Source organism: Pelodiscus sinensis, chromosome 1, assembly GCF_049634645.1.
Source record: "Pelodiscus sinensis isolate JC-2024 chromosome 1, ASM4963464v1, whole genome shotgun sequence".
NCBI lineage: Eukaryota > Metazoa > Chordata > Testudines > Trionychidae > Pelodiscus > Pelodiscus sinensis.
Window position 1 is genome coordinate 132,634,288 of NC_134711.1, and position 71,908 is coordinate 132,706,195.

The following is a 71,908-nucleotide window of genomic DNA, read 5'->3' on the forward strand; positions in this document are numbered from 1 at the left end:
GCACAGAGTACTCTCAACTCTCACAGAAGTCAGTGAATGGTGATGTGCTGCACCATGCAAGGTTTAGGCAGAGAGCTTTTCATCCCAAAAGAAATGTCACCAGAGAAAAGTGTACATCTCTTGTGACTCTGTGGCTTCTTAAGGCTCATTTAACAAATTGACATATTATAAAAATCAAGCCAACCACTGAAAAAGTTTGCACTTCTGGGGGATAACTAGAGGAGACAGCAGAAACTGACCTGTAGCAGAACTTCCTGCTCCTCAACTACAAATCAGGTAAGAGTTTCCTTGCAGACAGTAAGAGAAAAATGAAAAAAATCACATAATAGAATATGAATCTAAGCTTCAATTGGACAAATTACAGTTTAAAAAAATCCTTATAAAATTATTTTCTAACCCACCCTATTGGTAAAGTATTCTATGTTTCCCATTTTTATTAACTTCTGATTTTACTGAAGTTTTGGGTGTCCACATTTGTCTCAAGCTATGTGTACGCTACACAGCTTTTTGTGACATCTACTGGTAGATGAGTACATGATCCCTCCCATAAGAGCACTGACAAGACAGTTCAAAACACAGGCTAAAGTTTTCACAAATGGGGTGCTTAAAGTTCAAGGCTACGTCTAGACTGGCATGATTTTCCGCAAATGCTTTTAATGGAAAAGTTTTCTGTTAAAAGCATTTGCAGAAAAGCGCGTCTAGATTGGCACGGACGCTTTTCCGCAAAAGCACTTTTTGCGGAAAAGCATCCGTGCCAATCTAGACGCCCTTTTCCACAAAAAAGCCCTGGTCGCCATTTTTGCGATCGGGGCTTTTTTGCGGAAAACAAATCTGGGCTGTCTACACTGGCCCTTTTGCGCAAAAGTTTGCGCAAAAGGACTTTTGCCCAAATGGGAGCAGCATAGTATTTCCTCAAGAAGCACTGATTTCAGACAGTAGGAAGTCAGTGCTTTTGCAGACATTCAAGCAGCCAGTGCAGACAGCTGGCAAGTTTTTCCAGAAAAGCGGTTGATTTTCCGGAAAAACTGGCCAGTCTAGACACAGCCCAGTAGTATAGTGTCTGTCCTAAGACTCTAAGCACTACAATAAAAGTGGTTGGATTTTTAGAGGCACCGGGCAACCACAATTACTACTGATTTCACTATGTGCTGTAGGTTCACAGCAGCTCAGAAAAATCAGATCGCTTATTTAAGTGCCTAATTTTAGATTCCCCAGATTTGCAAGTGTAGGCCATTGTGCACAGACTGAGGAAGAAGAGGTACACTGTCAGAGCAGCACATATTCAATATGTGCTTTTAAAATTATTGCTGTTATGGCAGGAATCACCAGATGGTGCTGTTACCCATAGTCTCTTACAAGTTCTTGTTCCTAGCTTGTGAGGAGTGCACTGTTCTTGAAGAAACACTGTACCCTTGTTTAGTTTTGATGAGTGAGTTTCTAGAAGAGAACAGTGCTATACAGCCCAAGAGTTCACCCTCTGTAGTACTCTCTAACTACAGTCAATTCTTGGGCAATGTTATTGTGCTTTGAAATTCACACAAGATTTAAAATCCCACTGTCCAAAGCACCAAGCTATACATGACCACAATGTAAAGCAGATATTAGGACAGAACCTCACACATGCCTATGCTGTCTGCACCAGAGAACAGGAAGGGTATGTCTAGACTACAGTATTTTGTCAACAAAAGTAGCCTTCTGTTGACAAAACTATACTTGCTTCAACACTACCGCCGAGTTCTGGCGACAGTAAGTCTACAGAAGGCGGCAATTTTATCGACAGCAGTAAACCTCCTTCTACAAGGAATGCCTTTTGTTGACAGAGTTCTTTCGACAAAAGGCGCTATTGCATCCACCCTGTGCTTTTTCAAAAGAGAGCGTCTAGACTCTGTCGAAAAAGCGGCTTGCTTTGTCGACAGAACTGGCTGTAGTCTAGATGCTCTAGACAGAATCTGTTGACAAAGCCTCTGTCGACAAAAGCCTGTAGTCTAGACGTACCCGAAGGGAGAGATAGTTTCCCACCCATCCTGAGCATGAAGGCAACTGACTTTCCAAGCATGAGCAGCTGCAGGGTTGAGCTAACATGGGCTAAAAGTAACAAAGTCCCTCGAGAGGTTCCCAGGACTTAGTGGACTCATTGCCATCCTCTCCTGCCTCGTTCAGAGGCAAAGACAGTTATCTACACCGGCTTTGTGCTGCCATGGGAATCCCTTACGCATAATTAATCCCCAGCAGGGTCTATAAACCAACTTAGCCTTTTTTGGAAAAATCTACACAAATTGTACTAGACATACCCTAACTGAACAAAGGGCATAGATTTGGGCCCAAGTTCTGGCTCTTTGTCAAATCCCAGCATTAAATACATACCTGCATTTCTTTCAGCAGCAAGGCATAGCTAGCACAAGGCAACAGGTCTCAGTATTAGGAAAACACAAACAAATACATGAATTAGCACTTGCGTGGGCCTGATTTTCTACTGTCTTATGTAACCATTTATACTTGTGCGACATAAGGACAGAGAATATATAAAGCTGCCATTCTCACCTCACAGGATTTTACTCCCACTTTGCAACAGTGTAAATAACCAGAGCTTGACAAATAATACAATCTACTCGCCTGTGGATTGTAACCCGGAAGGCAAGTAGAATGTAACCTGGAAGAACTGTGTTCAGGTGATCTGCACATGCGCAGATCACTGGACAGCGCGGCTGGCGCATTTCGGCAAGCCCTGTAAATAACAATATAAGCTGTAAGCAGTGGCAAGTCAGGCCTTATGTCTTTGTAGCATAGTGCAAATAATCAGTATGCGTGCTTTAAAAACAATGAGGAGTCCTGTGGCACCTTAGAGAGACTAACAAATATATAAGTATCATGAGCTTTCATGGGAAAATTCACTTCTTCAGATGAGCCTGAGTGGAGACTCTCCGCTCAAGTGTCTCTCTACTCAAGCTCATCTGAGGAAGTGGGTTTTGCCCAAAAAACTCTTGATACTTACATATATCTGTTAGTCTCCAAAGTGCCACAGGACTACTCATTGTTTTTAAAGTTACAGACTAAAACTGTTAGCCCTCTGAGGCTACGCCTAGACTGCAGGCTTCTTTCAGTGAAAGCTTTTCTGGAAAAGATCTTCTGGAAAAGTTTCTTTAGAAAGACAACGTCTGCACAGCAAAAGCGCAACAAAAAAGTGATCTGCTTTTTCGAAAGATAGTGTCCACATTGCTTGGATGCTCTCTCACATTTAAGGTTCACCCAGAACCAAATCAGCAGTTGCTTCCAGGTGCTGTCGCCTAAGCCTAGCTGAGAGATGCGCTTAAAGGGACACCCTTGGACAGCCATTTCTCTGCTCCTGCTGCATGTTTGCCTACCTCTTCGAGGGACAGCAAAGCTCCTTCAGTGCCTGCTGTGGTTGCCCAGCTTTTTCGAATGCCACAGCATTTTTATTTTTGCCATGGAGCCGGAGCTGCCCCTGAGCATGCGATGGCCCCACATGGCCATGCTGCAGTAGTTTGTGTCGGCTACCTTCCTTGTCCTGCACGAGCTCGACACCACACTCATCATTGACACTCTCTCCCTGTGCACGGGAGCAAGACCCTTGCAACTGCACCCCACCATGGAGAGACAATTTTGGAGGCTGGACTGGCTGGTCAGGGAGCAATGGAATGACCAGCAGTGGCTCCAAAACTTCCTCATGCAGAAGGCCACCTTTATGGAGATGTGTGCCTGGCTCACCCCTGCCCTCCAATGACACAACATCCACCTGTGGCCTGCCATCCCCCTAGAGAAGCAGGTTGAAGTCGCTGTGTGGAAGCTCAACACCCCAGACAGCTACCGATCGGTGGGCAACCAATTCAGCATGGGGAAGTCCACTGTGGGGGCCCTCCTCATGGAAGTAAGGCACTCTTGGGCTGCAGTCCTTACGGGGGGTGGGCAGAGTCCTGGAAAGGAGGACCCTATGGAAACAGGGTCAAGGGGGTGAGCTGGGGCTGAGGGGAAGCCCCACCCCTGGGGGGGTTCTGTCATCCCACTCTCACACAGCCCTGCTGATGGGAGAGCATCCTCCTGAGGTGTTTGAGGGGAGTGGGGTGGGCACCTCCCAAGGGCTCAGGCACTGCCTCTCATTCTCTATTTTGTGTGTTTGTCTCCTTCCGCAGGTTGTGAGGGACATCATCTCCAGCCTGCTGCGCAGGGTCATCCACTTGGGAGACCTGGACCTCATCGTCACAGGATTTGCCACCCTGGGTATCCCCAACAGTGGGGAAGTGATCGAGGTAACCCACGTCCCAATTCACGCACCACATCATCAAGCTGCCCAGTTCATTTAACTGGAAGGGCTATTTCTCAATGGTGCTGCAGGACCTGGTCAACCACTGTTGACAGTTTACAGACATTTTTGTCTGGTGGTCAGGCAGGGCACATGATGCAAGTGTATTTAGAAACTCCAGCCTCTACCAGAAGCTGGAGACTGGCACATTCTTCCCTCAGCTTGACTTTGGGGTTGGGGACATACAGATGCCACTGTGCATCATGGGGGACGTGGCCAAACCCCTCATTCCATGGCTGAGGAAGCCGTACCCCAGCCACCTAGACCCCAGCAGGAACCCATTCAATACCCACCTCAGCAGAGCCTGCATGCAGCTGGAATACACATTCGAGCATCTCAAGACATGGTTCAGGTGCCTCCTGGCCTTCCTCGACGAGGGGAAACAATATCCCCAAGGTGGTGTCAGCATGTTGTGTCCTCCACAATATTGTGGAGAGGAAGGGGAAGGCCTTCCTGCTGGGGTGGGAGGCAGAGGGTGGACGAGAAGGGTGGGCCTTCAAGCAGCCATGGACAGCTGCCATCCACCATGCCCATCAGTTGCGAGTGTGCATCTGGGAGGCCCTGAGGGACAGTTCCTTTCAAGAACACCAGTAACTCTCCCCAGGGCCTCCCCACTAGGGACCTGTGCCTTGCTCCACTATCTCATTCCTACCATAACCCCTCCCTTCCCTGAGCTCTCAATAAACACACCTGTTTTGATTTCAACAAAATGAACTTTGTATTTTTTTTATAATACTAGAAACTGGGGAGGAGGTGGGCTGAGAACCTGGATGGGGCAGGGAGAAAGGGGGGCTCAGGGCTGGACGTGCCACCTTAGGTCCAGGGACAACAGGATGATGGGCAGGAGAGGGAGACCATAACAAGTTTTCTTATTAGTTAGTGAAATGTTCAGCAGCTTTGCTGTTATTTTTTTCTTCAAAGATCAGTCCCAGCTGATAGCTTCCCTGTGCTTGTCTCTGGATTTTTGCTACTTTGTTGGCTAGGTTTCTAGATCTGAGGTGAACACGGGGTTCTATGATGGCAGGGCCCAAACTGTGTAGTAAGAGACTCACAGGTTTGCTTAAGTATTTCTAGATAAAACAAGCAAGCATGGTGTTTGGTCTCACCATGGCAGAAGGCGAGTCCCCATGCCTGGGAAGTTTCCATCTATTCATGGAACATAAACAATGTGGCCCCATTCACATGCATCTGAAAGTCTTGCTTTTCCTTTAATAGGCTTACCTAGGGAGTAAAAGTGTGGTACCTTATAAACAATGCACATTTTCATCACGATCTAATAAGTAAAATCTCTTGCAGGATATCACAGTATAGTCAGGGGACTTCACAGCCTGGAAATACCCCAGTCAAAAGGGAGTGAGATGCAGGTGTCTGCTCAGAAGTGGCGATGGTCAGGGAAACTGGAAGCCTAGAGTAGGTACTCTTACAGGAGGATTCACATACAGTTACCCTGAAGCATAACAATGAAGAAAAGAGTTAGAGAAAATTTGGAGGAGGTGGTGAAATGGAAAAGAGAAGAATGAGACAGGATTAGAGCCATAGTGTCCAACAAGCTAGCCACATGCAGCTATTTGGCCAGGTTGAGTGTGGCAAGTTCACTACAGCAACAGCCACTCTATTGGTTACTGTTTCAGAACTGGTTGGATACCCTGGGATTAGAAAATGGAAAAAGTACCTGGTAGAAAATTCTCTTTCTACCTCCCACAGCCTGGCCATAATCAATGGCTCCCAAACGTTCCCACCTCCTCTTTGCCTCTCCCCTCCCTTCTGCCTTAAATATACTGCAGGTGACACCACTTGGTAACTACCTTGAGGAGAAATCCTATCAGCTAACAATGCTCAGTCAAAAAATCCTGGCAGTTACCTTCCTAATCTTAGGTCTCTCAGGCAGCCTTGCTCCATGGAGCAAGATCAGAGAGACAAGTAAATATAACAAATCATACTAATTGATGATCAGCTACCTAGCATCACAATATAGACACAGTAACTCTGTTTTCTCTCCATTCAGGACCCTTTAAACATTCACTTAAATATTCCCCTCCTGGGGACCAAGTTACTGAATCTCAAGGCCCCAAACTTAATTCAGCAGCTCTCTCCCAGTGGTCTAAAATATCACAAAGTCTTTGAAAATAGAACACAAACTCACATCCCAGACTCAGCTGGGCAAAACCCCACATGCCTGAAAGACAGCCTTTTTGTTCCCTGACACCTCCTGCCCAGAGCTTGACCTTCACCACAGGCTTACAAACTATAGGCTTCTCCCAGGTTACCTGCCTGGAGACTTTCCCTCACTTGCCCCTGCTTCTTGAACTTTTCCCTAAGTTGACTCCAAAATCTTCTGTGCCTAGCAGTATCTACAGGTTGATGTTTCCTTGATTGCTCCTTTTGTACTGGAATCACTTGATTCCTTCCAGGTGGGGCTCATTCTGTAATTAGGGTTGGCTTAGCCTCAAGCTCTGCAGATGGATGGGGCAAGCCACCCCATTATAAATGTCTGAAACTATTACTATGCGGCTACGTCTACACTGGCCCCTTTTCCGGAAGGGGCATGTAAATTTCAGCAGTCGTCGTAGGGAAATCCACGAGGGATTTAAATATCCCCCGCGGCATTTAAATAAAAATGTCCGCCGCTTTTTTCCGGCTTTTAAAAAAGCCGGAAAAGAGCGTCTAGACTGGCCCCGATCCTCTGGAAAAAGTGCCCTTTTCCGGAGGCTATAAGACCCTCCGGAAAAGGGCACTTTTTCCGGAGGATCGGGGCCAGTCTAGACGCTCTTTTCCGGCTTTTTTAAAAGCCGGAAAAAAGCGGCGGACATTTTTATTTAAATGCCGCGGGGGATATTTAAATCCCTCGCGGATTTCCCTACGACGACTGCTGAAATTTACATGCCCCTTCCGGAAAAGGGGCCAGTGTAGACGTAGCCTGCATGTATAATACAGTCTGTTTTGTAATGGGAATAAGATGTAGAGAAGCAGTTCTTGTTTACATTGAGCAATTGCTGCTTGGAACAACTAGGTCCAGAGCAGAAAAAGGGAGAAACCATTCTCATATTAGTCCTAACACCTGAGGTTTGGTTCATGAAGGACACTAATCCTGAGCTACTGTAACATTGGTTATTCAGTTTATTTGGGGAGAAAATCATACCAAAAAATAACAAGCTAGTAGAGGGAAAATGGGAATGTCTAAAAAATCAGCAAGCTTGTCAAAAAAAACACACCCTAAACGTTTTTTTTTCTCCCAAGCCAGGAGAATATCAACCTAATAGCAAAGCAATATAACCACCTTTATAGTCCAGGAAAAGCAAATGAGTGCACAATGAACAGAGATCCTAGCTGGAACTTACTGAAGCCAGAATCACAGAAGATGCACTGATTTCTAACCAACAAAAAAAAGAAACTAAAAGAGTAGACAACACATTTCAAGTGGTTATGGGTCAAACGGCTATATCTCAGGCTATGTCTAAACTACGTTCCTCCTTCAAAAGAGGAATATAAATGAGGCTGATTGAAAATTCAAATGAAGCGCAGATTTACAAATCTCACACTTCATTTGCATAATTGCATGAGCACACTTTTTCAAAAAAGGGTTTTTCGAAAAAGAAACCACAGTCTAGATGGGGTTCTTTCCCCAAAAAAACCCTTTTTCAAAAGAACCTGTACACCTTATTTTTTCAGGACTTCAGTTTCTTTTTCGAAAAAACCCTTTTCTAGAAAAGCACGCTCACGCGATTATGCAAATGAAGCACGAGATTTGTAAATCTGCGCTTCATTTGAATTTTCAATCAGCCTCATTTACATTCCTCTTTAGAAGGAGGAACGTAGTTTAGACGTGCCCTCAGAAAATATCAGTGATCCAATAGAAAAGAGCATTAAGCACAGCAAGTGAAATGTAAGACAGAACTTAAGCGCCTCGAAGGGCATTTTAATGGGAAATAGCTAGGAATAACAAAAAAGAATTCCTTCAGTATATCTAAGCAAGAAATCTGCAAGGGAATCAGCCTCTGGTGAGAGGAGGGGGCTTCCCTCTACTGCAGCCCTGGCTTGGCTTCTGCCAGGATTCAGCTCTTCCCTCCCCACCCCTCAGCCTCATCTGGTATTTCCCTAGGGCCAGAGCACAGCTGTAGAGACTGAAGGCTCTTCAGTCTCCACCCCCAGGGGAGGCTCCCTCAGAACAGCAGCTGGCTGTCCAAGAGGAGAAAATGGGTGGGGGAAGGAGCAAAGGGGACAGGAAGAAGCTAGCCCTGCTACTGCTAGCTGAGAGAGCAGCCAGAGAGATGGGATGGGCCAGAAAGCAGCTCGAGGTGGTTGGGGCTGTCCTTAGGCATATGAGCACATACAGCAGAGTAAGGGCACACAAAAATTGCCCCAAATTTTTGGATGCCCTAAAAAGCTGCATATGCCTAAGGACAACCATGATTATGAGTAAATGTACAGAAGCCTGGATCCCGTTTGCTCAGGGCTGAATTAAAGAAATGTTCAGGAGGTTGCACAAAGCTCATAAAATCATGGAATCAGTGACTAACTCATAGCCAGAATTATGAACATCTCAAAAATACAAATAAGTAGTTTAAAGAACTGGTTGGAAATTCCCTCCCAAGAAAACGTTGGCTGTAAAAAATATATATATATTTTTGTTCACATTTTCTTTTGCAATATTTTGTGTTGTCATTGAAAATAATTAAAAATGGAGTTTGGGTGAAAGCCTGATTTTTTTCAACAAAATTAATGAAAAAAAGTTTTAAGGAAAATAAAAATCCAGCTCCACTAATTTGTGATGGGCTGATACAATCCTATGTATTCAAAATGAAGGAACTTGAATATTTAAGCTGTTAATTCTACAATCTGATCGACTTTCTCCCATGTCTATTTACAAAGTACACCTAATTCTAATATCTATATATATTTTGTCATGAGTCTATTATTTCCTAGTATCAGAGGGGTAGCCGTGTTAGTCTGAATCTGCAAAAGTGGCGAGGAGTCCTGTGGCACCTTATAGACTAACTCAAGTGTAGGAGCATAAGCTTTCGTGGGCAAAGAAAGCTTATGCTCCTACACTTCAGTTATTATTTCCTAATACAGTAGAGCTAGCCTTTATTTACAAAGAATTGTACTATCAGTGGAAACAGAAAGCTCACAATTAACAAGCTTGAATGCATTGAAAAATGGACACTATATCCTTTCATAATATGTTTCTATTTGGTGTGAGGGTTGCCAACTCAGTTGGAGTGGACAAACTAGAAGCCATTTCCTCAAATGGTGTCCAGTCCTGCAGAGTTGGCAACCCTAATTAGTATCGAAGCATAATTTCCTATTGTCTTGAGAAAGATACTCTGGACTCTTTTGGTAATCAGGCTATACTCTTTACTTAGCTTGGGGAATTCCTTTTGACTAGGGTTGCCAACTCTGACTGAAGCTATTCCAGATTTTTTTGCCCGCATGTTGTAATGTAATTGTCTTTAAATATCCTATTAAAATCTCCTGGATTGTTCTCAGTAGTCAGGAGACCTGTGCTGATTCCAGGAAGACTCCAGGTCAATTCAGGTGGATTGGCAACCCTACTTTTGCGAGACATGAGGCTTTCCCTGTGCTGGGGCAGATGCCTGCAGCATCAAAACCTAAGGAGTGAGGTCATAAATGTAAATGAGGCCTAGATTTCCCACATATCGGCAAAATATCCTGTCCACTAGGGCACTGTGTGGCCTTGGCAAACCCAAGTGAGCCTAGGAATGGATCCCAAGAATTGCAAAACTAGTTAATTCCAATGCTAATGGCTCACACCTCATATTATTTCTTTTAGCTTCTTAAATCAGGGTACATCTAGACTACAGGCTTTTTTCAACAGAGGCTTTGTTGACAGATACTGTCGACAAAGCCTCTGTCAAAAAAGAGCATCTAGATTACATCCAGGTCTGTTGAAAAAGCAAGCCGCTTTCTCGAAAGAGAGTGTAGATGCTCTGTTTTGAAAAAGCACAATGTTCATGTAATAGCATCTTTTTTCAACAGAACTCTGTCGAAAAAAGGTATTATTCCTCATAAAACGAGGTTTACCGTCATCGACAAAACTGCCGTGTTCTGTCAACTTACTGTCGACAGAACACGGCAGCAGTATAGACGCAGGTATAGTTTTGTCGACAACAGTCCACTTTTGTCGACAAAACCCTGTAGTCTAGACACACCCTGTCAGTGTTGATTCTAAATATCTCCACTTCCTTGGGGTATGTGGATACTGTCGGCAAAGCTTCTGTCGACAAAGAGTGTCTAGACTACAGCCAGTTCTGTCGACAAAGCAAGCTGCTTTCTCGACAGAGTCTAGACGCTCTCTTTTGAAAAAGCACAGTGTGGATGCAATAGTGCCTTTTTTCAACATAAGTCTGTTGAAAAAAGGCGTTCCTTGTAGAATTAGGTTTACTGCCGTCGACAAAACTGCCGCGTTCTGTCGACTTACTGTCGACAGAACTTGGCAGTAGTGTAGACGCAGGTATAGTTTTGTTGACAAAAGTCCACTTTTGTTGATGAAACCCTGTAGTCTAGACACACCCTTAATGTAGGAGGGCCTTTAGGTATCCTTTGGTCCTGAATGTAGTATCTTACTAATGCTGATAACATCAGTAAGCAATTTACAGTAAAAGCTGTGTTGTCTGGCACACAGATAACCCAAAAGTGTAATTAACCTACATTTCTGATATCTTCCAATAGAAATCTTCAGTCTAGAGGTTGAACCTTTCTAAACCAGGATTTTCTGGTCCAGCTGTCAGACCATGGATGTTCCAGGACCAGAGGGTCCCAATGGAGATCCCGCAGAGGCCAACAGGGCAGTGGGGCCATCTGGAGGGCTGTAATTTGGGAATCCAGCAGGTCAGCAGGACAGCAGGCTTCAGCAGGGCCAGCGCAGCAGCAGGTCCATCATTCCAGCTGTAGCACCGTGGCCATGAGTACAGCTGGGCTAGTAGCACAGAGGGAGCCAGATGAAAGGCTGGCAGCCAGGCCAGGAGTGGAGCTGGACTGGGGGGCTGGTGGCAGGAGGGCCAGAATTGACCTCCCCTCATTCAGAAAACTCCCTCATTTGGGAGAAGTCAAGTCCTGAGAAGTGCTGGACGATGGAGGTCCAGCCTGTAGTAACTGGGGCTAGTATATTGCCTAGCACATTATGCAATTGCATATTCTGTCTCTACTTTTATGCAAGAGAGTCAGAAGACAAGTAAGTAAGATGATATCAGGGATTTATTTTAAAAAAGCAGCTTCCAGGATCTGTCACTGGGCTGAGTCTGTGATGACCCATTCTCCTACACCTTCTGCATCTACAATGATAATTGACATCTATAATGATGAGCCTGAGTTGCTGCAAGGTCTAGATGTGCCATCTGAATCACTGAAGAAAGATTAAATAATGTTCTGTATAGTTTTAGTGATCTGGGTGTAGGCCATGCACTGCCCTTAGTGACACATAGGGTATGTCTAGACTACATGCCTCTGCTGACAGAGGCATATAAATTAGACAGACTGCTATAGTCAATGGAGTGGGAATTTAAATATCCCCTGCTTCATTAGAATAAAAATGGCAGCTGCGTTGTGCCGGCTCATCTGTTTGTCGGCACGAACCGGGAGTCAAGACGGGGATCAGTTGACAAGGAAAGCCTTTGCCAATTGATCCTGTAAATCTCGTTTCACGAGGCATAAGGATTCGGTCGGCAAAGGCTTTCCTTGCCAACCGATCTCCATCTTGACTGCCACTTTGTGCTGACAAACAGCTGAGCCGGTACAATGTGGCAGCCATTTTTATTCTAATGAAGCGGGGGATATTTAAATCCCAGCTTCATTGGCTAGGTCGGTATGTCTAATTTACATGCCTCTGTTGGCAGAGGCATGTGGTCTAGACATACCCATAGTGCTGTAAAAGATAACGCACTGTATCAAAAACTTTCCCTGTATACACCTAAGTGCTTCAAGAAACCAACTTACTGCAATGCAATACTGCTACTGGATTGGTGGGTAGTCATATTCTATTTTATACTTTATTCATTTTATTGTAATCTAATTCTCTGAAAGTTGTATTCCTTGGGTAAAGTATAACTCTCAGTTAAACAGAATGGTGGATTAGTCAGCATCCCGCATTCCCCAAACATGATAGATAACAGGTTTGCTACTTATCTGCTTTTCCAGACTTCTGAGAAGGAGGTGAATTCACAGTTTTGAGGGACTGGAATATGCGTGGGTTGAGATTTTTAGCTGATGTTAGACAAATATTTTTTTTAATAGAACAACTATTTCTATATGTATTCAACTAAACTAATAAATCATGGCCTTATCTTTTACCTACGTTAGATCTGCTCTTTAGAATATACAAAGAACAAAGAAGAGGAAAAATAGATTTAATCAGCTGCTTCTCTTGGGCTGTGTCTAGACTGCAGGGTTTTTTCGAAAAAAGTAGCCTTTTTTCGAAAAAACTTCACCTGCGTCTAGACTACAGCTGCGTTCTTTCGAAATTAAATCAAAAGAACGCAGCTTTTCTTTCGACGGTGGTACTCCTCATTTCACGAGGAAGAACGCCTTTTTTCGAAAAAAGGCGTTCTTGAATGCAAACAGGGCTTTTTCGAAAGAGAGAATCCAGACTGCCTGGGTGCTCTCTTTCGAAAAAGCAGCTTGCTTTTTCGAAAGTACTGCTTGCAGTCTAGACGCTCTTTTTCGAAAGAAGCTTTTTCGAAAGTATCTTTCAAAAAAGCCTCTTTCAAAAGAGGCTTGCAGTCTAGATGTAGCCTTGGGGTTTATCTTCCAAAAGCCTGTAATTCAGGGAGCAGCAAGTCTATTTACACAAAGGTCAATGTTTTTATTTCAGATGCCAAATGGTAACAGTCCTTCATAAAGCTTGATTAGTCTTCTTCACAAGAAAATACGTTCAGCAGATTTTTGGTGTCACTGAGAGGTGCAGGTATAGTATCTGGACTTGACTTCACTTCTGCAGAGATCAACACTGCAGTGGTCAATCTTCTGGCATTCGATTTAGAGGGATGCAGATTAGATAGGTTGACACTGCAAATGAGGCAGGGATTTAAATATCCCGCACCTAATTTGCATAAAAATGGCTGCCGTGTTTTGCTAACTCAGCACTTTGTCGGCAAAAAGCGGAAGTCTAGAGGGGGATCTGTTGAGAAAGAAAGCCTTTTTCGACAGATCCCTTATGCCTCCTGCAAGGAGGTTCACAGGATATGTCGGAAAAGGCTTTCTTTCTTGACAGATCCCCCTCTAGACTGTAGCTTTTTGCCAACAAAGTGCTGAGTTGGCAAAATGCAGTGGCCATTTTTATGCAAATTAGATGTGGGATATTTAAATCGCTGCCTCATTTGCAGTGTCAACCTGTCTAATCTGCATCCCGCTGCCAACGGAGGGATGCAGTCTAGACATACCCTGGCTGTAGTACTCAGAAGAGAAGTGACAGTGGGATGGATAGTCTTGATTAAGAGTCCTAGCAATTGAAAAATGGGTTTGGATGTGATTCTTGCCTGGAGCAAGTCCCATTCTGCCTGTTCTTCTCTCAGACTGTAACCCCCCTTTCATCCCTCTAGGACACATTTACCATTTCACCTGTATTCCCAGTTCCAGAAACCCTCCCACCTCCCTCTATGTGCTCCCCAAAGTGACTAGGTCCTCTGACATGTTTTCCATATCATCATAGCCACCTTCTCTAATTCCTAAGAGAGGTGTTCCCCAAGCCCTCTGCTTCCCTACTGGATGAGCCCACCCCTACCTCCCTTAAAATGTATTCCCCACCTTCACCCTCCTTCCTATTTACAGAAAACTTCTGTTTCTGTGTCATACAGCTGTGGGCATGTCTGGACAACTAACAAATTCTGGCTGATATTATGGATGTGTTACTGTATCATTGAATACATCTGGGTATGTCTACACTACCCTCCTAGTTCACACTAGGAGGGTAATGTAGGCATACCGCACTTGCAAATGAAGCCCGGGATTTGAATTTCCCGGGCTTCATTTGCATAAGCGGGGAGCCGCCATTTTTAAAACCCCGCTTGTTCGAACCCCGTGCAGCGCGGCTACACGGGGCTCGAACTAGGTAGTTCGGAATAGGAATCCTAGTCCGAATTACCTAGTTCGAGCCCTGTGTAGCCACGCCGCACGGGGTTCGAACCAGCGGGGTTTTAAAAATGGCGGCTCCCCGCTTATGCAAATGAAGCCCGGGAAATTCAAATCCCGGGCTTCATTTGCAAGTGCAGTATGCCTACATTACCCTCCTAGTGTGAACTAGGAGGGTAGTGTAGACATACCCTCTGAGTGTAGGTACTTTCAACCCATTCCAACAAGGCCTGTGTTGCTTTTCTGGGAAGCCAGAGGTAGTGGAGAGATGTTATCTCTAATGACCACAAGTCCTGGAACTAGGAATCTGGGGTTGCTGGAGCACCCCTGGCAAAGTGGTTTCCAGCATATGTGGGGTTTACAGTTTGGTTCAATGGCTTAGCACCCCCACTAGGCAAATTGTTCCAGTGCCCCTAACAACCGTACCTTGATTAAACAATTACCCACATTAAGGAGATTAGCTGAAAATAGTTTCTCCAACTAACTTCAAGGGAGATGGAGAAGTCAAGATAGGAAAGTCACCAGGAGGGCAGCAAAGGACATATAAACTAGAGGCACTCATGAGGACAAGGAACTTTGGCCAGGAGAGAGGAATGGTGTGATTAGTGAAAGGTTGCTGGGTTAGGGATCCTCCATGCCTGAGAAGAGAAGCCAGGCACTGCAAGAGGAGGGTTCTAGATGGCCCCAGAAAGTTGGCCGCCAGCACAAAGTGGTAAAGAAACTGAGGCAGGGTCTCTTTTGTATCAATCTCTGTTTTTCTTGTGTGGTTACATAAAGAGCAATGGTGTATGAAAATCCTGTGCAAAATCTGCGTGCATTATTTGTTACGCCTATCACATGGCCTTGGTTAGTTAACCTGCTAACCTGGACCACGCATTTGGCATTGAAGAGGGTATGTTTAAACTTTGGAAGGGTCTGGGGGGGGGGTCAGTACTCATTCCAGGGGCTGGGCTACAGCTGAACTGCAATGGCTTAAGTCTCTGGAGGGATGCTAGACAGAGCATCTGCACCCTAAGGCTAAACCTAGTGAATGGAGGCTGGAGGCAGGTCATGGACTCTACCCAGACATGTGAGACTCAAAACATATGGAACTCCAAAGTGTGATGAGAGTGCTCCAGGGAATCTGTGACAGCATCCTAGGCAGCACATCTCCCATGTAGCACTTCACAACTGAGCCAGCTACTGGCAGGGGTGAAACAGGCTGTCCACAAGCATATTTCCTTTGGTCATGGAGTGGACCAGTGGGAAAGCAGAGGGCCAGATCCTAACATTTGCGCTGATCCAGTCCTGGTCAAAGTGATCCTAAATCTAGCCCTGCTGGCTACTGAAGGACTATCCCAAATAGTGGAATAAAGGTAAGCAGTATCCCCTATAGCACTACTCTACCTTGCTATGGAAGAAAGTGTGATCTAGGCTCCCTTGCCTCTGGATCAATTCTGAGGGACTATTGGTAGCTAAAGTATGTAAGAGCAGCCATCAGGCTGCTCTAATTTAGTCCAAGAACAAGGTATTGATCAAACAGCCCCCAGATCGAGAGATAGGGGGTATAAAAGTTATTACAAAACTGTACTTCTGAATATGCATTCATTTAAATGCAGCCACACCACCATTAAGTGTTTCTTCCTTGCCCTAAAGAATTTGGGCCATATTGTTCACGGAATGAAGGACGGCAAGGGGAGAACTGGTTTGCTTTATAGGGGGAATATGATAGACATAATATATCTGGACTTCAGCATGGCTTCTGGCACAGTTCCAGGAGACATTCTGATAAGTAAGCCGGAGAAATGTGGGAACGGTCATTTCCCCAAGAAGTGGATATGTAATAAGTTAGACAACCGCAAATAAAGAGTAATGACTAATGGAATGATCTCAGATTAGAGGGAGGTTTCAAGAGGGGTTCCATGGGGATCTGTTCTGAGGAGGGGGGTGTTAAGTATCTTTATTAATCAGCTGGATGTCATTTTTGAGAGCATATTAAACAAGTTTGCAGATTATACAAAATTAGAGGAAGTTGGGGGATAAGGCTAAGAGTCAGAGAAATCTTGATAAATTGAAGAACTGGGCTGAAGACCACAAAATGAAATTCAACAAGAATAAATATAAGATGTGAAACTTAAGGAATTAAAACCAAAGGCACAGAAAGAGGAAAAACTGGGTTGGCAGCAGCACTGCTAATGAAGTTTTTGGAGGTTGTGGTCACTCAGAGTCTCAACTGGGAGTCAGCAATATTGCAAAAAAAGGAAATGCATTTCAGGCTGTATTAACAGAGGAAGAGCATGTAAATCACAGGAAGTGATAATACCGCTCTCCTTGATACTAAAACAAAAAACAGGACTATGTAGAACTTTAAAGACTAACAAGATGGTTTATTAGGTGATGAGCTTTCATGAGCCAGACCCACTTCCTCAGATCAAATAGTGGAAGAAAATAGTCAAATAAGAAAATAGTGACTATTTTCTTCCACTATTTGATCTGAGGAAGTGGGTCTGACCCATGAAAGCTCATCACCTAATAAACCATCTTGTTAGTCTTTAAAGTGCTACATAGTCCTGTATTTTGTTTCTGCTACACGAGACTAACACGGCTACATCTCTATCACTATTCTCCTTGATACTAGTGAGGCCTCAGGTGCAGTACTGTGTCCAGTTTTTCTTACCAATGCACAGAAAAGATGTAGAGAAATTGGAAAGGATCTAGTGACAAGCACGCCACAAAGATGACCAAAAGGGACAGAATGCAAGCCACATATGCAAAGAGTGAAGGAACTGAATATTTTTAGTTTGGGGAAAAGGAGAAGGGGGGTTATATGACAGTGGTCTTCAAAATACTTGAATGGCTGCCACAAAAAAGATAGAGAAAAGCTGTTCTTTCTTACCAAAGAGGGCAGGAGAAGAGGCAGTTGGGTCAAGCTACAGCAGAGCAGATTTAGATTAAATCTGAAGGAAAAAACCTCCTAAGCATAAGAACAGTAGGACAATGAAACAGACTGCTTAGAGAGGTTGAGGATACTTTTTCATGAGAGGTTTTCAAAAGGAGGCTGGATAGACATCTGTCTTCAATAGTTTAAACATAATGAACCCCACATCTTGACAGGTGATTGGACTAGATAGGTGGTTACCAACCAGTAGATCACAATCAACTAGTCAATCACATGGGTACAGCCAGTTGATCATGAGGCAGTGTTCCCAATTCTCCCTTGTTCCCTGGCTTTGGGGAGTCCCTTATCCTGCCTTCCTAATGCAAGAGCCTGGTCCATTCCTGGGGCTCCTGGTGGTGGTTGTCTGGATGCTCCCAAGACTTGAACCCACCACCTGTTGCTCTCAAGGTGAATGTGCTAGCCTCTAGGCCACACCAGAACTGAGCCCATGTCACCTCCCTACCTTTGGTGGGTTCTCCTCCCACAACGAGGCACCCATGCTGGCACTACAAAAATAGAGCTAGCTCCAGCTTCCTGTGACATGGGCAGGGAAGTACTGTGGCTCAGCACCAGATCCAGAGCTGGATGTGGTGCAGAGCCTCGGGACCTCCCTCCCATGCCACAGAAAGGAAGGCAGGATGGGGAAGGAAGGGAAGACAAGAAAGCATGCCTGCCTCCCCTGCCCACAATAGTGTGTGCTTTCTTCTCTTCCCTTCCTTCCCTGTGATCTGGGAAGGCAGGGTGGTTGGGGGTAGTTAAGATCATGGAGCAGGATCTTGAGTGGCTGTATTTTGTAAAGGAGCTGCACATGCACTTCTTCTGGCACTGCCCACAGATCCTGCCTCAGAGATCCTCATCCCTGGAGACCCCAGGTACCAGCCAAACTGCTTCTGCCTCCTCTCCCCTGGCCAGACCCCCTTCAGCACCCGACCTCCTCTCCCCAGGTCAGACCCCCCCACCAGCACCCTGATCCCTGGCCAGATGCTCACCAGCACCCTGCCTTCTCTCCCTTGGCCAGACCCTTACCAGCATCCTGCTCCTGCCTCCTGGTCAAACCTCCACCAGCACTCTGCCCCCTCGGCAAACCCTCCACTAGCACCTAGCCTTCTCTCCCCTGGCCAGACCCCCCACCAGCACCCTGCCCCCTGAACAGACCTCCACCAGCATGCTGACCCTCCCCCCGGCCAGATCCCCACCACCAACCTGAGCCCCTCATACAGCCCAACCCAAACTCCTGCACCCCCACATCAACAAGCCTGTAACTTGCTCCAGCACCCCAACCCTCCACCTGACTCCAACATTCTCCAGCCTGGAGCCCCCACCCTGAGCCAACATCCCCTTCTCCACACCCTCCTGAACCCAAATTCCCTCCCAGAGCTTGTACCTCTCATCTCTTCCCACACCCAAATCCCTCATTTTCACCCCAGAGTCTGCAACTCCTGTTTCAACCCAGTGAGAGGGAATAAGGGCTGGGGACAGCAAGTGATGGAGAGGAGGGGAATGGAAAGGGCAGAGCCTCAATGAAGGGGTAGGGTCTTTGGGAAGGGATGGGGTAGATCTTGGCTTGCCCTGACATTTAAAAAGTGATCTTGGGTGTAAAATGTGTGGAGACCACTGCCCTAGCTGATTCTTGTGGGCTCATCTGACACTATGATTCTATAGCACAGTGTGGAGAAGGCATAACCTTCAGGCAGAACTTAAGGAAATTGGAAGAAGGCCAGATCCCTTTCTAGAGAAGGAGTAATCAGTCAAGAGGACGGGGGTTAGGAGGATGTCATAGAGCTCAGAAGATTTAAAGGAGTAGTTTTGAGCCATTTTCTGCTTGTGACACAGATTTGCTGTGGCAGGTAGTACTAAAGATGTGAAGAGGGTAAATGACTAATCATGTACTTGATACAATTTGTATCGAGTACGTGATTAGTCGATAAAGGGCCGTGCTGTAGCTCTGCAGTTTAAATGTAGCAGAAACCAGGTGCACAGGCAGCCCGACTCCTACAATATTTAAACAGCAGAGCTGCAGTGGGGGTAGGTCCCAGACTTGGTGCAAGCCGGGACTGCTGAGTCCCAGCTTGCATCGGGACCTGGACCTACCAAACTGTGGCTCTGCCTATTAAATGTAGTATATTTAAAAGTACTATGTTTAAAAGGCGGAGCTGCAGCAGGGAAGGTCCGGGACCCAGCGCAAACTTGGTCCCTGACCGCTGCCTCCCCTGTTCCCTTCTCCATCACCACCACAGAGATGGTGCTGGGGGGAACCGGCTTTTAAGGTGTTCCCCCTGCCCCCAGCATCGGCTCCTGCTTCTATATCAGAGGCGGCAGTGGGGGAAGCGAGTAGTCAACTTAACTACCCGATGAGGAGAGGCTTATTGGGCAGTAAATTAATCTTTTACATCCCTAGGTAGTACCAGGTTTTAGTAGGGTGACTGTACTTCCTACAGTAAAAATGGGATGACTAGGGCTAACCTAAAACACCCAGAACCTTATCCTCCAAGGCTGAGGCTGGGGCAGACATATCCAACTTGGTGCCGCTCGCAACTGGGCCTGAGTGTTGCCCCCAGCTCCCTTGTGCCACCTGCAACTGGGGCTGAACCCCTCCCCCCCGCCCTATAGAGACTACCACTCCCCAAGATCTGCCCACAGCCCCACATGCACAGCACATGACTAAGGTGCAAAATGTGAGAGCTGGCACCATTTTTTCTAACTTACCCCATACGCTCTGTGTCCCAGCAAACAAGAAATACATATTTTTCGCAGTCGGTGGATTCTGCCCCCCTCCCAATTTCCCACATAATGCAAGGGGAAAAAAAGATTGTAAACCAAAGTAAAAAATGAAGGGAATTTCCCCTTGTCTTAAGAAAGAAGTAGAAGGAGGGGGAAAGGGACATGTGTATGTAAAACAGAAGCATAGAGACCCGCAATGAACAGATTCTCCCACACTCCTTCTATATACCAGGTAAGTACAAACTTTTTTCCTCACTCAAATTTAGTCTTTCCCCTCTACAAAGTAGAGGTGTACATCTTTAATTTAACTCTTTAATTTGAACATGCTTGTGACACAGCCTTATCGTTAACTATTGTGTGTTCCTGGATTTTACTAGTGTCTTGTGTTTCCCTAAAAGGATTTAGTCACCCAGGTCTAACATTGAGGTGCTACTGAGATCTTCAAAATTCCTGCTCAGCAGGCTCCTAAGTGTCAGTTGTTAAAATCCCCCAGGTGTCTAAGCTTCTACCAGCAGCCACGCACGCAGGCCCGGGAGGTAAGTAGCTGGGTGCCTGTCTTATGCTCAAACCCCAGTGGGATCCTCAGAGTGGGAGTTCCCCTCCTTATTGCACCTGCAGGGCCTCCTGTGGTGGGCACACTCAGAGCTTGCCTAACCCTACACCAAACAGGAGGAGAAAGCAGCTGCCTGCCTTCTGACATTTAACCCAGAAGTTAGGGCAGTAGCGCTGGTTCAGTTCTTCCTCTGCCTGATGTGGAGAAGGGATTTGAACTTGGAATCCTCACCGCTCTGGCAAGTGCTCTATCTGCTGGAATATAGGCTAGAATGTCAGGGAGGCAGTCTCCTTCTTGCACCTGGCAAAGCGGTTCTGTATGGGTGTCTACACTGGTCCAGAGAGACTGAAAATGAATCTATTGTCAAATAACACCAGTGACTTTATTGTGAGGAAAGATTAAGAGCCAGAATCCTGCAACTGTTATCCAACAAAGCAGCAATGTCTGACAGAATCAATCCCCCTGGGCCAGTTAAGATTAAAGGATTCCTTCCATTTTCTAAAGATTGGTCCCATTGTTCTCCATAGTGTTCCTTCTCACATGACTTCAGCATTCTCTCCATCCACACCAAAAGTCCTGATCTGAATGCCATTTGTATGCCTAGGTGGATCACATCACCTCAGCTGTGTTATTCCTGGCTTCTCTAGGCAAGTTGCTAGCTGCCCATGCCTAAGGGAGGAGGACACCTTGAAAGGAAGCTAAACTACTAGTTAAAAGCTGAGGTTTTTAAAGCAGTCTACAGGATTTAGATGCTCCATTCCTATTTTTAGTGACAAGTGGGCATTCAAATGCCTTAGAAGCTTTGGACATTTCAGCCTCACTATTTTCCAAGTAGAGATGTAGGTCCCAGTTAGGAACTCATTCCAGGATGGATAAAACTTTTTGGAAAAGCACCTCCCAATTCAACTGTGCAATATTCAGCTATAGATCTGACCAAAATGCATGCATAAGGGCTACTCCCTCCTATTACAGAAAGGGTCCAGCGGAGGGCAACCAAAATGATGAGGGGGCTGGAGCATATGACCTATGAGGAGAAGCTGAGGGATTTGGGCTTATTTAGTCTTCAGAAGAGAAGAGTGAGGGGGGATTTGATAGCAGCTTTCAACTCCCTGAAGGGAGGTTCCAAAGAGGACAGAGAGAGGCTGTTCTCAGTGGTGGCCGATGGCAGAACAATGAGCAATGATCTCAAGTTGCAGTGGGGAAGGTCTAGGTTGGATATTAGGGGAAACTATTTCCCTGGGAGGGTGGAGAATCACTGGAATGGGTTCCCTAGGGAAGTGGTGGAATCTCCATCCCTAGAGGTTTTTAATTCCCATCTTGACAAAGCCCTGGCTGGGATGATGTAGTTGGGGTTGGTTCTGCTTTGGGCAGGGGTTTGGACTCAATGACCTCCTGAGGTCTCTTCCAGCCCTAAGATTTTATGACCCAGCCTCATCCCAAGCTCTGGCAACCAAAAATCCATAATTCTGTTTGTCTTGCCCCTCCACAGCTATCACAGAATTTGTAGAGTCCTGGCTAGAGATAAGACCCTTTTGACCTGACACCGTGGCTCTATTGAAACTTGACAATCTCTCTTTTTTGTCACCTTTCTCCTCTAGTTGTGGGGGCTCTGAAGTGTTACAATTGCCCTATTCTAGGAGGAAGATGCTTCAACACCCAGACCTGCAGAAAAGACCTGGATTGATGCATTACCATGTTTTTTCCTACCCTTGGTAAGCAGTGTGGGATAAAAGGAACAACCTGGGTTAAAAAAGCATCTCTAAAGGGTATGGATTGCAACTATGGGGTTGTCATTATGACCTAAGCTTCTTAACCATGGACTGTGGGGGAGGGCTTAACAGAATGAGTACCCCCATCTTACCTGAAGAAAGAGCCATTTGATAATTGCAAATAACATTCAATATTGAGAAATGCTAAGTAATGCATTTTGGAAGGGAACATTTTAAATGACTATTGCAACTTACATGGTTCTAAATTGATTGCATCAGCTCCAGAAAGAGACCAGCGCTTGATTATAGACAGCTCATTGAAGACCACTATAGTTAAAAATATCTAACAAGATATTTGCAGCCACAAGGAATGAGATGGAGAAACATACCATAATACCTTTATCTAATCATCAAGGATGCAGACTCAGCTACTGAATGCTGCACTGGTCATGCCACCCTCCAAAAAAGATATTGGTGAAATAGAGGGGAGAATTCAGATAAGGGGCAACAAAAATGAGGAAGGGTCTACAAAAATTCGTATGAAGAGTGACTGTAAAGATTGGGATAGTTATATATTTGGAAACAGACAAATAAGAGAGGGCATGATAAAATTCTATACCATAATGAGCAATCTAGAAAAGGTACAGTTGGAGCTTCTGTTCATCCTGTCTTATCATACACAGAAAGGGGGCATTTGATTAAATTAACAGTTGGCATATTCAAAAACTGGCAAATGGAAGTACTTTTTCAAACAACGTGTAATTAGATTGGGGAACTCATTGCCACAAGTAATCAAGGCCAAGAATTAGCAAGATGGACATTATTATGAATATCCAGAGTTTCATAGTTACAATAAATGTTTTGTGGAAGATAAATTTTGTGGAAGATAAATTACGTAGGAGATATCAGGGAGAGAACCAATGAAAAGCAGATTATCCCCAATACCCCCAGGCTAATGGCACCTTCCTCTGAATCACCTCATGTTGGCCTCTGTTACAGAGAGGTTACTGGACTAGGTGGACTAGAGGTCTAATCCATCTGGTCATTCCAATGATCCTGCCTGCAATGAGATGTGCAGATGTGAAACAGAAAGAGAAAGCAACAACAACAAACAAACAAAAATCCCCCAAAACAACCCTCCCCCCAAGACTGGAAAATGGGGAAGAAATAGCAGGAGAATAAATTAACATCCAGAAAACGGGGGGAAACTTGGAGAGCTGAAGGAGAGAGATTGGAAGGAGCAGAGAATTAAGGACAAGGGAACAGCAGCAGGAAAAAATGAAAAGGGAGCAGATATTAGGGGTGCAGAGTTTTGCGGTGCAGGGAAACGAAGGAGAAGAGGGGAACAGTGGGATGGGGATGCCTTGGTCCAAGTTCCCTTTCCTTTACTCCCTACTAAACCAATGGCCAACCAGAACCTGCCACTTCTCCGCTCTTTTTTCCTCCTCACTTTTTCTCTGGGAGTATGTCTAGACTACATGGCTAAATCGACAGAGCCATGTAAACTAGTTTTCCCGACACAGTCAATGAAGCGGGGATTTAAATAATCCTTGCTTCATTACAATAAAAATGGCCGCTGCAGTGTGCCGACAATCAGCTGATCTGGCACAGTGGGGCAGTCTAGATGCGGATTGGTCGACAAGGGAAGCCTTTGTCGACCGCTCCTGTAAACCTCGTTTCACGAGGCATAGGGGAGTGGTTGACAAAGGCTTCCCTTGTCAACCGATCCGCATCTAGACTGCCCCACTGTGCCGGATCAGATGATTGTGGGCACACCGTCGCGGCCATTTTTATTGTAATGAAGCAGGGATTATTTAAATCCCCGCTTTATTGACTGTGTCGGGTAAACTAGTTTACATGGCTCTGTCGACAGAGCCATGTAGTCTAGACATACCCTGGGTGACCCTGGAAGCTCTCCCCCTAATCCACTCTCTCCTCTCTCACTAGATCTGGCAAGCGATGTGCCTCTCAGAACGAGTGTGATATCATGAGGGCTATGGGAGGATCAGTACTGAAGGCTGTTTGCTGTGACACTGATCTGTGCAACAGATAGACACTAGAGCACCCCCGGGTTCAGGCCTGGCAGGTTATCTCCCTCTGCCTCACCCTGGGTATGTCTACACTACCCTCCTAGTTCGAACTAGGAGGGTAATGTAGGCATACCGCACTTGCAAATGAAGCCCGGGATTTGAATTTCCCGGGCTTCATTTGCATAAGCGGGGAGCCACCATTTTTAAAACCCCACTGGTTTGAACCCCGTGCAGCGCGGCTACACGGGGCTCGAACTAGGTAGTTCGGACTAGGCTTCCTAGTCCGAACTACCGGTACACCTCGTGGAAATTCAAATCCCAGGCTTCATTTGCAAGTGCGGTATGCCTACATTACCCCGCTAGTTCGAACTAGCGGGGTAGTGTAGACATACCCACAGCGACTGAACCTATCGCTAAGGAGATTTTGCTGGTTTCTCTTTTTTCCTCCTGGAATTGGACAAACTTTAAAGCTGATGTTTCTAACATCGCTTCTAGTAACTCCCTGGAAAGGCCCATATGCCAGGATAGGGGTGATCAATCAATATTAAAAACTTAAATCGGCTAAAATGGTTGTGAAATGTAGCAACTGCTCAAAGCTTACATGATGCACAGAAAGGTGAGAGGCCAACAGGTATAAGGTAAACCTCATTCTGTCAGTCCTGACCTACAGTTTCTCTGAGAGGTCAGTCCTGGATGTCAGCACAGTCCTACCAGTGCACTTCAGTTGTATAACAGCACCCCTCCTCCTGAGTCTTGAGTGTCTTGCACATCACCCCACAGAACACTGCTAATTCTTTTCCATAGTGCCTTGCAGCCCCCTGCTGTCCCAGCTCTGGACTCCCCTCATAGCCCTGCCAGTGCCCCTCAGTCCTGCCCTGCAGCCCCCTGCTATTCCAGCCCTGGGATCCCCACACACTCTAATGCATGTGAAAAGATTCCATAGAATCAAATGAGATGAAATTTCTGAATGGAGAAAACCAAACATGATGGTCCAAAAGAGTAAAAGTCTGAAGTGGTCTGAGTACAAACATAGTAATTTGGGTCACTGTCTCTCTCCAGATTACATGGCATTAAGGAAGAAAAAATGTCAAATAAGACTAATTAAACAACCATTGGTTATTTAAACTGCCCGCATATAACTGTCACATTGGGGCATGACCCAAAGAAACACATTCTCACAGGATCAGTGATTGCTTCTTGATTAGCTAGCTCTGCCACCCACAAGAGGAGAAGCTGTTGTTGTCTTAGTCCTAAATTATACCCACGAGACGGTCCAGATAGTATGAAGAATCTTCTAAGCAAGAAACGTGCCATTCCTATCAACCCACTGCCCACAACACAGACTGCCCCCTGCACATGTATGAGAAAAGGTGGAGATACCCTGGAAGAGCCTAACCCAGGAAGTTACTGCTCAAGGCCAAAGCAATGGCTGCCTGGCAAGCCCTGAGTGCAGCAGGGAAGTTGGTGGCTGGGGGATCTGCTGAGTAACCACATGGCAAGCAAAGGAGCAGGATGTAGCAAGACCCAGAGATGTGCATAATGAGTGGGCAGCTGCAGCTGGATTGAGATCCATGCAGACCTTGAGGAAGCAGCAGGTATTTTGAAATTAGATGACTGATCGGAGAGAGACCTGCGAGTATTGTCAGAGACCCTGGCTTGCTCAGGTTCTTAAAGGGATAGAAGCCTGAAGGCGGCTATTGGACTAAAACAGCCAACACACTGGGTGTGTATCTGAAAACGGTTGGGTTACCTGGTGTCCGGTATTCACCTGGACAGTCTGGTATTTGCGGGCTCCATCCGGTAAAAAAAACCCAGAAAATACTGGACATATGCAATTTCCGGTATTTCCTGTTTCCCTGGGACGGAAGCCTGGTGCGGACAACTTTCCCCTGCCACGTCTGGTGGGAGCAGGGAGTGAGGAGCACAACAGGTGTAGCATAGGGAAGGAGTAGGGGCACTTGCCTGGCACCATGCTAGGAGAGCACCGGGCTGGGGTAGGAGTGGAGCCCACATGACCAGCAGAGGCCCGGGTGCTGGCCACGTTATGTCTCCCTCTACACAATGTGAGCCGAGACAGCCGGGCCGGGCAGCAAGAGCAGCAACTTTAAAAGTAAGATTAACTTACCCAGCCAGCCCGTTCGTCCAGTGCCTGGCTCTGTGGTGGGGAGGGGGTGATTTGATTGGGATGGGGAACTCCCTGTGCTTGGGATGCCTGGCTCAGGGAGAGGGGTGAGTGCATTGGGATGGGGGATGTTGGGGGGGGCCTGGCTCTGGGGGAGGGGTGAGTGCATTGGGGTTTAGCATGTGGCCCCAAACTGTAGGGAGTACTTTTGCTTACCAACTTTTTTTTTTTTTTTTTTTTTTGCTTAACAACTCTGGTCTCCCCCACTTTTTTTTTTTCTCAACAGAATTTTTTCCCATTTGGGGGGGGGGGGGTAAGGCAAGATGTTTGGTATTATTTGTTAAACCATCTGGCAACCCTAGATAATGGTGCCCTGACTGGTTGTTGGATGCATGAGAGAAGGCTACCAGCCTTGCTAAGGACAATTATCTACAGCCAGCATTCATGGGGGTTGTGTAATCTAGCTGCCAGCCCCTCCCCCACAACTGAGATGCACATTTCCTAGCCAGCATCTGTCTCTGGCGTAACTTCCTATGTGCCTTAATAGGGAACTGGGCTCCAGAAGCACAAGATCTGAGTGGCTCTCTCCTTCCATTGAGCTGCCCCCAGGGACCAAGCTAGGAAGCAGTTTTACCTTGAAGTGTAAGTGCTTATGCCATTCCTGGCAGTCTGAGTAAGCGATTGCTTTACTTTTTATGATACATGATTGCTTCTTGATTAGCTAACTGCCTGAGGGTATGTCTACACTACCCCGCTAGTTCGAACTAGGAGGGTAATGTAGGCATACCGCACTTGCAAATGAAACCCGGGATTTGAATTTCCCGGGCTTCATTTGCATAAGCCGGGCGCCGCCATTTTTAAATCCCCGCTCGTTCGAACCCTGTGCCGCGCGGCTACACGCGGCACGAATTAGGTAGTTCGAACTAGGCTTCCTAGTTCGAACTACCGTTACTCCTCATTCCACGAGGAGTAACGGTAGTTCGAACTAGGAAGCCTAGTTCGAACTACCTAGTTTGTGCCGCGTGTAGCCGCGCGGCACAGGGTTCGAACGAGCGGGGATTTAAAAATGGCGGCTCCCCGCTTATGCAAATGAAGCCCGGGAAATTCAAATCCCGGGTTTCATTTGCAAGTGCGGTATGCCTACATTACCCTCCTAGTTCGAACTAGGAGGGTAGTGTAGACATACCCTGAGAGTTTATGGAGACCCACCAGGGCTGGTGCCTATATGCCCTAGCAGCTAAAGCACCTTCTTCCCTTTTCTTCAAGTCATGACACATCAAGTACACTACTGGAAACTTTAGTAGTACTGAGAAGCTATATTAACCCTGGTGGTAACCCTGGGATATGATTACATTCCAAGTGGGAGGCAACTCAGTTGTCAAATTTGGCTGGCAGAGCTAGGGTTGCTGGTGCCAAAGGTATTGAGTGCCACCTGTGAGTCCACCTTGAAGCTTCACCCTGACCCCGGTGACAGCGCTGAGGGGGGACCTCTTACCTCCTGTCCAGCTTGGGGCACCCGAGGCCTCGTCACTGGCAGGAGATTTGCTCTGCGCCAAGTGTTTCCAGAAGGAGAGGAGTCTGGGGGAAGGGGAAGGGCAGCGGTTCAAATCTGTGCCAGAGCATGTCTGCCCCAGGACCGCCTGGCCAGACTTTCTGGGCCTTTTGCCCCAGACCAGCGGGCTACTTGGGTGGAAATCAACAATCAAACTATTGATATATTCCCTGATCCCTCAAGAGGGAAATAGACAAGGCACCACTGGCAGAGAAATATGGCAGCTTATCTTCATGTCCAAACTGTGTACTGAGAATTGCATAAGACTGGGCCAGCCATTTTGAATGAGCTGCAAGGATAAATCGCTATTGTGAAGCCACCCAATTGGAGTTTTTGGTCTGTTGGCCAAAAGCAGAGCCGGGGAAATGTTTGAAGAACTGACACGTGATACTCAAGGGAATATGCCTCTGTCAAGGATGCCTTAGAACAGTCCCTGAACTACAGATTGAGCGGGACAACCTTCAACAATGGAGTCCAGAAAAATGAAGAATCTGCCAGCAATTTGGGGTATGCCCTCGATGGGGTTTATTAAAATGTAGTCTAGGGATTATTACAATTTTGTTGCCAACTGAGGAATAAATCAATAACAATTTCTCTCTTGTGGCCCACATACCTAGCTAATCCTGAAGAAACAATATTTAGTGTGATAAATTGCTTTGTCTCTTGTTTTTTTAGAGAACCCAGTTTGAACAAATACATGCAGCCAGCACAGGAAGTGGTTTGGAAATGTTACAACTTGAATGATTTTGCCTAATCACCTGCCAGCATTTTGTTCCTGACAGAGCTGTGGTTTCCCTCCCTCACAGAATTACATACAATCCCTGATCCAAAATGATGCATAAATGTAATGCACTTGGATTCAACTCATTGAATTAAGGTTGGTCCAGGACATTGCCATTATCTGTCATAATCATAGATTTTCACCACAACTTCAATGACCATTACCCATCCATCAAGCTTTCTGTAGAAGACTAGCATCAACACCCCAGTCAGCCACAACAAGGCAACCCTATATACAGCTATACCCAAGAAACCCATGTATCTCCACATTTACCTCCACAAACCCAGCAATCAATCCCCACACAGCAAGAAATCTTATTCTGTGGTTTCCGAGTTGTGGGGTGGACATATGTTCCAAGGAAGCAGTCCGGGATACTTATCTTAACATACTTAGATCTGCCTTCATCAGACATCTACACTCCACCAGAGAAGTATTCCCTCATAGAATGGGCCACCTATGAACACAGAACCTACTTCAATATAGAAAAAAACCTACAGATCACTCACTCCTACTTGTTACATACCACCTGTCACTGGGCCATACAGGGAATCTATGATAATACTGATCAATGGAGGTGCTGTGTCATCCTCCCTCTGCACCTTAGGATGCCTCATAATACTTTGCTGCTGTGCTTCTCAACCTGGGATGCTCACAAATACAATACAGGTAACACCCTGAAGGTCTATGTCTGACCATGGTTCTACACTTTTGAGTCTAGAACCCTTCCAGCCACACGCTGGAACCTACCAGATTTTGTTACTACTTGCAGGGTGATTCCCAGTCTGACATTTTCCTGCGAGAAGAGGCTGTTTTGTACAGTCCAGCCCTCTTCTAGACAGTCAAAATGTTTAGTCCCATTGTAAAGAAGAAGATACAAAAGCTTGCCTCCTTAAATGGAGTTAAGTACACATTGCACAATGCTGGTCTGATTTTGATTAAAGAACAAAACGATTAGCTACAAAAAGATAGATTTTAAGTGAGTTCAAGTAATAAGGCATTAAAATCAGAAGTGGACAAATCCTGGCCTCTGGGATGGATCCGGACCTCGGGGTTAATCCTTGGCAGCCTGCACCCTGGGATGCCACTTCCTGCCACTCACATTTGCCATGAGTGGCAATCCACAGCAGACAAGAGCTGCAATCATCCGATACCTGCAGAGGCGCAGGTAAACAAATTTGCGGCAGCCCGCCGGGAAATAACCCTGGCAAGCTGCCATTTTTTATTGCCCTTGGCTTACAAGAGAAAACACTTCATGATACTTAATCTTCACACCCTAGGCTGAATGGCCAGAAGAAGACTTAAGAAAGGTACTGTCTTGTCAAAACAGGACATACGGTCACCGTACAGGTCCATTATACAAAATGAGTGTTATTTAGGAGCTATGAGCATTTCCTGGGTCTCTTTGTTTGGTGCATCATTTGAAACAGTGGTTTGCTCAGAATACATAGGTTCTATTTTCAATAAACCTTTATGCTACATATCTAACCCATCTGTCCTTAGACCCTAAGATTAAAAGAAATAGGAGCACTGTGGGAAGACATGGGGTGCAGTGGTGGAGCTGAGAGAGGAGCCCAGGGCTGGAATAGCAGGGGGCTGCATGGCAGGGCTGAGGGGCACAGGCAGGGCTGTGAGGGGAGCCCAGGGCTGGAATAGCAGGGGGCTGCAGGGCAGGACTGAGGGGCACTGGCAGGGCTGTGTGGGGAGCCCAGGGCTGGAATAGCAGGGGCTGCAGGGCAGGACTGAGGGGCACTGGCAGGGCTGTGTGGGGAGCCCAGGGCTGGAATAGCAGGGGGCTGCAGGGAAGGGCTGAGGGGCACTGGCAGGGCTGTGTGGGGAGCCCAGGGCTGGAATAGCAGGAGGCTGCAGGGCAGGACTGAGGGGCACTGGCAGGGCTGTGTGGGGAGCCCAGGGCTGGAATAACAGGGGGCTGCAGGGCAGGACTGAGGGGCACTGGCAGAAATGGGACCAGACAATGGGAGGATAAGTAAGAGTTGTGCTGCCCAAGTCGAATGAGGGTGACTGAATAAGATTTCATCCCAGCACACTGGGATACTCACACTTGCAAGGGGTCAAACTTAGTGCCAAGGAATCAACCAACTGAGATTCTGTGTACAGTATTAAAATGTGACTTTATTAAGATAAAGTCATCAATAGATACAGCCTCAAGAGGACCACGCATAAAAGGAAACTTCACACCATTCAGAGAAAAAAAGCTAGGACCCCACCCATATTCCCTGTAAACTCAGAGTTTGAGCAGCCACACAAGAAGATTCAAACTTGCCTCCTTAAATGGAGTTAAGTAAACATTGCACAACGCTGGTTTGATTTTGATTAAAGAACAAAACGATTAGCTACAAAAAGATAGATTTTAAGTGAATTCAAGTAACAAGGCATTAAAATCAGAAGTGAACAAATTCTGGCCTCTGGGAGGGATCCAGTCCATTAGCCGAGCAACCAAAGCCGGCAGCACGTGATTCTGCTGTTGGTGCACATCCACACATGCCTTGGTACAGATAACAAAAATCATTCCACACATGGATGAAAAAAATTAGAGGAAACATTGGACTCTACCTAGGAGAGAACCATTTAAACAGTATCAGCTATTCGGCCTCTCCATCCATTAGCAGGACTGAGGGAAGTGGTGGTGTCCATTAAACCTCATTGTTCAAGTCATTCAAAGCTAGGTGAGATAAGGAAGTGGAGTATGTGCTGAGGGAATGACTCTGCCCTGGTGCCCAGACCAGGGTGAGCTGTGAACTAGACAGTCTTTTCAATGCCTAGAAGCTACAGTCTTAGGATCAGTGTCTCAGCTGAAATCCTGCCCTCTTTCTGCACCTCAGCACAACAGGTGTTTGTGGCTGTAGCCCAATCATTGATTTGTTGTGGGATAGGAAGAATATGTTTAAACTTCTGGCAAGAATCAGTGGCCATAATACTTACAGTTTGGGTTTTTACAGAGGTTTTACAGCCCTTCTGCTTGTGAACATTTATCCCAGACAGTAATTATTAGGAATAGTAGCTATTTACTGTACTGCTAAGGCATTTTTTACACTGCACGTGCAGCCAGATTAGAGGGCCCAGCTAAAACAGAAACATCACACAATCTTCTAGGGTTCAGTGTTGTTGCTTTCAGATGTGGGCTGTCCTCCATGAGACAAATGCATCAGTTTCACAAAGGCCATGTTTTCACAAGGAAAGTATTTCAAAATTACTAAATTCGATTTAATAGCTCCCAAATTAAAAAATTCGAACTAGCATGTCCCCACTACAGGGAATCCTTGAAATTAGTCCAAAACAGGCTCTCTATGGGTATGTCTAGACTGCATCCCTCTGTTGGCAGAGGGATGCAGATTAGGCAGGTCGACATTGCAAATGAGGCAGGGATTTAAATATCCCATGCCTAATTTGCATAAAAATGGCCACCACGTTTTGCCAACTCAGCACTTTGTCAGCAAAAAGTGGCAGTCTAGAGGGGGATCTGTCGAGAAAGAAAACCTTTTTCAACAGATCCCTTATGCTTCCTGCAAGGAGGTTTACAGGATCTGTCGGATCACAGGGGTTTAATTTCATTAATAGACAAGCCTTTGTCCCTGTTCAGAGACAAAGCACCATCTTTGGTATAAGGTGGAACTGACTTACAGCAGAGACAAGAGGAAATCCATCAGACCTAGTTATTTTTGCAGTTTGAACCAGGCCTTGTTCCTGTAGACATAGGAAAATGAAGCAGCGATTTAAATAATCACCGCTTCATTTAAATTAAAATGGCTGCCACACTGTGCCGATCAGCTGTTTGTCGGCACACCACGGGAGTTTGGACAGTCCGCGGTCAACATCAAAAGCCTTTGTCGACCGCCCGAGGAAACCTCATCCCACGAGGCATAACGGGGTTGTCGACAAAGGCTTTTGATGTCGACTGTGGAGCGTTCAGACTCCTGCGCTGTGCCAACAAACAGCTGATTAGCACAGCATGGCACCTATTTTAATTTAAATGAGGCGGCGATTATTTAAATCACCCCTTCGTTTTCTTATGTCTACAAACCTAATCTACATGGCTCCATCGACGGAGGCATGTAGTCTAGACGTACCCTGTAAGTTGTTACCTTGACCAGCACTGGGAAGGTTAATATGAATAGGAAACCTCTCCACAACATTTTGCATGGCAAACCCGCAGGTCTTGCCTTTTCCAGCCTGTCTCTTTCACCAACTACCTGGGAGCTTCAATTACATCACAGGGCAGAGCTGACTGCATTTTGCTTGTTCCACTTAAGATATTTTCAGCAGTTTTCAAGTTTCTTCAAAATAGATCTAGTGTGTGAGTTTGTGCCTCAACATTATCCTCTACCACCTACTCCAATGACATAATAGCCCAGGGCTTTTCCAACCTCTCCTCTTCCTCCCCCTCTCTCACCGTCAGATCTCTCTGTGAGATGACCCCAAGTGAGAGATGAGCAGACTTTTCTGCCTCCTGTCCAGGATTGGGTTTCTGCTCTCAAAATCTAAGTGCTGCCGTTTCACAAATTCGATGAAATGTATTGAAACAAGGGACATTATTCCAGTTTCTGTTTCCATTTGTGTTTTGTTCTCCTGACACATGCATGACAGCACAATTCTCATTGTCGTGTTTACTGGGTTCTCCAGGTCTCCAGAACCTGTAGGAGAGAGAAGCTCATGTGTTAGAGATGCATCATTATATAAATGTTGCAGGGGAAAGAGCTGTACAGGTTAGACCCCTTGGTCCAGAGCCCTTGGGACCTGATTAATCCCAGATGAGGGATATTGCTGAACCAAGGGAGCTCATATCTGGTCCCCTTGTTACCACCCCCACTCCCCAGCCTTGGCCTGGCCACCAGACTCCCAGCTGGCTCCCCCAACCCTTGTGCATATCAGCTGCTCTGCCCCCTGCCACATTCCTGCTAAGCCAGGCAGGCAAGCTCTAGCCTAGCTCCCTGTGTGCTGGGCTCCCACCCCGCCAAGCAGTCCAGCCACCAGCCCTCCACTGGGACTCTCTGGTCCAGCCATCCAGAAAATGGATGTTGCTGGACCAGAGAGTTCCATTTTACAGAGCTGGTAGCTGGTGAGAAGAGGAGAAGGAGAATTGCAACACTTGAATCAGCCACTGCACTCCTCTTCTTCTGGTACACGTCTGAAATACATACAGAGCCTCCATGTTCCTGGAGTAAATCTTCTACTAAACTAGAAATAAATAGCTCCGGTCAAGGCTGTCTCTCTCTCTTTCTCTTTCACCATTGTATACTAATCCTGGAACTTAAACAGAGGATGGTAGCAGGTCTCCAAGCCAGAAATACTCACACTGCAGTATCATTATATGGTGTCTGATCCACCCAGGACCACTGCCCTTTCTTATTCCGATCAATCAGACCAATACAGTAATTTCTTCCTTTTAGGTCTGTAACTGTTCCATTTATCTGAGTGAGGATGAAATCCTGGAAAAAGATAAAATAAAATCTCCACTAGGTGTAGTCACTAGACAGACCCTAGGAGGCAGGAACCCCTGTAGAGCAGGGGTGAGGATAGGATGAATGAGGAAACCCAGGACTAAATGAACACAAAGCCTAAACATCCTCTCCACACCTGCACCCTGAGGCTACATCTACACTGCCAGGGTTCTTTTCCCCCTGCAGAAAATATGCAAATTGCACTCTCATTTGCTTTTCTTCTGCCGATCCTTTTTGTGGAAGAAGTTTTGCTGCTAAAAAGCCCCATATAGATGGGGCCATTTGTCAGAAAAATCCCCTTTTGCTCAAGATCCCTTATTCCTCAAAAATTAGGTTTACAGGATCTTGCACAAAAGATTTTTTTCCCAACAAATGGCCCCATCTACATGGTGCTTTTTATTGCAAAAACCTCTTCCACAAAAAGGATCGGCAGAAGATATGCAAATGATAGTGCAATTTGCATATCTTCTGCCAAAAAAACCCAGCAATGTAGACAGAGCCTGAGAGCCCAGTGGATCATGACTCCCTGCAAGTCACCTGCTCAGCTCCTGTGGTGATCACCACAAGGTGAGAGCCCATCCCTGTGCAGTTCCTCTCACTGTCATCCCAGGTCATGGTGTCATTAGAGAAGTAGTAACAGCTGGCCTGAAAGGTCTCCCAGCCGCTGGGGCAGCATGTCCAGACTTGCCCTGTGAGGGAAAAGAAGAATGAACCACAGAAAAGAAAAATGGAAAGGTCTTGTGAAGTGATACCCATTTCAGTTCCCAGGGCCAAGATAGGATGCTTCCTTCCACTTTATTCCAGGCATGTCTTGAGTTATGGGGACGACAGAGGCCTTTGTGATGTGGAAGTGATTCACAACCAGAAGACTGAATTAATTTGTTCTCCTACTTCATCTTCTTTATCCCTAATTCTTCCCCCAAAGTCCTCCTTGTCAGTTCTTTTCCTCTTTGTCACTTGCATCCTTGGGGTCCAGGAAGGTGGTTAATACACACTGGCTGTGTCTAGACTGCCAAGTTTTTCTGCAAAATCATCTGCTTTTGCGGAAAAACTTGCCATCTGTCTACACTGGCTGCTTGAATTTCCGCAAAAGCACTGACGATCTCATGTAAGAAATCAGCGATTCTTGCGGAAATACTATGCTGCTCTCGTTCGGGCAAAAGTCCCTTTTCCGAAAAACTTTTGCTCAAAAGGGCCAGTGTAGAGAGCAGAGATTTGTTTTCTGCAAAAAAGCCCCGATTGCAAAAATGGCGATTGGGGCTTTTTTGCGGAAAAGCGCATCTAGATTGGCCACTGACACTTTTCCGCAAAAAGTGCTTTTCCGGAAAAGCGTCCTGTCAATCTAGACACACTTTTCCGAAAATGCTTTTAACAGAAAACTTTTCCATTAAAAGCATTTCCGGAAAATCATGCCATTGTAGACGTAGCCACTAAGTAGTTCTGGGCTGGACTGTTGGGCCTTTCTGCTTCTGTACTTACCCTGGCAGCCTCTTCCTTAGCATGTCCTCCTTCACTTTCTAACCCCTGTCCATTTCCTTTCTCAATGGTCTTCTACCTGACCTCATCCACTCTAATGGCTTCATGTGTTTTCTCTTCTGTGATGACTCTCACCCTTACCAGCCATTCATGCGTACCTCTTCCCAGAGGTACCTTGATATCCTGAGCGCTGTTTGTCCTTTCCCCTCTCTCCGTCCCTACTGCCTAGTCCTCAGGCCGTAACTTGACCATGTCTCTCTTATCTTGTCTACTGCTCCTACCCGCCTCCAGTCTCAGGTTCTGCATGGCACCCTTTAAACCCATCCAGTTTGCTGGCCAATCCCTCCCCACTTGAATTTCTTCACTGGCTTTTGTCCTCTGCCTGTGTCAGATTCAAACCCCTCATTTCATCTTCAAGACTCTCCACAACTTTGCCACTCTCCATTTCATCTAGAGCTGCTTCTGCCTCCTGCATGTAGGCACTTCAGCTCATCTCAGTATTCTCCTGCTCTTCCCCATAAGCAAGTCTGCACCTTTTCTCACTATGTCCTTCATATCTGGACCCCATATACTACTCCCTCAAACCACTCCTCAAAACTCATTCCTTTCACTCAGTCTTCTACCACTGCCCTCTCACCTGATAGTCTCTAATTGGTCATATGATGGGGAGCAGTAACAAAGTCATATTTAAAGTTGCCTTGGAGAATTGTGTTAAATGGGGGGAAAGAATGGGAATATCTGCAAAATGTTTTACTCCCAGAAAAATCTTGCAACTCCCCTTGGCTGGAAACAGTGAAGCGCAGCCAATAGGAGCTGTGAGGCTCAGTGACCACAGACACTTAGATAAATAAAATGTTGTAGGTCCGCCAGTGGCTTACCTGGGCAGGCCCATGACCAGCTTTGAAAACCACTGATCTAGATTATTATCCTGTGTTCTCACATGCTATGTCTATACTGCGGGGGGAGGGAGCAGTTGGAAAAAGATATGTCAATTGTAAACCGCAATTTGCGTTCCTTTTTCCACTTGTTTTTTCTGAAGAGGCTTTTCCGACATTGGCCCATCTACATAGGGCCAAATGTGGGGAAAACCTCCTCTTTTGGGAAGATCCCTTATTCCTCATAAAATGAAGAATGCAGGAATGCAGAAAGAATGTGTCTGCTTTTTCGGAAACTGTTCCCTGGATGTGGCAGAGTTTTTCCGGGATACCTCTGGTATCCCGGAAAAACTCTGCAGTCTAAACATAGCCGCAGTGGCCAATGTCAAGTACCCCAGAGGGAAATGAACAGAATAGGTAATCAACACGCGATCCATTCCCTGTTGCCCATTCCCAGCTTCTGATAAGCAGAGGTTAGGGACACCATTCTTACCCATTCTGGCTAATACCCTTTGATGAACCTATCCTCCCTGAATTTATCTAGCTCTTTTTTTTTCTTTTTTTGAAACCTGTTAAAGTCCTTGCCTTCACAACATCCTCTGGCAAGGAGTTCCACAGGTAGACTGTGCATTCTGTGAAGAAATACTTCCTTTTGTTTATTTTAAATCTGTTACCTATTAATTTCATTTGGTAGCCCCTAGTTCTTGCATTATGGGAAGGAGTAAATAACTCTTTTTTAGTCATTTTTTCCACACCAATCATGATTTCATAGGCCTCTATCATATCCACCCATAGTTATCTCTTTTATAAGCTGCAACATCCCAGTCTTATTAATCTCTCCTCATATGGCAGACATTCCATAACCCTAATAATTTTTGTTGTCCTTTTCTGAAATTTTTACAATGTCAAGATAACATATTTTTAGATCAGGCAATCACATTTGCATTAGTAGTATTCAAGATATGGGTGTACCATAGAGGCAATAAGTTATTCTTTTAGGGTACGTCTACACTAGCTCCCTAGATCGATCTAGGGAGGCTAATGAGGGCGACCGAAATTGCAAATGAAGCCCGGGATTTAAATATCCCGTGCTTGATTTGCATGTTCCTGGCCGGTCGCCATTTTAGAAATTGGCTAGCCTGAAGTAACTGCCCGCGTCTACACGCGGCAGTGAAACGGGATTCTGATTTAAAGCCCTAACTCAAATTAGCTGGTAAACCTCATTGCAGGAGGAATACCAGCTAATTCGAGTTAGGACTTTAAATCGGAATCCCGTTTCACTGCCACGAGTAGACGGGGGCAGTTACTTGAGGCTAGTCAATTTTTAAAATGGTGACTTGCCGGGAACATGCAAATCAAGTGTGGGATATTTAAATCCCGGGCTTGATTTGCAATTTCGGTCGCCCTCATTAGCCTCCCTAGATGTATCTAGGGTGCTAGGGAAGACGTACCCTCATTCTCTATCTCTTTTTAAATGATTCCTAACATTCTGTTTCAAAGAACTATTCACAGTGACTCCAAGATCTCTCTCTGGAGTGATAATGCTTAATTTAGTCCCCATCATTTTATATGCTTTTTTATATTTTTATATGTATAGTTGGGATTATGTTTTCCACTATGCATTACTTTGCATTTATCATCATTAAAATTCATCTACCACTTTGTTGCTCGGTCACCTAGTTTTGTGAGATCCTTTTGAAGCTTTTCACAGTCTGCTTTTGTTTTGACTTTCTTGAACAGTTGAGTATCATCTGCAAATTTTGACACCTCACTGTTTATCCTTTTCCCCGGATTATTTATGAATATGTTGAATAGGATTGGCCCCACTTTGGACATCTGGGAGACACCACTAGTTCCCTCTCTCCATTCTCCATACAGCCTGAATTCTCACAGACTTTCAATATGTTGAAAGTTTTCCTTTTATTCTAAGAAATCCAAAAAGAGGCTCACATTTCAAATGAATTAGTTATACTTTTATCATATGACTCCATAGAAATAGTGTCTCTAAATATTTTATCATGCAGATCTTCGAATAGACTCATATTTCCTCAGATTCCCACAACTGAAGTCCCACAAATGACTTATGTATAATTCATCTTGCACTCTCATTAAATGTATTTTTTTTATTACTAGAATCAGCATATGCGAGCAATTTACCAGGAAAAAAACCCTTTACTTAGTGATAATTAAGGCTGCATCCAAAGCATGGAAACAAGAAGCTACAGGAAAAGTCTCACTCATCTCAGCAACATGAAAGCACAATAATTTCTCAAATGCATGGACTGTGTCAGTCAGTTAATAGACATATGAGGTTTTGTGTTAGTCTAGAGTGTGAGTTTGATGGAATTGTTGGAGACGGCAGCCATAGCAGTTAGGGTAAAAATACTGACTTCAGGGGGATCAGGATTGCATCTGTTCTGCCTTATAGAGTTAATGTGGGTTTTTACCCAGATTTTAGACCAACCCAGATCCCACCCATAGGCATCCACAAAGAAAAATCTCTGATCTGGGTTTGAAGGAACTTTACCTCTGACCTAGTGTATCTGGCTGGGGGTTGAGGGTGTTTTTACACAGCAATTCCATTATTTTGAAATAATTTTGAAATAATGGACAGCTTATTCCAACTTCTGTAAACTTAATTCTACAAAGAATAACGCCTATTTTGAAATATCTATTTCAAATAAGGAATATGTAGACTCTCCAATTCTGCTATTTCGAAATAGCCCCTTACCAGGGCCATTCTAAGTTCATAGAATTATAGAATCATAGAACCATAGAGCTGGAAGAGAACTCAGAAGGCCATCAAGTCCAGCCCCTTGCCCAAGGCAGGACCAATACTAACTAAATCAACCCAGCCAGCGCTTTGTCAAGCCGAGACTTAAACACCTCTAGGGATGGAGACTCCACTACTTCCCTAGGTAACCCATTCCAGTGCTTCACCACCCTCCTAGGGAAATAGTCTTTCCTAATATCCAACCTGGATCTCTCACACCGCAGCTTGAGACCATTGCTCCTTGTTCTGCCATCTGTCACTACTGAGAACAGCCTCTCTCCATTCTCTTTGGAACCTCCCTTCAAGAAGTTGAAGGCTGCTATCAAATCCCCCCTCACTCTTCTCTTCTGCAAACTAAATAGACCCAACTCCTTCAGCCTCTCCTCGTAGGTTGTATGCTCCAGCCCCCTAATCATTTTGGTTGCCCTCCGCTGGACCCTCTCCAATGCATCCACATCCTTCCTGTAAGTTATTCCTCCTGGGGCTCTAAATGGAGGTAGCATGTCTATATTGCGGAAGCCTGCCTCAGACTATTCTGGAATAGCTTATTCTGAAATAACAGTGCAGTGTAGACGTAGCCTGAGTCCAAGTTCCACTTTCACTAGCGCTAGGACCTCTCCTCTTTTCAGTGAGGACACAGGTAAAATGCTCTGAAAGTCCTCCAATACCTTCCTACAGCTGCCCCCCAAAGGAGAAACAAATTCTCCTGACATTGATCGAGTTGACTGGAGAAGTACCCTAAAGCATCTCAGCACACAGAGCCATGTGATATGGACACAGACATACATGGATGCGTGGGGATACAGTGATGATACAGTAACTCAGGTCTAGCTGTACACAGGCAAGCTCACACCCAGGCTACGCTAACCATGATCTGTGCATTTAGGTGCTGAGTTACCTGCAATGAAGCTTCTTACTGTTTTAAGGTGCACTCATGCTAAAAGTATAATTCATTAAAAGTATAATCTCTCTTTGGATTTTTTAGGGGAAAATAATATTTTAACATATGTCTCCATGTAAGGGTGTCTGATTTAGGCTAAACAGAAGTTTATACAAGAAAGAGAAGTATGTTAAAAATTAGTGTCTCAAAAACTGATATGTGCCATCCCACTGAAAATGCTGTCATTTTGGCATTTGTTTTCATCCCAAATCAGAATGGAAAATCAACATATTCAAAGCTTTTGTGGAATGAAAAGTTTTGAAAAATTGTTGTTTTGAAATGTCAGAATATTGTGCTCCAGATTTTTTGACTGAAATGAAATGTTCTAACAATCCCAAATCAAAGCTTTTCATTTCAATTTTCCTGATGGAAAAGGCCACCAAAATCTTTTCTCATGGAAAATTCGTATTTAGATGAAATTTCATTTTCTGATTGGAAAATATTTAGTTTGATTTTTTTTTCAGTCAGCATAACTATTCTCTTTTAGTCAAAGAAATCCCCAACGGGAAGCTTAAAGCATTGTGTGCGCCTAAGGTGTTTCATAAATAGAAGATGTACATTTCTTGGTAGTTCTCCAGACAATGGATAGCCTACGCAGTGGTGTAGTAGTAACAAAAGAAGTGGGTACATTAACTTAAACTAAACCAGATATTCCCCAAATGAGAAGTGAGTGAGCTCCATTTACCTGGATTTATCCTCAATTGCAGTACTATGCCTGTGCAATTATCCTATTCTTTCCTGAAAACCCCTTACATTATTTACAGTTAATTTAGGTCTGACTATTAATCAGGTCACAATCCCAGCAAGCCGACTCTGGGGTCTGTTCTCTTTCAGCGTTACTGACCTTTTCCTTCAGTTTCTTCTTCAACACAGTTCCTCTTTTTTACATACTTCCTCACCAACTTGTACTCTTCACAACTTTGACTTGTCCCGAGGCCAACGTGAGTAACTGTAAAAGATGAGTGAGAGAGAGAGAGAGAGAGAGGAGTGGTTAGAATATTTCTCTCCTTCTTGCCATCTCTTCTGTACATCGTGACTTCCTCCGGTGTTAACCAGAGACAGCTTCTCCATTGCTTCCTTTAATGTCACAAATGCCATCAGAAACCTCCCCAAGGAATAGGATAGGACAGCTCTCGGGTTCTGTTATCCTGGATGCACAAGTGCATGCAGCTTAGGACTGGGCGGCAGACAAATTCTATGTCTAGACTGCAGAGTTTTTCCGGGATTTCAGAGATATCCTGGAAAAGCTCTGCCACATGCAGGGAATGCGTCTGCTTTTTTGGAACAGTTTCTGAAAAAACAGGCACATTCTTTCAGCATCCCTGTATTCCTCTCGGTGAGAAGAATAAGGGATGTTCTGAAAGAGGAGGTTTTTCTGAAAATTGGACCCATTCAGATGGGCCAAATTTTGGAAAAGCCTCTTAAAAAAAAAAGCGGAAAAAGATATGCAAATTGCGAACCTCAATTTGCGTATCTTTTTCCGATAAAACTTTGCAGTCTAGACATAGCCTAATTCACTCATGTATTAATAGAAATCAAAGAAATATAAAAAAATATTGCAGTGTAATCAGGCCAATTCACTTTGGGTACGTCTAGACTGGCCACATAAGACGGAATAGTCATGCAAAGCAGGCAAGTCAGAATAGGGAAATCCGCGGGGGATTTAAATATCCCCCGCGGGATTTAAATAAACATGTCCGCCGCTTTTTTTCCGGCTTGGGGAAAAGCCGGAAAAGAGCATCCAAACTGGCGCAATCCTCCGGAATAAAGCCCTTTTCCGGAGGATCTCTTATTCCTACTTGCAAGACTGATGTAGTGATCTAGGAGTTCACATTTATTACTGGCTTGGTAAAATTGAAATATAGATTATACCACTAGTTTGGAGTGCCTGCTTTGTTTTCTGAAGGCCTGACCTGGAACTGGCCCTTACCAATGTGTACCACACCAGACAGTATGACATAGGGAAAACTGTGAACTTACAGCTTGTCCAACCCACCCCCTATCCCTCCCTCGCCAGCCCCATGCAGGACTATTCCTTTCAGTATTAGCTCCAGATTTGTCCAGATCCGGGGGATTGGGTTCCCTCTTCTCTTCTTTCAGAAGACTCTTCCACAGCCTTAAGCTTTGTCTACACTTGCAGCATTTAACACAACAGTGCTCTCCTAGTGCTTTAGGAAAACCACCTGCATGAGGTAGCTCCTAATACTTGGGGCCTGTCTAGAGTTCCAAAGGACCGCTGGAACGTGATTCTTCATACCCCTGAGCCAGAAAGTGTCAGCTCAGTAACTTGTCAGTGTAGACAAGTCCTAACTGGCCTCCTCACTGTTAGGAATGTTTCCTGGTCCCCAGCCTCCACTGATCATCTTTTCTGTCTAGTTGTTCCCCATCCTCTTTGAATAATCAGTCCATTTGAACTTACCAACCAGGGCAATGAGAAGAGAGACAGCCAGCAACAGCAACAGTGCAGCAATCAACCATGGGAGCCACCGGTTGGGCTTTTGGGGAGTGCTCTTCACTGGGTGTGCTAAGGGTGAAGAAATCCCATCCCAGAACAGTTAGATCTACTCATATCAGCTCCTGACTCTTAGGGTTTTGCAACTGCCTGAAGATTTTACTAAAGTGTGGACAAGCCTAGACAATCATAAATAACTACTGCTGTTGTTGCCCTCTATTGACCCTTATTGAGAAGTTTAACATGCTGTTAGAGATGAGAATACTTTGGAACACTGGGTCCCACTTCTGACATCTGCAGATCAGATTTAGAGCCAAACGCTCTATCTCCAGCCCATCTAATGAGCAAATATGCAGACCTCAAGTGTCAGAGCATGAGAATTAAAGAAAGTGTGAGGTAATGGGCTCACATCTCATCAGAGCAAGCCTGGTGCTGCTAAAGGTCATGTTAGAACATAAGAACAGTCATACTCGGTCAGACTAAAGGTCTATCCAGTGCAGTATCCTGTCTGCCAACAGTGGCCAATGCCAGCTGCCCCCGAGGGAGTGAACCAAATAGGTAATGATCCTGCCATCCATCTCCACTCTCTGACAAACAGAGGCTAGGGACATCATTCCTTATCAATCCCTGCTAATGGTCTTAACCTCCATAAATCTATCAAGTTCTCTTTTAAACCCTGTTATAGTCCTAGCCTTTACAACCTTCTCAGGCAAGGAGTTCCACAGGTTGACTGTGCACTGTGTGAAGAAGAACTTCTTTTTATTTGTTTTAAACCTGCTGCCCATTAATTTCATTTGGTGGCCCCTAGTTCTTATATTATGGGAACAAGTAAATAACTTTTTCTTATTTACTTTCTCCACACCACTCATGATTTTATAGACCACTATCATATTCCTCCTTAGTCTCCTCTTTTCCAAGCTGAAAAGTCCTAGTCTTTTTAGTCTCTCCTCATATGGGACTCGTTCCAAACTCCTAATCATTTTAGTTGCCCTTCTCTGAAACTTTTCTAATGTGAGTATATCTTTTTTGAGATGAGGAGACCACATCTGTATGCAGTATTCAAGATGTGGGTGTACCATGGATTTATATAAGGGCAATAAGATATTTTCCATCTTATTCTCTATGGCTGTGTCTAGACTGCATCCCTTTTCCGTAAAAGGGATGCAAAATTAGACATATCGCAATTGCAAATGAAGCAGGGATTTAAATCCCCCCCGCTTCATTAGCATAAAAATGGCTGCTGCTTTTTTCCGGCTTGGAGCTTTGCCAGAAAAAAGCGCCAGTCTAGACGTGAATCTTTCAGAAAATAAAGCCTTTTCCGAAAGATCCCTTAAAATGAGGGATAAGGGATCTTTTGGAAAAGGCTTTATTTTCCGAAAGATCCGCGTCTAGACTGGCGCTTTTTTCTGGCAAAGCTCCGAACCAGAAAAAAGCGGCAGCCATTTTTATGCTAATGAAGCAGGGGGGATTTAAATCCCCACTTCATTTGCAATTGCGATATGTCTAATTTGCATCCCTTTTACGGAAAAGAGATGCAGTCTAGACACAGCCTATGGGTATGTCTACACTGCCACCCTAGTTCGAACTAGGGTGGCTAATGTAGTCATTCAAACTTGCAAATGAAGCCCAAGATTTAAATATCCCGAGCTTTATTTGCATGTTCTCGGGCGCCGCCATTTTTAAATGTCCCATAGTTCGAACTACCTGCCTGCGGCTACACACGGCATGGGCTAGGTAGTTCGAATTAAAGCTCCTAATTTGTACTACCATTACTCCTCATTGCAGGAGGAGTAAAGGTAGTTTGAATTAGGAGTTTTAATTCGAACTATCTAGTCCGTGCCGCGTGTAGCTGCGGGCAGGTAATTCGAACTACGGGGCATTTAAAAATGGCAGCGCTTGGGAACATGCAGATAGAGCCCGGGATATTTAAATCCCGGGCTTCATTTGCAAGTTCGAATGACTACATTAGCCACCCTAGTTCGAACTAGGGTGGCAGTGTAGACATACCCTATCTCTTTTTAAATGATTCCTAACATCCTGTTTGCTTTTTTGACTGCTGCTGCACACTGCGTGGACATCTTCAGAGAACTATCCAAGATGATGCCAAGATCTCTTTCCTGTTTAGTTGTAGCTAAATTAGCCCCCATCATATTGTATGTATAGTTGGGGTTATTTTTTCCAATGTGCATTACTTTACATTTATCCACATTAAATTTCATTTGCCATTTTGTTCCTCAATCACTTAGTTTGATGAGATCTTTTTGAAGTTCTTCCCAGTCGGCTTTGGTCTTAACTATCTTGAGCAGTTTAGTATTGTCTGCAAACTTTGCCACCTCACTATTTACCTCTTTCTCCAGATCATTTATGAATAGGTTGAACAGGATTGGTCCTAGGACTGACCCTTGGGGAACACTACTAGTTACTTCTCTCCATTCTGAAAAATTACAATTTAGGCCCCACAGTCATGAGAAGGGCAAGCGAGGAGGTGGGAGAGTGGATCTCACACTAAAAAGGAAGGATGGGAGGACATTCCCTGAGGGGCTGGCTGCTCCTGGTGGCAATAAGCAGGAACACTTTAGGAATATGAAAGTGTGGGTGAAAAGGGAGGGCACATTAGGCAAGGCAGTTGTGCTAGTTACAGGTTCAGGAGAGGGGTAAAGGGAGTAGAGTTCTGCTGCTGAGGGAAGGTTCCTGGATGGCTATAATTATTATTAGAACCACAAAGACACAATTTCCACCTGAAGGCTGAAAGGCTCTGGAGCACAGTCCCTGATCCTGCTGAGCTAGTCAGTGCCTCTGACTTGGGACTGCATGGGAACCAGTGTCACATAGCCCATCCCCCAAATTCCTTGAGCCCATTCCCTTAAATAGCTTGTTATTTACCTGTGGCCTCTGCAGGTGGTGGTGCATTCTTAAACTTCACGTCGGCATAGATGATCTCTGATGCCATTCCGACCGTGTGGACTGAGTTCTTTATATATTTTAAAACCTGTCCTTTTAATTCCTTAGAGCCAACGGGTGATACTTTCCAGTCACAAGTTCTTCCTCAGGAAACTGTGCCACCCCCCTCACAGCATTGAGGGGAAAGAGAGGCTGGGAATGGAAAACCTCTGAGCCAGGGAAACACACTGGACAGCTTACTGGCTTCTGCCACTAGAAACCCAGCCTGAGGTTTCCAAAAACAAAACAGGGAAGCTAGTGGCTAAAAAGGAAGTTGCATCTGTGATGCTCCCCCACCCCTACCTTATAAGAATTGGCTTGTGAATATGAATATGCATGACTCAAAGATGCTCTATGCAATAACAGATTCTGTAACATATCCATTTTACAGTTAGTCTGCTGAATCTGTATAGCTATTTTTGTGCATCTATCGTTCTTGTATGTGAAAGAAATATAGAGGGTGGATCTGTTTATAGTTCTTAATGTGTTAATGAGGGCCATTATTGGCACCCCAAAAATGTAGTGATCATATTTACAATCTGTAAATGGTCTTGTTTGTCCTGTAAACTCAAACCATGGTTGGTCCTAGGAAGACATCTGATCATCCCACCTAGTCCTGGAATCTGTTCTGAACTTGGTATTTTTCTATGGGAATGGGGATGCCAAATAAAGAGTTCCTACTCTGGGGCAAAGTTTATTTAAGCAACAGGAAGTGATCAGTCTTTGGTCTTCAGCTGGCTTTTGAAACTGGTTGGCACACGCACACAGGAAACAAAGAAGAAACTGTAGAGCCAAATCAGTGTAAAAAATCAGGTCTGATTTGAAGTTATTTTACCTGCGATAAGAACAGCTGTTTAGGGTAAGAGTTAGCATGTAACAAGTTTCTAAGTGGATTAGAATTAAGTAAGCGTTTTTGTTCATTTTATTTGGATAACTTACTTTGATCTTACTGTTTTCACTTGCAACCACATAAACCATTCTTGTTAGATTTAATACAAACTCTTTTGTTTATTATTAAGTCCTGTGAAAATAATTGTTACTGGGGGAACAACCATTGTGCATAGCTCTCTTTCACTGATGAAGAGGGCTGTCCATATGAGCTTTCCCTGTGTAAAATATTACAAAGAGCAAGATAGATTTATTTGGAGTTTTGATCCTTTTGAGGGATTTGTTTCCTGGATGCTAAGCCCTTATAGCAGAGCCCTCTTGGAATTGAACTGGTTCAGCATCTGTGTTGCTCTGCAGGGGGCTGTAACCCAACTCTGGACCTTGTCTGTGGAAGACCAGAGGACCTGGCCCAGCAGAAAAAGGTGGTGGGGAGCCCCAGAGAGCAGAAAGGCACGTGTCACTGGCATGATCAGCACACCAGGAGGACAGCCCAAAAGGACTTCCATGATTGCACCCCATGACAGCATCCTCACCTGTAATAAAAATAATGAGCTGTCTTGTGGGACCTTTGAGGCTAGCAAATTTATTAGGCCACGAGCTTTTGTCAGTAAAACCTACTTCATCAGATGTACCATATGTCATAATCTTGAGTGCAGCCATGGACAAGCAGTCAGCTCTGGCTGAGACACTATGGTTAAGACCTTCCACTAAGACAAAGGGCAAGAACCCATTATACCCTAAGGCTATGTCTACACTGGCATGATTTTCCAGAAATGCTTTTAATGGAAAAGTTTTCCGTTAAAAGCATTTTCGGAAAAGTGTGTCTAGATTGGCAGGACGCTTTTCCGCAAAAGCACTTTTTGCGGAAAAGCATCCGTGACCAATCTAGATGCGCTTATCCACAAAAAAGCCCCGATCGCCATTTTCGCAATCGGGGCTTTTTTGCGGAAAACAAATCTCTGCTGACTACACTGGCCCTTTTGTGCAAAAGTTTTTCGGCAAAAGACTTTTGCCCGAATGGGAGCAGCATAGTATTTCTGCAAAAGCACTGACAATCTTACATGAGATCGTCAGTGCTTTTGCAGAAATTCAAGCGGCTAGTGTAGACAGCTGGCAAGTTTTTCTGCAAAAGCAGATGATTTTGCGGAAAATCTTGCCAGTCTAGACACAGCCTAAGGGTACGTCTACACAGCAGCATTATTTTGGAATAACTGACATTATTCTGCAATAACATAGTGCATGTCTACACTATCAGCCTTTATTTTGAAATAATGTTGAGCTGGAGGACTTTTTACTCTGATTCCTAGTAACCCTCATTTCTCAAGGAGTAAGGGAAGTTGAAGGAAGAGTGTTTTTCCTTTGACATCCAGCTGTTTAGACGGCACCAAAAGCCGAATTAATCTATTTCAACTTAAGCTACGCAGTTGACGTCGCTGAAGTTGCATAGCTTACTTTGACTTTTGCTCTGCTGTGTAGATGTACCCTTATTCTGGGCTAAGGGTAAGATTTTGTTGTTGTTGTTTGTTATGCTTAGCCCTCTTAGGCTATATCTACACTGCACTCTAAACACAAAATGAGATAAGCAATTTGCACTATGCAAATTGTGTACTTATTTTGAGTTTATTTTGAAATAAAGTGCTATTTTGAGCCAGCCCCTAACCCTCATGGAACGAGGGTTGCTAGGATGCCGAAATAATGCATCTGCTATATTTCAGAATAGTGGCCACATTTGTGACGGTCTGGGCCGGGTCTGGGCACTGCTGAGGGCATCCGCTCAGGGCAAATTGCTCAAACTAGGGGCTCCTTACAGCCCCCAGACTAGAGACTGTTGGGATTTTGTGGTTCCCAGAGAGTCAGGTGCTAGGCAGAATCAAGGGTCTTCGATACTTCAATTCAATTCAATTCAATTCAATTCAATTCAATTCAACAAGACTTTATTCAATGTGCACAAAGGGAGAGCCCCTGGTATTAAAATCAGCCAGAGCCCCTCGAGCAAGAAGCCCCTCCCCTTTCTGTTTTATAGCACATGGCAGTTACATAACAGGTTACATAAGTTATATAACACAAACCTCTAAACCAATCAGATTCAACCTTTCCAATATGGCTTTGTTTGTCATATGCTTGTACTTCTCCACTCTACATGTTGAGTTCACCCCCCTCCCCCTTGGCCTTTTCTAGACTGTTTCTAGGGTGGTGAGCCACAGCATACTTCTTTATGCATAACTACTTTCCAAACCACATTTTGTTTAAAATGAACACATGCATACTCTTCAAGACCTTCCCAAATAAGCCACAAACCAGTCCCACAGAGCACTTCAGTTGCCTGCCTGGCCAGCTTGAAGCCTCATGAGCAAAACCCCTCTGACACCCAAGCTCTCTCTGTGCCCCAAATAGCCCCGGGCCTGCCCACAGGTGAGGGGTTTTAAAACCCAATCTCACCTACCCCGAACAAGTTCTGTCCGGTTCCAAGAAACCAGACACAGATCCCAGGTCAATTTACCCTCTGGATCTTACCCACAAGACCACGCTGAGCCAATCCTTTAGAATCTAACATCTAAAGGTTTATTACTACCAGAAAGACACGCACGAGAGTAAGGTTGTTGAAGTATCATACATTATATGCATCAAATCTCCCAGTTCTCGATGCAGCAGAGATGTTATAAGTGCTGATTTAAAAGTCTTCGGTGTACATCCTATGTCAGGATGGGTCCACAGTTCATTCCAGCTCCTCAATCCCTGCACTCTTGCCTCTCGGATGAAGAGCTGAGCTGAGCACCAAGATGGAATCGGCCACATGGCATATTTATATCCCCTCCTGGCTTCTTCCAAGCTGGGGACAGTCACATGGCCAGAGGCCAGGTGTGTCTTTGGCCTCCAAAGGTCCATTGTTCCCTGGAGCTTTGCTCATTAGCATGGCAAACATTCCCAGCCCATTGCTCTGCCTCAGACAGAGAATCCTTCAGCATCAACACAGAGTACATATTTATAACTTCACACACAGACATTATGCAATTACATGACTAGCATATATAGAATCAGAAGAAAGTAAGCTTTCAGTTGACACCTCCCATGGCCCCCTTTGTACCAACTTTTGGGGCAAACACCCCCCCTCCCATGGGTACAGCAGTGATCTGGCTGCTCCCCTCAAAATCCAGTAATGTGACAACATTCAAAAAACATGGGGTAGATATTTTGGGATACTTCTGGTATCCCGAAATAGCTCTGATGTATAGACATACCCTTACAAAATGACATATGCTAAGTTAGAGAAAGATTCTCTTAAATCAGAATAAGAGTGTTCCCAAAGGGAATTATACCATTGTAAAACACTTTAAATTCATATTGTATCTGATTCTGGTATAATTTACAACAGAGACAAGCCCTCACTTGAAAAATCTGTCCTTTCTCTGTGCTTCTCATATCCAAGTATTTGAGTCTCTAACGCAAGGGGCCTGAGTCTTTTTTCCTTTCTCTTCTGGTAAGTATGTCTTTCAGCTAGCATGAGACAGTGGCCATAATTGTAATAGTCTGTGGTTTTACAGCAGCCCCTACTGCTCACACAGCACTTGTGAATATGTATCCTGAACAATAATTATGAGAGTTATAAGGCAATAATTATTCCATAATATCTATCTGATGTACTGCTTAACCCTTATCTACACTCCAGGTATCACCAAGCTAGAAGGGCCAGTCATAACAGCAACATCTCCCAGCACTGTTTCTGCAAGGCTGCATCTTTTTTATTTTAATTGTGTGCTTGTCTCCATAAGAAAACTGTGCTGAATTAAATAAATGGGGTTTAGACGCCAATTGAGTTAACTTGGGGCAGCCCCCTTGATGCAGACACTTTTATTTCTATAGAAAAGTGTCTCACTAGTTTAGCTTAGGGCAGTTTTTTACTGACTTACATGCCATTGACTGAAGGCTGGTGTCATAAAGAACAATAAAAGCCTCTGCACAAGGGGGTTGTACCAATTTAATGGCTCCTGCGCAAGAGGGGTTTTTTGCGCAAGAAGGAGCAGTGTAGATAGTTCCTTCTTGCGCAAAACCCCCTACCAGAAAAATGGTGGCTCACTAGGTATGCAAATGAGGCACAGTGATATTCATCCCCGTCCTCATTTGCATATCTTCTTGCACAACAATGTGCAGTATAGAGGTAGCCAGAGTTACTCTAGCACTTCATGTGGTCCTTGCTAAGGCTGGGGGACTCTATAGGCAGGGCAGCTTGGGAGAGACTATGGAATGGAGAGGCTACGTCTACACTATGAGTCTCTTCCACAAGAGGAAATGCAGATGGAGTGCTCATTTGCATATGACGCATTCTCATTTACATTTCCTCCTCATATCATTTTTTTGAGGAAGAATAGCTCTTGCGCAAGAGGGGGGGTTTGCACAAAAAGGAGATGTCTACACAGTGCTTTTTTGCACAAAAACCTCTTGCACAAAAGGGATCCTAGGAGGAAATGCAAATGAGAGCATGGTGTATGCAAATGAGCACTCCATTTGCATTTCCTCTTGCGGAAGAGGCTTGTAGTGTAGACATAGCGAACTTCAGCCCTGAGGTGAGGGGGAAGAGGAAGAGGCTAGGTGGGAAAAGGGCCAGAGAATTGCAGCAGCAACTATGAAAGGAACCTACACATGGCTGCTATTTGTAGGGACCCTGAGTTGAGGGCCTGGGTTCCCCGACTGGCAGCGTGACCAAAGCTCGGAGAAGGGGATAAGTTTTGTGTGGCAGGTCAAGCATAAGGCTGGAATTGAAAGGGCTTTAGGTTGGTGCTGAAAGCCAAACTCATTTAACTATGTTTCCCTGGGGACTGAAGTGAATGAATGACTTGGCTAGAGCCTCAGGACTGCTAAAAGCAGAGGCCTCAGGGAAAAAGCTGGGGAGAACTGTTCCATACCAGGTCAGGGAGAATTTCCAGTTAGCCTAGAAGGTACAAAGCCCAAACCCAGGACTGTGGATACCAGCCAAAAGCCAGTGATAGGCCCCATTGGACTTCCATTGCCAGGAAAGGGATTCCTTTATATGTGTGTGACTGGGCCCACCTGATGAGGTGAACAGCCAACAAAGAGCCCTGGGAGTAGAAAGAGTAAGGGTGTGAACTTGCACACAATTGACAGGTGGAATTGATGAGAGTTGAATGCATCTTATCACAGTGGTAAAGAACATGGGACTCCACCATGCCCTTTTACAGCACAGTCCCAAGAGGAGGGAAGGAGAGGGAGGCCCATTGTTATTGACAGTAGTGTGTAGTATCACAATATGTAGCTTTTACCTAATTTCCTATTTTCTTTGCAGGGTAGCAGGCTGAGAGTGTGATCCAATTAGATCTCACCGGGGGGGGGGGGGGGTAGATGAGGTTATTAGTAAGATAGGAGACTGTCAAGGAAGAACCAAGCTGCTGCAATGAATGCTGTGGGTGGATCCATAGCTCTTCCTGACTATGTCTAGACTGCAGAGTTAAATTGGAATAGGATACACAATTTGCAGTACGCAAATTGCATATCTTTTTTTGATGTTCTTTCGAAAGAAACTTTCCCGAAATTTGATGCATCTACACAGCACCAAATTTTGAAAAAAAAACCTGCTCTTTTGACAAACCCTTTATGCCTCATAGAATGAGGTTTACAGGAATATAAAAGAGTGTGTCTGCTTTTTCAAAAAAAAATTCGGAAAAGCAGACACGTTCCTTGGACATCTGCAGTCTAGATGTAGCCCCTGTGTTAGTACTGATGTCAGTGCTTCTGTGTGAGTCAGAAGGTGGATTGTACTGAAGAATGACTAATGACTACATGTAAGTGGGATCTACTAGAATCATAGAATACTAGAACTGGAAGGGACCTCGAGAGATTGAATCCAGTCCCCTGCCCTCACGGCAGGACCAAGCACCATGTAGATCATCTCTGATAGATGTCTATCCAACCTGCTCCTAAATATCTCCAGTGATGGAGATTTCACAACCTCCCTACGCCATTTATTCCAGTTTTTCCTAATGTCCAAGCAAAACCTCCTTTGCTGCAGTTTAAGCCCATTGCTTCTTGTCCTATCAGCAGAGGTCAAGGAGAACAATTTTTCTCTCTCCTCTTTGTAACACCCTTTTAGATACTTGAAAACCACTATCATGTCCCCTCCTGGTCTTCTCTTTTCTAAACTAAATAAGCCCAATTTTTTAGGCTCACATTCCCTAGACCTTTAATCATTTTTGTTGCTCTTCTCTGGACCCTCTCCAATTTCTCCATCTTTCTTGAAATGTAGTGCTCAGAACTGGACACAATACTCCAATTGAGGCCTACTTACACAGAGTAAAGCAGAAGAATGACTTCTCATGTCTTGCTTACAACACTCCTGTTAATGCATCGCAGAATCATGTTTGCTTTTTCTGCAACAGCATCACACTGCTGACTCATATTTAGCTTGTGGTCCACTATGACTTCTAAATCTCTTTCTGCCATACTCCTTCCTAGACTTTTGCTTCCCATTCTGTATGTGTGAAATGGATTGTTCCCTCCTACATGGAGTACTTTCTGTTTGCCCTTATTAAATCTCATCCTATTTACCTAAGAACATTTCTCCAGTTTGTCCAGATCATGTTGAATTATGACCCTATCCTCCAAAGCAGTTGCAACCCCTCCCACCTTGGTATCATCTGCAAACTTAAGAAGTGTACTTTCTATGCCAATATCTAAATTGTTGATGAAGATATTGAACAAACTGATCCCAAAACAGACCGCTGAGGAACCCCACTTGTTATGCCCTTCCAGCATGACTGTGAACCGTTAATAACTACTCTCTGAGAATGTTATCCAGCCAGGTATGCACTCACCTTATAGTAGCCCCATCTAGGTTGTATTTCCCTAGTTTATTGATAAGAAGGTAATGTGAAGTTATATCAAATGCTTTACTACAAGGCTACTCAACTTTGGAAGCCCCGGAGGCCACAATGATACTCACAGCACATGCTGAGGGCTGCAACTTAAGTGTGGTTACATATACATGCAAATATATATGTAAATATATACAAAAATAGCTTCTTTCACACTGATGGGCAAGAATGTAAAGCACTTCCCACAATGCCCCGGTGCTCCTGGCACTTCCTTCCTGGGGGACTAGAAATGCCGACATCCTGTACCCGTCTGTTCCAGCCAGCCTGTCCGCTTGCATCTTTCAATGCTCACCCCATCTGGGAGATGCATCGCCATTGTGGAGCTTGTTCCCAGTGGAGGCCATGTTTAAAGGATCCCACCCATGTGCCACATGTTGAGCCTCACATAAACCCAAACTGCACAGCGGGCCGCAAACAAATGGCCCACGGGCCGCATGTTGAATAGCCTTGTTTTACTAAAATCTAGTTATACCACATCCACCTCTTCTCCCTTAACCACAAGGCTCATTATCCTATCAAAGAAAGCTATCAGATTGGTTTGACATAATTTGTTCTTTACATATCCATGCTGGCTGTTCCCTTTCACCTTATTATCTTCCAAATGTTTGCAGATGAATTCCTTAATTATTTGCTCCATTATCTTCCTTAAGCTTACTGTTTTATAGTTTCCTGGGTTGTTCTTATTTCCCTTTTTATAGATGGGCACTATATTTGCCCTTTTCTAGTCTTCAGGAATCTCTCCCGACTTCCCAAAGATGATGGCTAATGGTTCAGATACCATTACCTCCTTTATCAGCTCCTTGAGTATTCTAGGATGCATTTCATAAGGCCCTGGTGACTTGAAGACATCTAACTTCTCTAAGTAATTTTTAACTTGTTCTTTTCCCATTTTAACTTCTAAACCTACCCCATTTCCACTAGCATTCACTAGATTAATCATCCAGTCACCACCAATTTTCTTGGTGAAAACCAAAACAAAGAAGTCATTAAGTACCTCTGCCATTTCCATGTTTTGTTATTGTTTCTCCCTCTTCATTGAGCAATAGGTGTACCCTGTCCTTAGTCTTCCTCTTGCTTCTAATATATTTGTAGAATGTTTTCTTGTTACCCTTTATGTCTGTAGCTAGATTGAGCTTGTTTTGTACCTTCGCCTTTCTAATCTTGCCCTTACATGCTTGTGTTATTTGCTTCTATTCATCCTTTGTAATTTGACTTAGTTTCTACTTTTTATATTACTCCTTTTTGATATTTAGATCATGTAAGATCTCCTGGTTAAGCCAAGAAAAGGCTTATGACAGGGCACCACTAGGACTTGAACCTAGGATCTCCTGTTTACTGGGCAGGCACTTTAGCCAGCTAAGCCATGGTACCCTCCTCACATAACAAAAACCAGTGCTCCAAGTGAGGCTACAGGGAGCTCTGGTCCACTGGCCATTGGGAAGAGTACCATGCACAAGTCCCCTCCCTACTTAATCCACTTGCTTCCTTCCTGTCTCCTAGGAAGCACCAGGAATATACTTCCATGTGACAAACAGCCAATCTAGTCCCTTGAACTCCAATCTCTTTCCCTCGGTCTCCAGGCATTGGTATGACTTCCCCTGGGGGTTCACAACTAAGCCTAGGATGTAGTTTAAGCTCTCACAAAATTTTCCCATTGACATTAAAGAGGAGTTGGACTGGATTTTGTTCAGCTTTTCTGTCTAAATCCCAAACCTAATGACACCTGCTGCTTCCCAGTACAGCCTGAAGTGATTTGAAGCTGACCACCAACATGGGCAAGAGTAAGGCTCTCTTGTAGCCCGACTAGCTGAGGGAGCCCATCTTTGCCCTTATGCTGGGTGTGTGGCATACACAATGGCTACGTCTAGACTGGCATGATTTTCCGGAAATGCTTTTAACAGAAAAGTTTTCCGTTAAAAGCATTTTCGGAAAAGCGCGTCAAGATTGGCAGGACGCTTTTCCGCAAAAGCACTTTTTGCGGAAAAGCGTCCGTAGCCAATCTAGACACGGTTTTGCGCAAAAAAGTCCCAATCATTTTAGCCATCGGGGCTTTTTTGTGCAAAACAGTACTGTGCTGTTTACACTGGCCCTCTTGCGCAAATGATTTGTGCAAGAGGGCTTTTTCCCGAATGGGAGCAGCATAGTATTTCTGCAAGAACACTGACGATCTTACATGAAATCGTCAGTGTTCTTGCGGAAATTCAAGCGGCCAGTGTAGACAGCTGGCAAGTTTTTCTGCAAAAGCAGATGATTTTGCGGAAAAACTTGCCAGTCTAGACACAGCCAATGAGTGTTACTGAGAACATACAAAAGGTTATGACTTTTTGCACTTGGTACATGCATGACATGATTCCAATGCTCTTCTGTGCTAGCTAGCTAATCTATAAAGAAATGCAGTGAGGACTGGAGAGAAGCACACCATGTGTAAGGAATGGCGTGCACTTGTCAAGGTGTAAGGAACTCATGGACTGGACTAGACTAGCAGTCTGTGCTGCAGGTCAGGAATGAGGCACATCAGCAGAGCTGTGAGGGGGATCCCAGGACTGGAATAGTGGGGAGATACTATGTAAGAGTTAGATGTAATGGCAAAGCAAGGATCAAGTACATGGGAACAGTGAGCGAGAACAGTGCTTTCTGTATGAATGAGAAGATCTATTTCATGCAAGATTTCATCACAGCATACTGAAGTTCTCTGTGTTCATGAGAAATTAGGTCTTGGTGCTTGAGAATGAACTGTATACTTCCCATTCCATGTGCAGGGCCAGGTAGCAGGCAGAGCTTCAGAGTCTCAAAGCATGAATTAGATGACAGTGTAGAGAGGAGGGGGTTAGATTTATTAGGAACTGGGGAAACTTTTGGGATGAGGGGAGCCTATATAGGAAGGATGGGCTCCACCTAAACCAAAATGGAACCAGACTGCTGGCACTTAACATTAAAAAGGTCGTAGAGCAGTTTTTAAACTAAGGGCTGGGGGAAAACCGATGAGGTGTGAAGGAGCACATGGATCAGACACAGACATCTCTTAGGGGAGGTCTATTAATAGAGATGCTCTATGTTCGAGTCATGAGGAGAGGAGGGAAATATGGGTCAGATAAGATGAGACAATAAAATGAAAAAGGGTCTTAACACATCAGGAAATGGTAGACACAGAAACAGTGACAAATTATTGAAGTGCTTATACACTTTATGCTAGAAGTCTAAATAGTAAAATGTGTGAACTAGAGTACCTCGTTTTAAAGGAGGATATTGATATAATAGGCATCACGAAAATTTGGTGGAATGAGGACAGTCATACCAGGTTACAAAATATATCGGAAGGACAGAACAGGTCATGCTGGTGGGGAAGTGGCCCTATACATGAAAGAAAATGTAGAATCAAATAAAGTTAAAATCTTAAATGTGCCAAAATGTTCCATAGAATCTCTATGGATAGTACAGGCAGTCCCCAACTTACGCGGATCCGACTTATGTCGGATCCGCACTTACGAACGGGGCTCTCTCGCCCCGGAGCTCACAGGCAGCGGTCAGCCACCTCGACCTCCGGGGCGAGAAAAGCTGCTCCCGGTGCCCCTGGTCTGCTGGGGACTGTCTCCAGCAGACCAGGGGCACCGCGAGCAAACCCGCAGCCACGGCGGGGTCCCGTGCTTCTGAGGCTTTGCTCTAGCAAAGCCTCAGATGAGAGGGGACCACGCAGCGGCTGCGAATTTGCTCCCGGTGCCCCTGATCTTCTGGGGACCGTCTCCAGCAAACCAGGGGCACCGGGAGCAAAGCGGTCCCGCGCCAGAGCAAAGCCTCAGAGGCGAGGCACCCCCCGCTGCCGCTTTGCTCCCTGTGTCCCTGGTCTGCTTGGGGGGGGGGGGGGGGCGCAGCTAGTGTGCCCCCCCCCAGCAGACCAGGCTTTTGTTGTGGACCCTGGGGCAGAGCAGCTGGGGCGCTGCCGGTTGGTCCCGCAGCGCCGCTCTGGGCACTACTGGACCAACCCGGCAGCACCCCAGCTGCTCTGCCCCAGGCGTCCTGATTCAGCCGCTGCTGGTCAGTTTCAGCAGTGGCTCAATCAGGACTCCTGGGGCAGAGCAGCTGGGGTGCTGCTGGGTTGGTCCAGTAGCGCCGAGGAGCGGTGCTACTGAAGCAACCCAGCAGCACCCCAACTGCTCTGCCCCAGACGTCCCCAACTCAGCCATTGCTGAAACTGACCAGTGCTGACTACAGGAAGCCCGAGGCACTGTTGCTCTGCCCCGGGCTTCCTGGAATCAGCTGCTGATCAGTTTCAGCAGCAGCTGACTTGGGGTTCTTAAGTTGAATCTGTATGTAAGTCAGAACTGGCGGTCAGTTTCAGCAGCGGCTGAATCTGGACACCAGTTCCAACTTACATACAGATTCAACTTAAGAACAAACCTACAGTCCCTATCTTGTACGTAACCTGGGGACTGCCTGTAATTCCATGCTCTAACAATAAGAATATACCAGTAGGGATATATTATTGACCACCTGATCAGAGCAGTGATAGTGACTATGAAATGCTAAGGGAGATTAGAGAGCTTATCAAAATAAAAAATTCAATAATAGTGGAGTATTTCAACTATCCCCTATTGACTGGATACATATCACTTCAGGATGGGATGCAGAGAAAAAATTTCTTGATACCTTAAATGATTGATTCTTGGAGCAGCTGGTTCTGGAACCTATAAGGGGAGAGGCTATTTTTGATTTAGTCCTAAATTGAGTACAGAATCTGGTTCAAGAGGAGTGCTTGGAAATAGTGACCATAATGTAATAAAATGTAACATCCCTGTAGTGGGAAAAACACCTCAGCAGCCTAACACTGTAGCATTTAATTTCAGAAAGGGGAACTACACAAAAATGAGGAAGTTAGTTAAACAGAAATTAAAAGGTACAGTGACAAAAGTAAAATCTCTGCAAGCTGCATGGAAACTTTTCAAAGACAACATAATATAGGCCCAACTTAAATGTATACCCCAAATTAAAAAACACAGTAAGAGAACCAAAAAAGTGCCACTCTGGCTTAACAACCAAGTAAAAGAAGCAGTGAGAGATAAAAAGACATCTTTTAAAAAGTTGAAGTCAAATCCTAGTGAGGAAAATAGAAAGGAGTATAAACTTTGTGAAATTAAGTGTAAAAATATAATAAGAAAAGCCAAAAAGGAGTTTGAAGAACAACTAGCCAAAAACTCAAAAAGTAAACGCAAAGGCTACGTCTACACTGGCCCCTTTTCCGGAAGGGGCATGTAAATTTCACGAGTCGTCGTAGGGAAATCCGCGGGGGAATTAAATATCCCCCGCGGCATTTAAATAAAAATGTCCGCCGCTTTTTTCCGGCTTTTAAAAAAGCCGGAAAAGAGCGTCTAGACTGGCCCCGATCCTCCGGAAAACGTGCCCTTTTCCGGAGGGTCTTATTCTTACTTTGAAGTAAGAATAAGACCCTCCGGAAAAGGGCACGTTTTCCGGAGGATCGGGGCCAGTCTAGACGCTCTTTTCCGGCTTTTTTAAAAGCCGGAAAAAAGCGGCGGACATTTTTATTTAAATGCCGCGGGGGATATTTAATTCCCCCGCGGATTTCCCTACGACGACTCGTGAAATTTACATGCCCCTTCCGGAAAAGGGGCCAGTGTAGACGTAGCCAAAATGTTTTTTTAGTAAATCAGAAGCAGAAAGCTGACTAAACAACCAGTGGGGCCCTTGGACAATCAAGATGCTAAAGAAGCACCCAAAGACGATAAATTCATTGCAGAAAAACTAAATGAATTCTTTGCTTCAGTCTTCATGGCTGAGGATATTGGGGAAGATTCCCAAAACCTGAGCTATTCTTTTTAGGTGACAAATCTGATGAATTGTCCCAGATTGAGATGTGAGTTCTTCCAAAACCTCCTCTAATAACATGTGAAATGCAGAACTAATAACTGTGGTTTGTAACCTATCCTTTAAATCAGCTTCCATACCTAATGACTAGAAGGTAGCTAATGCAACACCAATATTTTAAAAGGGCTTTAGAGGTGATTGTGGCAATTATAGATCGGTAAGTCTAACGTCAGTACCGGGCAAATTAGTTGAAAGTATAGTAAAGAATAAAATTGTCAGACACATAGAAGAACATAATTTGTTGGGAAAAAGTCAAAATGGTTTCTGTAAAGGGAAAACATGTCTTATTAATCTACTAGTGTTCTTTGAGGGGGTCAACAAACTTGTGGACAAGGGAGATCCAGTAGATATTGTCTAATTAGATTTCCAGAAATCCTTTGACAAGGTCCTTCAAGGTCCTTTTAAGTAAAGTAAGTTGTCATGGGATAAGGAAGGAAGGTCCTTTCATGGATTGATAACTGGTTAAAAGACAAGAAACAAAGGGTAGGAATAAATGGTAATTTTTCAGAGTGGAGAGAAGTAACTAGTGGGGTCCCCCAAGGGTCTGTCCTAGGACCAATCCTATTCAACTTATTTATAAATGATCTAGAGAAAGGAGTATGGCCATTCCTATTTTCTTAGCTGTACAGCTGGGTCAGTAGATAAGGGTAATCACAGACCATTTATAATCCTTGTGATTAATCTTGATGATAGTGGTAGACCAATGAACCATATTTAATATCAGAGCACAGTAAATGTACATAAATCTGAAATTTTTGTAGTCCTTTCAGTGCCATCTGGTGGGTAAATATAACAGGTGCAGTTTTCCTACAAATATTTATCCCTTGTTGCTGGCCCAGATCCTCAAAGGTATTTAAGGTATTTAAAAATTAATAGGATTTAGGTGCTTAAATACTTGAGAATCTGTGCCACTGAGCCTATATTCAGCCCTGTAGCAACAAAGAATGCTCTGAAGACAAAGGGGAGATTAATAGTGCAATTTGAACTCATATAAGCCCATAACAAAGAGGAGGAGCAGCTACGTCAGAGCACAGGACTAGAAGTCCAGAGATTTGCCTTCTTCTCCTAGATCTACCATTAATTCGCTTGGTTTAGTCACTTCCTCTGTCTCACTTTTTCTATGTATAAAATGGGGTAATGATACTTACTTCCCTCACAGGGTGGAGATTGAGTCTAAAGGAATTAATATTTGTAAAACACTGTAAAATCCTTGGATGGGAAGTGCCGATGAAATGCCAAGGATCATTCTTATAGCAGGCCACAGTATAATTTGGGCTCCCCTACCATTACCCTGCTCCCCCACTCACTTCCACAAAAATCACATTTTTTTCCTTTATGAATCCAAACTTCATGGACTGCCCCATCACTGTAATTGACTGTAATCTCTGAGGTAGGGTATGGATTTGGTCCAAGAAGGGATGTGGTGGAAGTAGGCAACCATGATCAGTGTTCCCTCTAATTTTTTCCATCCATGTGTGGAATAATTTTATGTGCACCAAGGCATGTGCAGATGTGCATCACCAATAGAAACACAAAACCTAGTGTTGGCACTCAGCTAATTAGCTGGGTGGCATTTGAATTTCTCCTGAGTGGCCACACAACTGCACAGCTAATAGGGGGCAATAAGGTCCTGAATGATTGGAAAAAGGCAAATGTAGTGCCCATCTTTTAAACGGGGAAGAAAGAGACTCCTGGGAACTACAGACTGGTCAGGCTTACCTCTGTCCCTGGAAAAATCATGGAGGGAATCCTCGAGGAACCCATTTTGAAGCACTTGGAACAGAGAAAAGTGATCTGAAATAGTCAACATGGAAATACCAAGGGCAAGTCATGCCTGGCCAACCTGATTGCCTTCTACGATGAGGTAACTGGCGCTGTGGACATGGGGAAGGCAGTGGACGTGATACACCTTGATTTTAGCAAAGCTTTTGATATGATCTCCCACCGTATTCTTGCCTGTAAGTTAAGAAAATATGGATTGGCTAAATGGACTGTAAGGTGGGGAGAAAGCTGGCTAGATTGTCGGGCCCAATGGGTAGTGATCAATGGCTCAATATCTGGTTGGCAGTCAGTATCAAGCAGAGTGCCCCAAGAGTTGGCACTGGGGCCAGTTTTGTTCAACATCTTTATTAACGACCTGGATGAGGGGATGGTTTGCACTCTCAGCAAGTTGGCAGATGACAATAAGCTAGGAGGAGAGATTGATACGTTGGAGGATAGGGATATGGTCCAGAGTGACAAACAAATTGGAGGATTGATCCAAAAGATATCTGATGAGGTTCAACAAGGACAAGCGCAGAAGCCCCTGAAGAAAGCAGTGCCAGATGAACATTTTGCACAGTCCCAAGATGCCCTGCTCTCAGTTCCAAGGCCTAGAACACCTAGCAGCAGATGGTGTCACCAGACACTGTAGGATACATACCCACAATGCATTCCTCCCACTGTCGACATGAGAGTTTAACCATGGACACAATCTGTGTAGATGGAGGGAGCAAGTGTAAACACACGTTGAGGAGGTTTTTTGGGCAACTTCTGCACGTCAACATTAGCTTCCTCAACAAAACTTGGTACTATGAACTACCCTCAGAGTAACTTCTTCCCACATAACCTCTCTTCCTACATTTTCTTCTGGAAAGACAGAAACTCTGCAGGCCAGTGTGGTTTGCATATAGGAGGAAGGTTAGTCTGAGTGGAGTTTCTGAGGTTGTGTACCGTGTAACAGTGTTTTGCTTGCTGGCTTTGAATGCCCATTTCTTATCAAATTAGGGGTGTCGTGCCCTAATTGTATTCTGACTAGTGATAGAGAGAATGACGCAGCATATACCTCGCCCAAAGGCAGACATAAAATGAAGTGGCTCCCTGTCTCCTCAGCAATGCCACCCCAGCTTTTGTCACACCGTCAAAAAAGAGGAACCGAAACAAGCACACGACAATGTTTCATAAAAATCGAGAATTTGGGATGCTATGGGTTTCATATGATTGAGGGAGAAAGGAGGGATGGCTCTCCTGAAAGGTTGTTCAGATTAAGGATGTTAATTAGCGTTTAATTTACTAGTTGAGTATTTCCATTTTCCGCTCCTTGACTAGTCGACAGGCACTTCCGCGTTCCGCCTTTGAGATGTAAAAGGGCCCCAGTGGGGGCTCTTGTGCATTTCAAAGTAGGAACACCATGTGGCGCCCAGGGCCAGTGGGAAGTCCCGCTGACCCCGGGCTCCATGTAGGTGCTTCCACTTTCAAATGCACAAGAGCCCCAGTGAGGGCTCTTGTGCATTTCAAAGCTGGCACTCTGCATGGAGCCCAGGGTCAGCTAGGGACTCCTCAGCTGATCCTGGGCTCTGTGCAGAAGCAGCAGCGCCACTTGGAGCCAGGATCAGCTTGGGACTCCCCAGCTGACCCCAGAATCCATGTGGCGCTCCCACTTTTAAGTACCCTCCCCTCTTTTCCCCCTCCCATGCCGCCTCTATCTGATAGAGGCAGCAAGCGGGGGAGTGACTTGTCGACTATCCAGTGGTGCTCAATCTTTTATAATTCGCAACCCCCAGGGCCAGTAGAATTTTGGTTGAGGGAAAAAAAAAAAGCCACCAACATTTTTTTGTGGCTCCTTTAAAGTGCATATGTTAGGCACGAACTGGGAAAACAAAATGACAGCTGGCCCAGAGCTGCAACCGCCCAGGAAGACAGCCATGACCCCCTTGCACATGAGTTATGCACCATGGACTATCCAATAAGCATTTGCTTATCGGATAGTTGACTAGTCTTTTACATCCCTAGCTCAGATACATGTTCCCAATTCTGCGTGAGATGTTCCATCTTCTTTTTCTCTGTAATGTGCACTTCAATTCCTCATCTCTACCCTCACACATGCTCTTTTGTACCCCAATTATCCTCTTCCTCCAATGTCTAATCTTTGTACTTTTCCTGTTCCACTCACATCCTTCCTCTCAGGGTACATCTACACTGCAGTGTTTTTCTGGAATAATGGCCATTATTCCAGAAAAATAATACTTGCATCCACACTGCTATTGTGTTCTTTCGACAAAAAGTCAAAAGAATGGAAAGGTTTTTCCAATGGCGGTAAAACTCTTTATACAAGGAAGAACGCCTTTTCCGAAAAAGCTTTTTCGGAAAAAGATGTGTGTGGATGTGGAAGTAGAAGCCTGGCAGATGGCAGCTGTGTGTGGCTGCTCAAAGGCCCTTCCCTCCTGGTTAGCCTCTGCCCTGCACCCTGGTAAGAAGGCCTCCCCCTTGCTCTCCAAAATGTTGTGGAGGACACAACACGCAGAGACCACCTCAGGGATGTTGTGCTCCCCTCCCCCCCCCCCCCCCCCCCCGACGAGGCAGATCAGGAGGCACCTGAATCCTGCCTTCAGCACTCAAAGGCGCATTCCACCTCCACATGGGCCCTGTCCAGGTGGGCACTGAATCAGTCCTTGCTAGGGTCCAGGTGGATGGTGTATGGCCTCATGAGCAACGGCATGAGTGGGTAGGCTGCATCCCCTATGATGCACAGTGGCATCTGCATGTCCCCAACCCAAAAGTCACACTAGGGGAAGAACATGCCAGCTTCCGGTAGAGGCTGGAGTTTCTGAAGATGCGGGCATCATGCGCCTTCCCTGACCACCTGACAAAAATATCTGTGAACTGTTTGCAATGGTCAACCAGGGCATGCAGCACCATCGAGAAATAGCCCTTCCTATTGATGTTCTGGGCAGCTTGATGTTCTGGGGCCTGGGTGGGGATATGGGTTCCGTCTATGGCCCCTCCACAGTTAGGGAACCCCAGGGCAGCAACTCTAGCCACAATGGGGTCCAGGTATCCCAGCTGGATGACTCTGTGCAGCAGGACAGAGTTGATGGCCTTCACCACCTGCAGGAGACAAACAAGCACACAAAAAACAGTACTCTTCCCCTCCCCCCCAGGGACTGCAGCCCGAGAGTGCCTTACCTCCAGGAGGAGGGCCCCAACAGTGGACATCCCCAAGCTGACCTGCTTGCCCACAGACCGGTAACTGTCTAAGGTGGTTACCTTCCAGAAGGCGATTGCAACCTGCTTCTCTGGGGGGGGGGGGGGGGGGGTGGCGGGTCACATCTGGGTATCCCGTCGGAGGAGGACAGGGGTGAGCCAGGCACACAGCTCCATGAAGGTGGCCTTCCTCATGAAGAAGTTTTGGAGCCAGTGCTGGTCATCCCAGCACTCCATAGATCAGCTGGTTCCACCAGTTGGAACTGGTGTCGAGTCTCAAAAACTGTCTTTCCACCGAGGGGTGTGGCTACAAGGGCCTTGCTCCTGCACACAGGGAGAGAGTCTCAAGGATGAGCTCGGTGTCAAGCTCCTGCAGGAGCATGAAGGCAGCCTGCACAAAGTGCTGCAGAAACTGCAGCATGGTAGTGTGAGGTCATCGCATGCCCAGAGGCAGCCCCACCTCCATGGCTAGGAGTATGCTATGGAATCCAAAAGCTGGGCAACCAGAGCTGGCACTGCTAAAGCTTTGATGTCCCTTGGAGATGTAGGCAAGCAAGCAGCAGATGCTGAGAAACGGCTGTCCAGAGGGGTCCCTTTAAAATGTGTCTCAGTTAGCCTTAGGCAACAGCACCCGGAAGCGACTGCTGACCTAATGCTCTACCTGAACTGGGTCCAGGTGGCTTTAAATGCGAGATAGTGTCCACAATGACTGGACGCTATCTTTCAAAAAAAGATCTCTTTTTCGTTGCACTTTTGCTGTGTGGATGCACTCTTTCGAAATAAGCTTTTCCAGAAGATCTCTTCTGGAAAAGCTTCTGCTGAAAAAAGCCTGCAGTCCAATCATATCCTCACTCATGACTCTCACCTGCCCCAAGTTTCCCCCGTACCTGAAACCCAACACAATATATCCCCTGAAACAAGGCCTCTTCCTTTCCCCCTGGAGCCAGTCTCTGATATTCCCTCCTGAACAAATTCTCATGATTCTCTTTCTCGTGCTCCATTAAATTCCCTGACTCAGTTATTTTCCTCCTTGTTGCAAACTCCTTCTCTATGACTCAATGAATTTCAATTCTCCCTTTACCGCTAAATATACACACAAAGAAAGAAACAATATGCCCCTACTCAGAGTTTGCAGCATCACTGTTATTAGTATTAAGTGGTTTGTGGTAGTAACGCCTACTGGCTCCAGTCTCTATTGCTGAAAATTGAACCAACAGAGAATAGCACAGGGGCCTTTAACAGAGGGAAGATCAGAGAGAAGGGAGCTGCTTTTTGCCGCTTTTGCACAAAAACTTGCCAGCTGTCTACACTGGCCGCTTGAATTTGCACAAGAGCACTGACTTTGTAATGTACAAAAATCAGTGCTTCTTGTGCAAATACTTCCATGCTCCCGCTCAGGAAAAAGCCCTCTTGCGCAAGAGGGCCAGTGTAGACAGGGAAGAATTGTTTTGCGCAAAAAAGCCCTGATGGCTAAAATGGCGATCGGGGCTTTCTTGCACAAAATCGCGTCTAGACTGGCCTCGGATGCTTTTGCGCAAAAGCACTTTTTGCGCAAAACCATCCTTTCCAATCTGGATGCTCTTTTGTGGAAATACTTTTAACGGAAAGACTTTTCCATTAAAAGTATTTCCGCAAAATCATGCCAGTCTAGACATAGCCCCAATGTCCGAGCCGGCCCTGAACACAGCTTGAGCTTGGCTGCACTTAAGTTTAAGCCATATTTAGTGCAGAGTCAGTTGCATCTGTGAAATGTAATTAGATCCCCATCAACCAGTGTAAGAATTTTATGACAAGAGCCAGGCCATTTGCACAGAAGACTGACCAAAAAAAAAAAAAAAAAAAAAAAAATACAGCCCCTTCGGTTGCCAGTAAATAAAAACTTTGATTCCAACATTAGTGTTAATATGTCTATCTTTAAACAAAGTTATAATTAAATATGAATACCTGTGTGGGGGGCAATCTTTAATGGGAAAGGTGATAGCAGTAACCTATAGCCAGCTTTGTGAAGTGTAATTTGTTGGAGGGGCAAGGTGAATGCTGATTGTGGTTGGTGGGTTTTTTTTTATAATACTTATATTTACAGAGGTAGGTTGATATGAACATCATTAAAAGCTAGATGGCCAGATCTGGCTATACTGAAACTGATCAGCAGATTGAGTCCAGAAATCACAAAATCCCACTTCTCTCAATTTTGCCTTCAGGATATTTTCAGTGGCATTTTAGAGCCAGTCTACTAGGTCAGTGTTTCTCAACTTTATAACAAAATAAATAAATAAGTAAATAAATAAAATATATAAGTAGCCCCAGTACCTACAGTTTTCAAACACAGAGGCTGCGTCTAGCCTGGCATGATTTTGCGCAAAATCTTGCTGCCTGTCTACACTGGCCGCGCGTATTTGCGCAAGAACACTGACTTTGTAGTGTACAAAATTAGTGTTTCTTGCACAAATATTCCAACACTCCTGTTCAGGGATAAGCCCTCTTGCGCAAGTGTTCTTACGCAAGAGGGCCAGTGTAGACCACCACGTTAATTTCTTGCGCAAGAAAGCCCAATGGCTAAAATGGCCATCGGAGCTTTCTTGCACAAGACAGCGTCTACACTGGCATGGATACTTTTGCACAAAAGCACATACCAGTATAGACATTCTCTTGTGCAAATGCTTTTAACAGAAAAACTTTTCCGTTAAAAGTATTTGCACAAAATCATGCCAGTCTAGACGCAGCCACAAATTTTTTTTCCTACCATTGCAGCACATTTGTTTAAACAACTTAATTGTAGCTGATTAAATTTTTGGGTATGAAGTACAAAAATAAACAAAAATTCATTTTTCTCCAGCACAACTGAAATTTGATGTACCCTCCACCCCCAACTTCTTTCAAGTAGCCTCTCAGGGTACTCGTACCACTCGTTGAGAAACACTGCACCAGGTCAATGCCGGCAGCCACAAACAACGACACACACTGTTGAAGACTGCAAAATGACACAGCTTCCTGGAGGACTTTGTGCCTCCAACATCACTGATAAGAATGCTGTAGCTTGACTTGATTGAATTGCAGATGGTGCAGATTTCTAATAGTATTAAGCACAAACATTTTTCCTTGAAAATTTCACCATCATAAAAGTCTAACAGTGACAGCTTGGCAGTGTCACTTAAATTGCTCGATTCATTCACTGCAAGAGATGTACATTTGGCATTTTTAAAAACAGGAATGCATTACTCACAAGCAATCTTCAAATTCCTCCAGTCTTCATACAGATGTGGAATCAGACAGGTGACCTTGTTTCATGTGGTTCACAGTGTGATCGTTCTTTTTATGTCCAGGAAAAAGCTCCTCCAGTATGCTCTTTTCACCAGCTCGGCATGCTGGAACAGCCACTTCTTTTTAGCTAGTACCACCATTACCCCCCAAAAGAAACAGCTGCTGCTTTCCCTGGTCCTGTCCCTGCTGTTTGAGAATGACATTTGAAGTGTGTCACAAAGACTTCAGCTTTTCACTTCTGTCACATATTGCAATTGTAACAATCCCAGGAAGACAGACCTTGAAGTTACTATGCTTTGATTTAAAGTGGCGCCTGCTCCCACTGATGATCTGACAACTGGATACAGTAGTTTGGCATACTGAGTGCAAACGTTTTGCGTTTAAGTGAGGTGGCATGATTAAAAGAAAATCCACTGTCCCATTTGGGTGAAAAGTTCAGTTTTCACTTTTGAATTTGTGACATTTACTCACTCATTCATTTCCGGCTCCATTTCCATACTAATGAAAAAATGGGCAGTCTCCTAGTTCAAGTGCGCAGTGCTTATTTTGTGCTAGGCCTGCCAGGGCTGAGTCTCCACACCTCTAGGCTTGGCAGTTCAAAGCCCTGGCACCTCTGTGTGCCTGGCCAGCAGCCATTGCTCTCCAGTCACCCAGCACAAAAGTAAGAGTAGCAATACCATACCATGGCATCCTGCCTTCTGCCCTGCTGTTGACAGGGGCACCTTAAGAGCTGGGTGCCTTGCTGAAGTTTATTTTTACGGACAGTATAGAACAAAATACAACCAGACTTTTTACAGACACTTTCTTACGTGATACACAGATGGCTCAAAGGACAAGAGTGAACGATATTCAACAGTTTTATTCACCCATCACAACAGCCACACCATTATGCTAGTTTAACCTGCTTCCTAGCCACAGCAATGTCCATACACTGTAGCAGCCACACTGTCAACCATTGCTTTAGTAGTTTTGCCTGGTCCATTTGATAGTCAATTATCCTTTCTACCTGCACAGGAGTGGACAGTTTATTTCTTCTGTTTATGTGACTGCCCCCCTGTGATTTACTGGTGGGAAGCCTGTGGGAGACTGCTGTATCCTCCTCCCACCATCAACCAACAGGAGCCAGCAGGGCCGTACGCTGCACACACGCCCCCCCCCCCTAAAGTTGCTGCTGTGCAGCTATTAGCAATGCCAAAGAGGAGTTCAAAGCAGGAGGCAGAGAAGAGCAGTCTTTGCAGGTCAGAGAGCCCTATGAGAACGCCCCTCTCCACCCCTGCCCTGGGAAACAGACTCTCTGGAACTCCCCCCATGGCCTAGGGGGAAGATACCAGGGACATTAAAAATCATTGAAAATAGTAACCATATACCCGCTACAAATCTTAGCGATTACAAGGTTACACGTGCTCCAGGCTCTACAGTAGAAAGCTGAGCTTAATACTGCAGAGTTCATAGCAAGGCTCTGCTTTGGCAGCAGGAGCTGACTGAGTTTAACTGATACCATTAACTGACAAGCTGATGCAGATCAGTTAATCGCTTAATTTATCATCCTTAGGAGAGACTGCTCAGCTCCACTGCACAACTCAGTGTGTTTTTTTTTGTTTTTGTTTTGTTTTGTTTTTTTTACTGTCTGATTAAAAAAAAAAGATTGTATGGACAGGTCCTATTTTAGGTCTTTTAAAACGGCCTGTCTGAATTTGACAGCTGGCAACCAGGCCTCCATAGAACATGTGCAGAATAGCAGGATGACATTATCAGCCACTTCTGATTACATGCTTCACACCAAGACTAAGGGATAGTCACTGCCCCGTACCTGCAGCCGTTCTTAGCCTCCAGGGCCAATTCCTGAAGTCTCTGTCATGAGTAACACTGGAGAAATGAGCAGCAAATGCTGTTTGTGGTATGGACATCTCTCCCACAGATCACTGAAATCCAAACAAACACTTTTCTCCAATCAGCAACTAGTTAACTAACCGATTAGCATAAGCTGATTGGATAGTCAACTAGTCCCTCAACTAGTTGCTTCTCCCCCACCTTGCTGCCTCTATCAGCAGCAGGAGCTGGTACTGGCTTAAAAGCTAGTTCCCTCCAGCACTGTCTCCATGGGGGGCAGGGGAAGCAGAGGGGTAGCAGGGACTGGCTCTTAATACATTTAAAAGGCTGGTGCACAGCAGGAGGGGGAACGAGACCAGTGCGAGCCAGGAATTAGCTGTCCTGGCTTGTGCAGGGTCTCCCCTCCTGCGCACCAACGTTTTAAATGTATTAAGAACCTACTGGCACTGGCCATTTTCAGAGACAGGATGCTGGACTTGATGAAGCAGCATGTGACCAAGTATGGCAGTTCTTAGATACAAACACAGGCCTTCAGACAACAGGACTACAGCCCAAGCACAAAATTCACTTTGTTTAGAGAAACAGAGTTCATTTTCCAGTTTTTCTTGTTTAATTACCATTATTGCACCAGTACATTTTATGCTTTATATACATATATCTTTAATGTATGCTTCTTCAGCTTTTCAAATACATAATATATTAGCTCCAGAATACTAGCTAAGAGACTACACAGAGGGAGAGGCTCCTGGTTAGTTGCTAACTTCCTTAGTTTTGAAATGACTGGACCTACCACTGATATGGAAGATTTGAGCCAATCACCAGGGCACGTGGCCTGGTGTACAGAACACTGGGAGAGGAAGGGGTTAATGATTTGCACCCATCCACGTAACAAATGCATAGGAAAAAGGGAAGCCTCCGAGACAGGAAGCTCAAAACAACGAGGTTCAGGAGCAAATATCAAGAAGGGAAAATATAGTGGAGGGGGGGGAAGGGGACTGGAATAGGCAGCTAATTCAAATACATCCAACCAAGCCAGCAGTCTGGTCCCCACTGCCATGAGTGGAACTGCAGCAGCTTTAGAAAGATATGGCATTCCCACAAGTGCTGTCAAAATAATTGCTGCTTCCCAGAGAGATGCTCCAAGTGCAAATTGGCCTCTCAATGCCCATGGTACCAGCAAACCTGCAGAGGTAGTCTACAATCACAACAGGAGAGAGGAAAAAAGAGTGGAGACTAACTGGAAGTACAAAGTGTCCAATTAGCTGCTCCCTTTTTAAGAGTGCTAGCCCTGGTACTTTAAGGGTGGAGGGCAGAAACTCTACTATTCAGTTTTAATGCTTCCAGGGTTAAGTCCAAGCCTAGTGTTCTAGAAAGTGGATCCCAGGTACAGGAGGGTTGAGGAGACTGGCTACACTGCTAGGGACCCCACTGAAGCCCATACAAAAGAAGCAGGTAGGAGGGCCAGGATTCCCTGGGTTTTTCCTTGTTAAACTATATTGCCACGAGAGTCTACTTGCTTTCACAAGGAAATACTGCTGGGGAGTAGTTACAAAAGCAAGAGGCTTAAAGAGCCTCCCACACAGAACAAGGGATGAGGTACAAGATCTTTGCCTCAGCAATTTTGTATGCCCTGAAGAAGGGCTTGGGTGACACAGGGGAGTTCAAAGACATTAAATCATCATGGCAACTAAATCCCACCAGGTAGAAGGCTACAGGGAGGGAGCAGCCAGGCCCCAAAGGGCCCAACTGTTGTAGTCCAAATGTCATGTAAGACCAGACCCTAGTCAGGGTCCAGCCAGCTTCCCACCTGTAATCCAACAGAGTGTGGGGTGTCCAATGGGATCTGCCCCTTCCACACTGTCCCCCAGTGCAGCTTGAGCTATGTATGGGCACAGAGAAATTGTTGTAATTGCAAATGATTTCAGCACACATCACCAGCACTGCCAGATACAGGTGTTTCACCAGGACACATCCCAACTGAGGCTAGGGAGATGGGCAGGAAGATGAAGTGCTGATGGAGGTGGAATAATCCAGTTGCTAACCAGCCACACACTAGCATGACTGTACAGTTATAAAAACAGGCATTTATACACCCTTCCAGTTAAAACCGCTCAAAGGCATGTTGAGAGCTCAGTGGGGGAGGGGAGCAGGAGAGTGCTCTGGAGGGTAAGAAGCAAAGCAGCACCAAGATCAGCTTCTAAAAGAACAAACCAAGTAAGGGAACATCATAAATCATGAAGTGCCAGTCTGTGGCCTCCAGGCAGGTTGGTCTATCCATGGACTTGTCTCCTCTCCCAAAGCCACAGCAAACACCCTTCAAGATCTGCATATCAGAGCAAGGAGAAAGCACATGGAGGTGGTTATGGCTCAGCCACAGACATGCAGAAGGCAGACCACTCCAATCTCCTCGCTGTTCCTATGTTAGGGCTGTAGCAAATCCATCAATATAACCAGAGCACAAACACAGCTGCATGACATACTAAGAGCCTTCAGTCCTTCCAGCCAAGC

The 71,908-nt window shown here is 45.1% G+C and overlaps 2 protein-coding genes across 4 annotated transcripts in view; both read right to left on the minus strand.

Annotated features, from left to right (window-relative positions):
• Positions 1-30,569: 30,569 nt before the first annotated feature.
• Positions 30,570-45,913, minus strand: LOC102463538 (C-type lectin domain family 4 member D-like). The gene is made up of 6 exons (XM_006116660.4): positions 45,642-45,913; positions 42,726-42,830; positions 41,151-41,255; positions 34,780-34,931; positions 34,097-34,230; positions 30,570-33,435 (listed from the first exon to the last, which is right to left on the minus strand). The coding sequence occupies exons 1-6, from the start codon at positions 45,706-45,708 to the stop codon at positions 33,276-33,278; spliced, it is 723 nt and encodes a 240-aa protein (XP_006116722.1). The 5' UTR covers positions 45,709-45,913; the 3' UTR covers positions 30,570-33,275.
• A 24,074-nt stretch (positions 45,914-69,987) lies between these two features.
• The window catches only part of NECAP1 (NECAP endocytosis associated 1), a 14,565-nt gene continuing 12,644 nt past the window's right edge, over positions 69,988-71,908 (minus strand). For 2 of the 3 annotated variants that reach the window (XM_075901814.1, XM_075901794.1), the window contains exon 8: positions 69,988-71,908. This exon is cut by the window's right edge and continues 497 nt beyond it. Coding sequence is in view for 1 of the 3 variants with exons in the window: in XM_075901805.1 (XP_075757920.1) it covers positions 71,717-71,723 (7 nt within the window). In the remaining 2 variants the exon portion in view is untranslated. The other variant, XM_075901805.1, reaches the window with a different exon arrangement.

Coding starts and splice junctions, on each gene's coding strand:
- LOC102463538 (XM_006116660.4), bottom strand. CDS start 45,708: ATGGCATCAGAGATCATCTATGCCGACGTGAAGTTTAAGAATGCACCA. Junction 41,256..42,725: donor TCTTCTCATTGCCCTGGTTG/GTAAGTTCAAAT, acceptor CATCTTTTACAG/TTACTCACGTTGGCCTCGGG. Junction 34,231..34,779: donor TCACCACAGGAGCTGAGCAG/GTGACTTGCAGG, acceptor ATCTTTTTCCAG/GATTTCATCCTCACTCAGAT.